Raw genomic sequence first — 55,783 nt, 5'->3', positions numbered from 1 at the left:
ACAAGACCATTATTTCAATATTTTAAGAGATTTAATGCCATTTAACTAAGCTATTTAGCTCAGGTCTAATGGGACTTATGGTCGGGATGAAATTGCCGGTGACTAGAGTGTGCTAGTGAAAGAGTTCTCTAGTTGATTCCCAAATCAAAAGTTTTAGACATTACTGCCATTTCTACACAGTTCGTATATGTGTAAATACATATTTCTGAGACATTATACGTGGACCTAACAAAAACAAACAAAAACTTAATATATTAAAACGAAACCTGAAAAACTGAAACTAAACATAAAACTAGCACACACACACACACTAACTTAAACTTAAACTAAAACAAAAACTAATTGAAAATTCAAAACTATCATAACTTTGGTATGAAGAAGTATAAAATGAAAATGACTTAGTACGAGACTAAATGTTATGGAGCTACTTTCCACTGCCGATATTGGAAGTGGTTTGAATATGAAAAAGCAGAAGACAGCTTGACTGCAGTACAATGCCTATTGAAGGCTTTGAAAACATTTCCTGCCTTTACGGCTTAGTATCTCAGATAACACACGTAAAAGCTCTTTATAGTACCAAAGGGCTAAAAGTGGTTATAAATTGCCACCTTGTGTATATTTCATCTGACAGCAATAATGTGAAGTTTCCTGGTTTGAAGGCAATAAAATAGTAAATAAGAAAAGGGTTATGGTTGCAGCACTATAAAATAGAAAACAGATAAAGAGCAATTCCTTTGTAACCAAGAGGTTTATTGGATTAAACAACAGAAGGTCAATACCCTCGTATATTTGGATTGTTGTCTTAATGCATGTCATGGCCCAGGTCACGGTCACCATGTTCCTGTTCTGCACTTCCAGTTTCTACAGAGTGTCCCCTGCCCAACAAAGCAGAAATGATACAGCTCCATCTTATAGATTAGAGTTTCTAGGTCAGTTAGTGCTCACTGTCATGTAACATCCTATCTGTGTCTCCAGAACGAGACAGGAGGAATCGTCATGGTGAACTTCTACAACGACTATGTGACCTGCGGCAAGACCGCCAACCTCTCACATGTTACCGGTAAACTGCTGTCATGACCATGTCAATCTCTGTAAACCTGGTTAAATGTCTTCGGTAGCAGTCCATGCATTTCGGCATCTTCTCAATGTTCATACATAGTTCCCATTCTCAAATAATAAAAAGATCCACAGGAGAGGTTTCAGCATCACTCAGATCTAGGGGTGTAAGGAAATAACGATACAGTATCGTATTATGTTTTGTGATACTCTATCCATTTTTTATTAATAGTTTACATACAAAGATTACCTCAATTACTAATACTTTATTTCATTGGCAAAGATATGTGCCCTCTCAAAGTAAAGCGATGAAGTTAGATGTCACAGGGTGTGTGATGAATGCAAATCCCTCCTTTCTGGTTGCATAAAAAAAGAAAACTACTCAGACTTTATGTATATAGCGGCATGTTCTATATCTGACATTTGTATATATATATATATATATATATATATATATATATATATATATTTTTTTTTTAAATCACATCATCTTGGATTTTCGCATTGGAACCCGTGTCATGATATGTATCGTATCTCCAGATTATTGCAATACACATATAATTAGGAACCATTTAGTCAAGAATGCAACCATTTTTTTTATTATAATCTCGCAGTTATTTTTTCCATGTAGAAAACTTCCTTAATTACCCCCTCCAGTGCGTTACCATGGGCTGGACTGGGCTCATCTTCTTAGCACTTAGAAGGACTCTAAGTAATAATGTCTGACTGTTGTTTTCTGGTAATATTTCTGATTTTAAAGTAAGATGTATTTCATCATAGATCACTTTGACCATATAAAGAAAGTGGCCGGAGCGGGCATCGTTGGTTTTGGTGGAGATTACGATGGGGTTAGTAGGTGAGTACAAAACATTCTAACGTTGAGCTCAACACTAGGAAGAGAAGTTTAAACAGTAAAAGACAACAAAAACTTCTCTGAAGTAAAATCGTATTTCCCTGCACGTCTCCCTCTCAGGCTACCAGAGGGTCTGGAGGACGTGTCAAAGATGCCCAAAGTTGTGGCTGAACTGCTGAGGAGAGGGTGGAGTGATGAGGAGGTCAAAGCTGCTCTGGGAAACAACCTGCTCCGAGTCCTAAGCAAGGCTGAGAAGGTAACAATGTCATCAGGGTTGTTTAGGATTTGGGCTTGGAGACTACAAAACAGGAAAGGTCAAATGTCAAGAAGAGATGGCTGCGTGAGGGTTCAAATTTGGGATCAACTGGTCTCGGGGATCAATTTTGAGAGGCTTTGAAGCAACACATGGTTTTCACGAAAACAAGAGTTTCCTTGGGCCCCAATTACAATTCTCCCATTTGTTAGCTCAAGTCTGTACTACGGGATACCTATAATGATAAAGGCTGAAACACCTTGTATCCATCTTTGTCTAGTCTGGCTTAGTACATTTACTTAAATACTGTACTTTCATTTTATGCTACTTTCTACTTCTACATATGATTTTATACAATATGAGGGACTGTTGTAGAATAACCTACCCATCAGTATATAAAGGTATACATAGCATGAATATAACAACCACGTAAACAATACATTATATTCCTCTCATACCTTCTGTACATAGTGGCCACAACAATAAAAACAATAAAGCTAAAAAACGACATGAAATTGAGAAGTCAAAAAAGCAGTAAAACAATATGTATACAAGAGGTGCATCCAAATGTTCAACTGAAAGGTTTAGATCTCTGTTATGCAGCTTAAATACTTTATTTTTTTTATCATGGAGGGCCTGGTGCTTTGGTAGCAGGTGGACCCTGTGAGTGAGCACACACACACCTGTCACAGTGCTTTTCTGTCTGCTGCCTGACAGTCTTATCTTTGTGTGTGTCAGGTGCGTGACGGTCTGAAAGGCAAGAGTCCAGATGATGTTCCCATTCCATATGACGAGGTGAAGAACTCGTGTAGGACAAGATACGGTTATCTGAACGCTGGAGCCGTCCACTCACTCAGCACACTGGCCCTTCTGCTCACACTGGCTCTCCAGGCTCTTATCACATTAACAGCTTTATAATCTGCTTTTCAATATAACTGATGGTATGTAGTCAAGAATATGTCCTTGTATACTAATAAAATCCATTTTTAAAAGGATGTCATATCATGATGCTGACAGAAACACCAGGATTACTCTACTTTGTCCCGAAGTTGTGTGTGTGTGCTGTCCTTTTACCCCTTGGGTGTTCAACGCTGAAACTTTATGAACTTAGGTTTAGCACCACAAACGAATACCTCTTAAAGTAGTACCTTTTCTCACACACTCTCTCTCTCACACACACACACACACACACACACACACACACACACACACACACACCAATTTAAATGTTGGAATTTTCATGTTCGTAATTGTAATGTACACATCAGGTAAGAAGGCACATTTGACTTGATTTTGTTCTGTGACTTGATGGCATGATGGTTAAAATAAAAACAAGGAGATATTTATTAGTTTCTAAGGTTTTCACTTTGCTAGGACATTGATAAAAAATAATAATAATCTAATCCAAGTTTCTCTGACCAACTTGGACCAACTGAAGAGCTTGAATCAATACAAACGGCATCTCCTGAAGTATTGTGCTTTTCTCCTATTACACACGGCAACCTTGAAGAGTTCAACATCCTTTCAGTAGAAGTGTTGAAAGAACTAGTTTCACTTTGCAAGACGTTATGACATTAACAGGCAGAATGTCCTCCCTGTTTAACATTACATATAGATGTTTTAAAAAATTAACTCAGGTCGCAGTTATTGTGAAAATATCATATGCCCTTGAGTTAAGGCCAACAACTATTTTCTCATTATTTATTTTACAAATATAACACAAAAGGACACAATTTATAGTCATAAGACAGAGAGCAGATCCACTTTGTGGCTGCCAACTACAGTGGTCAGTACATTTGCAGATTCATCATTCAGTGTTTAGCTTTAAATAACAATTTGAAACTAAAGTGGTTTATAGAGTACACACACTCGTCAGCCTAAAGACAGAACTCCCAATCATCTGGTGTGTATCTGGTGCTATTTTCCCCACACATCACCAACATTTCCCCATCAAGGAAGCAATAAAAATGCCAGAAGAATATCCTTCGACTGTCAACATATTCAATGATCAGTGCATCATTTAGCTCCCCCTTGTGTGCTTCACAAGTATAACAAGACTCCAAAAAAATAGTGTAAACTTGTCTTGTGGGCCCCTGGGAACCTCTCAGCGCTGACACACTGATGGTGAACCGGACTTAATGAAAAGAGCATGAGTTACTAATATATGGACATAGTACCGCTGCTCACATGATCGCCAGTAGCCACACGGTTGAGCGAGCTTCTCGGGTGAAAATTGTGACTGACAATTCGGTTTGAATGCGAGTGTGAGCGGTTTCAAGGGAATTTACAAAAACAAAACAAAAGGCAAAACATGCCATGTAACAGATCAAAGGGGGACTCTTTTCTAGCCCTCACAGAAGGTTTTGACGACCAAAAGCTTTAGCTAAAAGAAGCCCACTGTTTTTCAGTGCATTAACGGAATCTACGTGAGAAAATGCCACAGCACATTAACGGCTTTAAAAGGTCAAACATAACAAGAAGAGACTTGGCAGACTTGGAGCGATCGATCTAAAGTGCACTGCATCCAAGCCGAGGTCAGTTCTTCAGTTGAGTTATGACCAACTAGTGACTTAGACAATATTTAAATGAAGGACGATGACCGTCCGTAGAGGTATATCTAGAAGAAGGAGGAGGGATAATCCGAGTCTGTTCAAAGGAGGATGAGGAGTTAAGATATGACCGCTCCCAGTGTCTCATTCTCTTGTCCCTGCATTTCGCTGTCTGACAGCAGAGGGGGATGAGTTGGCACAGCGATCCTATAAGGCAAATTATCTTTAGTCAACATCCTCCTGGTGGCAGAGACCAAGCGGGAATAGTTATCTGGGTTGTACTCCGACAAAGGAGTGCACAGTAACGGCAGGTTGTCCCTGTCGGGCCGGGACAGGAAGAGAGGAGGCCGCCGCTGGCTCTCGCCCTCCTTCAGCGAGTCTGGGAGCGGCTTGCGTTTGCTTTCAGGCAGGAGCATTATGCAGAGAACAGAGAGGACGGCGAAGGAAGCGAAGATGACATGGTGGAGAAAGTAGCCACTGTTGTTCTGGAGCTCCATGAGGGAGGAGGCGGCCATGCCAACACACCCCGCTGCCAGCACCAGGCCGAGGCAACCACCTCTGAGAGAGAGACAGACAGACACAGAGACAGAGACAGAGAAGCAGGAAAAGGAGAACGCAAATCAACAGGGGGAGGCATCAAGGTGGAATGATCAGACAATACTTTATATCTTGTGTTGGCATTTCTGTTTATCTCTATACTTGCCAACTTTACTACCATGTTTGTAGCAATCAAACCCAAGACTATTGGCTCGTACAGAAGACGTTATGTAACACAAAAATGTTTAATGTTAAATCATTTTCTAAAACAACTGGGCACTGTGCTTTTGAGCAAACATTACTCAAACAGAAGTAAACTATGTATTTGTAGGGGACTATTGTTTAGCCGCTACTACTGCTAATTCAAAATAAGCTATTGTAATAGCAATTTAAATGTCTACTGTTTAAATAATGTTCTAATAATGTTACAAGTGATGATCTGCCTATTTCTCTTTCTTATGCATTTGCACAACTTTACAAATTCCCTTAGCAAGCCAGGGTCAACTGCCTTTTCTTGTCTTAATGGGGGAGGCATTGTAAGACAGGACACAGAGGGTCCTCTCTCGTTAGATTTACATACTGATTAACTCTCTGAGAAAGAATCTTGGGTGTGACATTTGTTTTAGTGTTTACATAACTGTTATCAAGGACACGGTCAGGATACTATGTTGCTCCAAGAAACAAATGTTCATGTTTATATACCCAAAGCTAAAAGGTTTGAGTTTCCCAGGACTGGGTTCATCAGATTGGAGGAGATGACCTTACAAACATCAAAAGGAACTCATCTAAAGGAGATCATCTTTGGTTTATTGCTTGTTTACAGTGAATAACAGATGTGCTGATCAATCACCTATTGACTGATGTTTTATTGTTCTATAGGTCATCCGAAGTTTGTCCCCTGTCCCCTGCTGTGTTTATGACTCGGTCACTAAAAAGTCAAGGAAACAAGTGTGTGTATAAATTGTCTATGTATCCTCATTCAAACTGTGCCCTCCTACAGACTATGTTGTATTCTGTAGAACTGGTGCCAATTTGAGATCTCAAATAAATGCAAAAAGACAACTCTGTCTCTATCACCATTTATTTGACTTTATATACATCTCTCCAGAGTAAAGCAGGAAAACTTCCACAACACTATACAGAACTTCTAAGTAGGATTAAATCATTGTTCGTTTTGGTCTTTTCATGGTATTTGTTGACAAGTAAAAGAAAATATCGTCAGACACTTACCGAATCACAGTCGGCATCACCTCACAGGCAAACAATACACTGAGCATGGCGAGAGCCTGAGAGAAGAGGAGACCCACGACAGAGAGCACCAACACCAGGCCTCCATGCAGATCTGACACAAAGGACAACAGACCAACTCAATTAATGTGCAAACATTATAACTGCAGCACCATTAACAGCAGAAATAATAAACATTTTCTGGCCTGGGAGCCAAAACTGGCATGATCCCTACACCTATATACTTATCATGTGAATATCGGTATGCTCATTCTATTGTCAAGGTTCCCGACAGGATGCGAACATGATCAACAGTGTTTCCTTCATCACTAAGCTTGCAAAGGTGATCAGTCCCATTTTATGATTTTACATTTAACACACGTTTTAAAAACCAAACCTCTGAGTTCATGAACAGTCAGCAATCTACTTTGTTACGTAGTCTTCAGAGTATGAATTAAAAAAATCTGAAACTGGTTCCACCTCAAGGAACAGGATAATGTCAGTGTTCCCAGTGATGCCTCAATAACCTTAAAGAAATCAGCTGTCTATCATGAAACATTAATTAGTTACGTTAAATCTAATTATTTATCAATAGCAGACTGATTCTTTTACTGTAAAAATGTTGGACAATGGAAAAAAGTCAAAAATAAATCTCAGTCTTCATTATATTTCAGATTAAGATTATTCAACACAATTATTGCTTGGCATTCTGAGCCCATAAATTGCAATTATCTCATCATCGCCACAACAAAACAACGGTTGGACGTAGGATTCATTTTGAGGCACAAATGTTATTTAAAGTAAAAACAAATATCGTTGGAAAGAAAAGATGTGGATGTGACATACACTGAGTGAGGGCCAGCAGCAGCAGCGATGACAGTCCAGTAATGATAGCGGAGAGCAGAAGCATACCACGCCGACCAAAGTGATTGACAGACAAGCAGATGAAGATGCAGGCCAGAGCTCCGGTTACCACTCGGAAGAAGTAGCTGAAGTAGAAGTTGGAGGAATAACTGTGCAGGTTTCTGGTGAAACAGTACTGGATGCCTGTACCAATGAACCTGAAGGAGAGACGATAGAGTTAGAACGTACACATTTCTGAAACCCAACACGCATCTCGCTTTTATCAGGAAATGGAAGGCTTGTCTATTTCATGGACAAGTCAGGTGAACTCACAGCGTGAAGCTGAGGATGAGGCAGTTCTTCCAGATTACACGAGTCCGACGCAGCTCCAGAACTGAGAAGTACCTTGGTCGACAGTCTTCTCCGTATACTGAATCTATCTCTATAAACACAAAAAGAGGATGAAAAAATACCTGGAAAGAATTAAAGCTATCCCCAAAAGAGCCAAAGGTGTTCTGGCTAGGAGAAGTTCAGCATGCCTGCCATAAGGCATATTACAATTGCAATGAGTTAATCAAAATATGGATTCAAAAAGGCTGGGAAGTCAATGAGAGTTTTCAAATAACATGTGCACGATATATAGAGTTATCCTCCACTCTCTTAATGGGTAACGTAAGAACATGGTCATACATGTGGCGAGTTCATTTTTCAGCTCGCTGCAGTGAGGTGTACTGCAGGACCCTGTGACATCACTGTTGGGTGTGGTCGCAGGTGCAACAGAGCAGAGCTTCTGACAGGATTCAAACTTTCAAGTAGAGAAGGCAGAAAAACACTGCCTTCCATCCGGGTCTTAAGTTACTCACAGGGTTACACCACAGTGTATACCGAGATGTACTAAGGCTGAGCCCGGGGTCCGATTCTGAGCCGCGGCCCTTTGCTGCATGTATGGATTTGATAAATTACCAAACATGACATGTGGTAAATCATGATATCAGTCAGGTTAAGAGGTTATTTAAGAGGTTAGTTCAGGTACAACCTCCGGGCAGTAAGGCCAAAACATGTCTAGCAAACTTAAAGGTGAATGTTTTAGATCAGATCTGAAACTAATTAAATGATAGATTATGTACTTTGTGTCTAAAACAGTTTGGGAAAGAATGACCATTTTTCCTGAGCAGTAACTCATTAAAAACGTGAATGAAACGAGACCTCATGTTAGGTAATGTTATATCAAGATAATGCTTGTTTTGTTGCCTGTTTTCCCAACAATTGTAATGGTTTATTTCATTCATTGTTATAAACTTTTTTCAAGAAAGAAAAACTTGGAGAACAGTGTGCGTCTGTCTGTGTGCGTGTGCGTGTGTGTATACCTGACAGCAGGGTTTCACCAGGGTAGATTTCATCTCTCAGACAAACACCGTTCCTTGTAGAGAATTCCTGAAGACTTCTCTTAACCTGGGGGATCTGAGCTGTGGCCAGCAGCCAGCGAGGAGACTCAGGAAACACTGACGCACAGCTGAGGAAAACAACTCTGTTATCATATCATATATGCATCAGAGAGATACAGAGCTCAAACATTCTCTGTTACATACACAGGGGGTTGAAAGATAAACACATGCGCAAATTGTGTTTTTTTTTCCCCTGGTACAATTTGTTGTCAAGAACAAAGAAAAAGTTGTCTTTGCAACATTATGTGACATCATTGATATGTAGAAGGCATCATCATACCTGTGGTTGTATTCATAAAGCCTTGCTATCTAAATTGTTCTGATATTTAACATCCTTAGTGAGTTCAGACACCAGAGCACAGGATGTGTTCGCTTTATAAGCTCCTCACACAAACTCAAAACTGAGAGCAAAGCTTACTACTGTAATAAACTTCAAAACAAACTGAAGTTAGAGACACTACCTTAAAAGCTCTTCTTGCTGATGTATAATACTTGTGAATGTTGTTTGAGTGTGTTGTTTTACATCAACGTGAGACTGGTACACTGAGCACCACTAAAGAATAATAAACTGCCCTTAAAGCTTAATCAAATACACACATGGGGAGTCCACGTCTGCAGATCAAATATTGCCACCTGACTCACCACCAATAGGAAAGCAGCAGGAGCTGAGGCAAAGTGGCCACAGCCTGGAGTACTGGCCAATCGCGGCACAAAACAGCGATGCCCGGCAACAGCAGCTCTGCGATCACTGCAAAGAAGCCACTGATCATGGCAACGATGAGACGATGGGGAGGGTCACACAGCTCCAACCCTGAGAGAGTGATGGGAACAGACGGATGATATCAAAACACAGATGAAGCAAAACTAATACATCTGTCCAAAACCAATTCATTTAAAGTCCGGACACGAAACTTTCACACATAAAACTACTGTTTGAAGTATGTTGTACTTGTGTTTTTATTTGGATTAGTTTATTGCTCTCATGCAGAACTAGTTCAACACAGAACAGTAAATTATAGTGGCCATGGAATTTCTTTCCAGCATTTTTGACCACGGAAAGAATTAAAAATTAATTTTTCACTCAAGAAATGGAGTAGCCAAACATTGTTTTTCTTGTTCTCCTAAAGATGTGATATTGATGTATAGAGCAATCTAACTGTATGTATTTGTATTTAGAGGAGGTGTGAGCTATCTGTATGAGACTAGCCAAAGCAAAAGGAAATAATCTGTGTCCCATCTGAAAGAAGATGAATCTAGAACAACAAGCTAGATAAAGGTGCTAGGAGATAAGGTACTCTTAACATCATGTGCTCATGTGTAAACATGTTTGGAAGTGTGTCAAGCTGTGCAAGTTTCTGCTGAACTTTGACCAACTTCCCCCCAGAGCTCTGATTCTCTTTCCACTTCCTCCCTGTGGAGGGGACAGAGAAGGAAAATGTGATGTTTACTTCCTGCTCACTTCCTGGCCTTCAGTTCTGTCCTGCTATTGTTTTCTCCTCTGTGTGGAGGAGCAGCACTGGCAGGACATCACTGAGAAACATTTCTCTCAGGCCCTCATCCCACCAGCCCAACACAGGCCTAACCTATAAAAACAAAATCTGGACTCAATCTAGTGCTGACCTTGCAGGAACGTGGGAGTATGTGCACATGTCAAATACATGTGTGTGTGTGTGTGTGTGTGTGTGTGTGTGTGTGTGTGTGTGTGTGTGTGTGTGTGTGTGTGTATTTCAGATGAGACCATCACCACCACCCACTCAGGAATGTGCAGTTCCTACAAGCGCTAACGGAGTTATAGTCCTATGCGGCGTCCCTCTGGTTTTAGAGGCAATTCAAAGTGCTTTACAAAAACATTAAAAGCATTAAGACTAAGTGCAAAATAAGCACATTAAATATCTAAGAGAATAGAAATAAAAACAAGCTCAAATAGAGTAAGACAGGTAATAAAACACAAGAATAAAAGTTATGAATAATTATATGATTTAGTAGAAGGCAGCAGGAGCAGATGGGAAGTGATTACAGATAATCTCCTGAACATTATAAGCTTATGTTTTTCCACAGCCCCTCCTTACATAATATACTGTTTAACTAATATTGATAACTAATGTGCCCAATAACTTGATTTTTACACAAGGAGAGGTTACAGGGGATCAAGATCTTTTTTATAGACACACCTACTGTATTTACTCTTTGAAGCCACAATTAAAGATCACGTTTGGTTTTGCCACTGATGCTAAGGCTACCGACCTTTAGGGTATTACATCAAAGGTCATTTAGCAGACGCTCTTACCCAGAGCGACTTACAGTGAACTAACTACAGGGACAGTCTCCCTGGAGCAACTTGGGTTGAGTACCTTGCTCAGGGGCACAATGGTGGTATTGAACTCACAACCTTCTGGTGTTCTGTTTGGACCACTAGGCCATCACCACCCGTATATGGTCAAATATTTGTTCCATAATTTCAGCTTGGACAGACAAACAAGAAGCATTAGAAAGGTAAGAGGTAAATACCTATCCCACAATCTGAATGTTTTTCTGTTTATAAAATAACTCTTTAATATTGACAACATGTGACAACATGTGAGGTTGAGGGACTTTCCCCCTAATGACACTTAAACATAATAAACAGCAGCATGTCTTGAACCGTGAACATCTGGAACCTCTTATTTAAATCACTGGCTTTTCTAATTTAACTTAATTCTTTACACTTTTGTTTCTGTTTTGCTACTTTATGTCAATATTTGTTATGTATATTAAAATCCCAGTAATAAATGAAACGGAAAAATGCTATTTGACACAAACATGACCTTTGGATAACACCGTGCCTGCGAAGGACTGCGAGGAGTGAAGTCAAAGAATCCAAATGTGCTCTCTAAAATAAACAAAGAAGTGAGCGGCTGTCTCTGAGGAAGCCAAGTTATTTTCTTTTCATTCCCCTGGAGAGGTCCATTACTGAATAAGGCTGCAAGAAGCTCAACTGCAAAATATTGTGGAGTTGAATGTGTGTGCAAGATACTCACTGGCAATGTACGAGGATATGAACACCCCAGCGAGCATGACACCCTGAGACAGACGCAGCAGCAGAAACACCTCCGCGCTGTTGGACAAACACACGGCCACCCCTAACAGACTGGACAGACTGATGGAGAGGAGGAAACATCGCCGACGACCCAACCTAAAAACACACACAGTCACATTATTATCAGATCACATCCCCAATTATGGTGCCCCAAATGATTTTTTGTTTGTTTTTATTTTTAACTGAATAAATAAGCAATTATAAAATCAAATTCATATGAATAAATTGTGTAAAATAGATGAATGAAACAATCATTTATGAAATCATTTAAGCAATTATTAAAACATTAAACTCGATGCATTGTTATATAACTACTTTTTCAAAAGTCTGCATTTTCCCAATGACACTTTAATTTTATCCCACTTTTTATTTAGTTAATATTAGTTCATTATAATATTAGCTATTCTGTTGATTATAGTTGCTGCTGTAAATAAACACGAAACACAAAAACCAACATCTTTTATTTATTAAGCTGCACACGGGTGCACATGATACCTAGCTGGCTAACTAACTATGTAAAGTTGTGTGTTTAGGTTATTACTCAACATCAAAGTGAAGAGACTGGTTAATTCAGAGTTACTTTTGTCAGTGTTATGATTTTATTTTAATTCATTTTTTTATGTTTCTCAAAAAAAAGACACGCAACTCTTTGAAGATCAGAAAGAGAGACAGTGCTTTCCAATACCTATACTGCACATAATACTACATCGTATGCCAGTGAGTCTTTCTCTGTGGTCGCTCCAACAGGAGCTAGCTAACACGGCTAACATTGCCTCTGATTTTTTAAATATAAATGTCTATAATGAAATACAAATGATATCCAATAAAACACTCTTTATAATAATGAGTTGACATTTTATAATTTCTTCAATTATTTCACAAACTGTTGGTTCATTTATCTGTTTTACAATATATTCACATGTTTATTTATGTCATAATGCATTGCACTTTGGGGTTCCATATCTAATATAATTATTACTTACCAGTCGCACAATGTACCAAGGAGGACGTATCCCAGAATCCATCCTGACATGAAGCAGATATGCTGCAAAGGGATTTTCCAGTAGTCACTGCAGACCAGGTTCCACTGCAAAGAAAGACAAAGAAGTACATTGACACATTCTCAGACCAAAATAAAACCCATTATTAACTTGGACAAAAAAGACAATAGAAAGCACTGACATTCGATTAGGTTAAACATTTGTAGTACAACATTTCATAAGCTTTAATTAAAACTGTTACACATGGTTCGCGGGCATCCCCAATTTGGCATATTGTACCAAAAGAAGTTTTAAATCTTATATTATTATTAAAATAGGCTTAGTTATTGCCTTAAATGGCTGGGCACTTTATCAAACGTTACTCAAACAGAAGTAAATAGTGTTTTCTTGGGACTATTTTCAGCTGTGGATTAATACACAGCTCTGTAGTAAGTCTTTACAGCAGCATCATGACATATGAGATCTAAAAATAAACTACAATGCCCACGTTCATTGCAATGAAGGAATGTGTCACTCATGTATGCGTTAATAATAGTTTTTGAAGAACTATGGAGGTCTGTTACATAAAGGAATAACCTACAGGCAATGCAAACATTCTTAGTAGAATAAAATAATTGTTGTTTTTTGTGGGATTTGTTGACAGTAAGAAAAAAAATGGAATATTAACATTTATTACACACTTCACAATAAAATCATATTAAGCATACAGTAACATTTTAGACTTAAACCAGTGCCTGCCTGGAATGATGGGACTCGATGGCATGCTTCAGAAAATGGGGTACTTCATGTGATTGGCAGTATGTATAAAGCACTCCCCAAATAACCTTTGAGTGAAGTGTATAAATCATAAATATGTGGTTAACTCAATTTATTTCTAAAATAGGATTCGTATATTCAAAGACCTTAAAAAGGTACATGAACAAATTGTTGCCATCGTGCTGCCTTCATCATAACTTGACACCAACACAGGGATTTGTGTGACGAAGCAGGAATGTAGATCATGTTGTCCCTAATTGAGTTAAGATGTCTGCTGACAGTGTTATTACATTAGAAAAGAGTAGTGCTCAAAGTAGAGCGTGCCAGCAGTTGGTTAGTACCAGTCTCCGCCTGGAAGAATTATTCTCCACTCCCGTCTCTATTTGCCCTGTCTCCTCTACGATGTACTCTGTGTGCAGTGAGGTATTTCATGACAGTGAGCATTACTATGGAAAGTCTGAAAACACTTGTCGTTTAAAGAACATCTTTATTGTTAGATCGATGCCATAAGACCTTTTTGACACACATGACAACATATGGCAGATTGGCCACAAGCAGATCAACATCGACACCATAAACAATGGCCTCAGAGATCCGGCTAGTAAACACTTCTTTCTCACAAAAACCAACAACACACATTTTGAGCTTTTATCAGCTGGTCGTGCAGGACTATTGTACTCTAAGGTGATATTTTGTCCAACCGCTGTTTTTGAAGGTGATGAGCCCTATTGTACTGTATTTAATTTTTCCATTAATAAAGTTTTCCTCTGTCGTCATGGGCAGAGGAAGCTGTTGTTGGGGAAGTGATCAGGGTCTCAGGAAGGAACATGGAGTCCTCAGACTTCCCAGCGCCACAGTTTGTCATATGGGAAAAATAAGGAAATGTCTCCTCACTACCATGATCTATTTCCTTGAGGCTATGTAACACAGACTATACTCTAAGGAGTAGCTGTGGGGGAATTATCCATAATGACCTTATCCTGCTTGTCAGCCCCCGATCTAACTTCCCAGGTTTAGAGACTACAGTAAATACTCTGATGTTGTTTGAAAATGTGTTACAAAATACTGCACGGACACAGATGTGAGGTGTTTGCACAGGGTCGAATGGAGTATGAATATTATATGAAGTATTGAATCTATTTGTTAGAACTTGTTATCAATATGTGCAGACTGGGATGGATCCTTGAATAGCTGAAGTCCAAGAAAACAGATGGCCGATAAGATAAACCCATTCCTGGTGCTTATTTACACAAGTAGTTACACAACAAAACACAAATCACATTGAAACCCATTGTCTGTGTTCAGACACTGGTTATATCAAGTATGTAAGAGACAATCAAAGAGGATGCTTATTCAGTTTCTCAAACAAAAAATGGATCTTAAAAGTAAACCTCACTACCCTTTTTTATGCACTCTTCCTCAGAGTCAATACTTCAGTTTATAATCCTAATGTATACATTAATATATCGTATTTATATGGTCAAGGAAGCAGTCATTTCCCACTGCCTGATTATCAGTGACCCTGGGAAACAGAGTGCCAGACAGCAGATACATTAGTGAAAAACTCTGGGCATCAACAAAGTTTTAACTGTTGAGCAAATATTGTCTGAATGCCACACAAACACAGCCGTCTTCATAACCACATATACGTCCAGAAGAGATAAACTGATTTTACTGGAACAAATCCAGTTCAGCAGGGCCAAACAAAAACATCAATTAGTTGTAAAAGTTACACAACCAAAGGTAATTGTTTCTCCATATAAATAGTGACAGATGGTAGTACCGACACGTGTGATGGGGTAAATAAACGTGGATAAAACATATGGATAAATCAACTGACCTGCAGTGGAATTGGATCCAGAAAAGTTGTTTATTATTGCAATGACGTAGCTACTGAGCCTCATTTCAGCCAAAACAAAATGTGGCTAAATGAGTTTGTCCTCTACTTTACTTTACTAAACTTAAAGCCAAACACAAATACAGACCTGAAATACTACATTGAATTTAATTAATCTGACGTGTCGGTTCAAAGTGACTTACAACCACGAGGATACAAACTCAGAACAGCAAGACGCAAGATGCCCTGCAGGATGACTAGTTTCTTACCTCAGTGACAAAGTTGCTCTGGAGCCCCGATACATGGGCGTACTCCCACCCTACGGTGCAGGACACCCTCTCCCTGGGCACCTTTTCGGAGAAGTCCGAGGAATTTGATGGATACTTGAACAATTCACAGTGGCTGAGACCGCTGCCGTTCACCCAGGGGATGGTGAGGCTGAGGTATACCTGTCTGGAGAAGTTGCTGGGGAGGAAAGTGGATGGCAAAAGCTGCGGGTCGGGTTTGCAGTGATACGAGTCTGGGATTTGAGTGTAAAACACGTCGCTAAATAGATTCAACATGACCGCGAAGTTGGGGAACCAGCTGAATAAGACCACGAGGCGGTTGTAGCGTCCATAACCACCGGTGTGAGGGAATATTTTCGCCTCATAATCCATTTGAAGACGAGTGTTGCGCAGTGAGTGCGCACGCTCAACAGCCTCGCGATGCAGCCCAGCAGCGGGTAAAGTGCTCGTGGGAGAAAGAGGGCGGAGGCAAGTGGGGATCGACCTATGAGACCCCTGCTGCTTCAGTGACTAACAGCCGGTTGGCTCCTCAGTCACACAAAACAACAGTCAGCACACAACTGAAGTTACCAGACATCTGTTGCTATTACTGATCATCGTATTAGGTTTTTTGGACTAAGCGTCCATGTGACTCAGTAGATGATTTACTAGATTGAGTTAATATTGTGACAGCTTGTTGGTAGATGATAACATATCAAATCAAATAATTTATAATTCACTTTTCATTGCTAAAAATATGAACTTTTGACATCAGACTTCAGTCTAAAATCCCAGTTGTGGTCAAAATATTTAGTATTGCACTTCCATACATTTGGGGGACTTGAGACAGACAGAATAAAATAAAACAATGGTTAAAATAAAATCAGCTATCCTGACATTAGTCCCTGGTATGGGACACAACAGCTGTGTCTCAATTCATGGGCTGCAGCCTGCGCAGGACGTAGAACATGAATTGAGACACAGCCTTCATGTCCACTTTTAAAATGCAGACTTTCTGTTTACAATTTATTTAATGACATACTATACAGTTACTTTTTTTGACATACTTTTATGACTTATTATAACATACAATACTATACGTTTTTAATAACATTTAATGGAATACTATACTATCATTTTTTATGATATACTATACTATGACTTTTTTTTATGGCATACCATACTTTGACCATTTTATGACATACTATACTATACTATTTTTAATGACATTTCACAGCACAGCAAAACAATATATTGTGTAGGTTGCGCAATAGATATGGACATATTTGTGAGTTGAAGAGCTAAATTAAAGAATCTCAATTTCTATTCTTGCACAAAATATATAAATTCAAGCACTTTAAATGACCCATGTGTATTTAAAAAAACTTTCAAGGCCTTAATTTCAATGACATGTGGGAACCATAACATGCCAACTTTGATTGATTATTTTATTATACACAGTTTGACACCCTCAGTGATGTCCAGATTATAGAGGTTTATTCAGCCTGGAATTAAATTAGGAATTAGTCAGGGAATAGTGTTAAGAGTTACTTGACACTGTCCGTGGTGGGATCAGTTAGGATTGGCAGCCTCAGGATCTGGGAATGCTTTGCACTAATGTGTGTGAACTTGGTTGTTGTGTCTGGTCTAGACAGGAAACAATTAAACTCATATTTAATTTCACTTAGTCAATTCAAGTCTAGTTGTTTTTGATGACTCCGAACACAAACAGGTTTTTTCTGCCTTGTGGCATTGCAGTGGATGCCAAAAAAGATCTCTTCTGTTAGGTGACAGGACTTCAATGGCAAAGATAAAAGGAAACAAATTGAGATGTTAAAATTGAATAAAGTGAGGCGATTATCATATGAACAGAAATCTGATTTTGGACTTTTAGGTTAAACTACCACTGGCTTTAAGATTTACATACAAGTAGGAGCAGTACACCAATCTGACAGCCATTTCAGAGAAGGCATTTCAAACAGATTGTGAAACTTGTCTCGTGGACCACCATACTAATCTGGTTTATGTTGCATTAAATGTTATTCGTTAAATGTATATTAATTATCTAAAAAAGTATATTTTTAAATGTAGCCTATTTTTTTTCTTGAGTAGATATATTTTGGGTCCATCAGAAAAAAAACTTTATGATGTACATACATACAATGCAGCTTTTACATCATGACACACACAATGCCAACACAAAATCAAGAATCAAGACGGCCAGTAATATTTCAAAATTTTATTAACGAACATAATCTCTGAGGAACAACAGCAGTTCTCGCGCTCTCTGTACATGCAACTGTAGAAAATAACAATTTAGAATTTTTACTTTTCAGCTTTAGTCTTTTTTTTCCCATCCATCCACATTTTCAGTTTCTCATGTTTTTATTTTTTTATGTCTTTTTTTGTCTTTATTTTTTTTGCAGGAAATCAACAACAGCTAGAGGTGAAAGTACTGGATTTCTGTTACAGCACTGACAATAGCATCAACAACCCCCCTCCCCCCTCTTAGCTGCTCCAACAATATGTACACAAATAAACTACATTGTACAAATAAAAAAATGTTACATTGTTACATCATAATCACCTGCAGCAAGCGCACGCAGCTCGTTGCTGTTAGAACCCCACATTCTACGCAATTTTTCAGACTAGTACAAAGAGGAGGGTGCAAAACGTCCTGGGAGGTTTTATTTACAGAGCTATGTACAGTATGTCTCTTTCACGCATTACAAGGAGGAAAATTTACACAGCGGAGACCAACTTCAACTCAAAACATACCACAGGTGTCAGAAAAAAACAAAAAAGATAATAAATAGGTTATTTCTCACCATTTAAAGAGTAGTTCTCCATGCTTTTTATTTATCATTTTCCACTCTAAAAAAAGGAACAAAGAAATAGCTACAGTCTGGGTTTTAATAAAAAAATTAACAAACTAAAACTAGAAAAAAAGGCTTGAAATCGTGATTCTGTATAATGACAAACTAGCAAGTATGTATATTTATGTCCAGTAAGAAACCAAAAAACTAATCTAAAATAGACATTATGAGTGAATTTGAGGAGAGTAGAGGTAATGTGTTGCTGACTGAGGTGGAGTCAGGCTAGCATCTGTATCACCACGGCCAAGTGCTCTACTGTGCATCCGAGAATTGATGCGTGTGTCTGTATTCAATTTATCCGGAAATCACTGTTTTAGTTAGTTGAATGTTCACATTGGAGAATCAACGCGGGTCGATGTGTTTAGTCTATTGCTCTGTGCAGTGGTGTACCGCAGGCTGGGGGAGAAATCGCCTGTCGGTTGTGTCAACCATCACCATTTCAAGTCTTTGTGGTTCAAATAAATGACTGATTACGGAAATAAAAACAAAGGCTTAAACCGTTAAAAAAAGGTGACACATGAAACGGAAAACACACTTGATGTCTTGTAAACAATAGTGAGAGGGTGTGGTCGGTCAGGGCATAGTAACGGTATACATTCTGCTCGATAAGCAATGTGATTGACATGCCACTGGTGTTTATGCTTTATACAGGAACAAAAACCCCTAAGATAAACACAACAACATTCAAAACTACATACACTGAGCTAAATAAAACACACAAGGATTCTGTGAACAAACGACACTCTTAAACCTCTTCCGCCAAAACTGTGAAAGAAACCAACGACAAATTAAAAACAGAAACATGACAAACAGGGGTTTAAAAACCAAATTTCTGGCTATTTGTATCCAAATATGTATTTCTATCTATACCAAACCGGGATGTGTGTATCTCTCAAAAATATCCAGTACTATACATCTAGCCACCTTGTCTGCACAGTGTAATAGCAACAACCATTGCACTTGACTAGACATACCATACACAGCTATACTGACTGACAGTGTGTAAATAACTTAAAACGTTTCAGATAATATTGCCATCAGGATACACAAGCAGCTCTCGCACAGACAGGAAGCCTGTGTGGTAGGTCGGGAAAGCTTTTCAAAAACCAAAATCCACTAAAAAAATAGAGAATCAATACAAGTCATCACAAATCAACATTTCAAATGGGATTTTTAATTGAGGACAAAACAATCTGATCTATTCAGCATTAAGCTATTTCTCTCCCCTCCACTGTTTGTGTTGATGTCTGTTCACTTTTTGGTTCCTTCTGAGAAGATTTAAGTCAAGTAACTGTCTGCTTGGGCCTGACACAAGAACGTGCTTATGGCAAATACCACCACACAACAGAGTAATATGAGTAAGTAACCTAACATTTTAAAATCCCTGACGACACTAGCCAAACCCCTTGTGGATTAAAGGTAAACATCGATACAAAATTAGGAGGCCAATGGGTCTGGAGGTGAATGCTTAAGCCTAGTATATTTTAATTGGTGTTGCATTATATTACTATAATGGAAATGATCTCCTTATAGGCTGTGATAAAAATGCAATATATTTAACAACACCAATTCAAGTGAAAGACCTAAGCTTTAATGCAAAGCCAATTAAGTGTTCTTATTGTTGTAGTCAGACACACTGGCGCCATCCAGTGAGTAAAGTTGGAACAGCACCTAAAGAAATAAGTTGCTGACTGACAAACCAATGTTAAAAGTCAGTATGGAATAAAAACCTTTCGATGGCTGTTACAGTTCTTCAGTCTATTTAAGTCTATTCAACGTGAAAAGCAGACAAGCTGGGAGAACAGAACACGTGATGAAATGCTGAAAGACCCACGTCCAGTTGGTTTTAGAGACAATGGTGTTTTGTGATGCTTAGAAATGATTTATGTCCAATTCTTTGTAAATTAAAAAACACGGAAAATTAAATTTTAAACCATTCTACATTAACATGAGGGGTTTTGTTCGTGAATGACATCTCTCTCACTTTCATCCCACCCATATATATCTATGTGATTTTGCCCAACAATGAGTACATTTTGTTTCACTGAAAAAGGCATTTTCTTGGTTCGAATTCTTTCAGATATAATTGTGTAGTAAAGCAATGAATAATAATCCTCTGTCTATTCTTTAAATAAATCCTCAACAACTATTCTGCTACATCTGAGGGACTATATGGTGGTTGGCCTGTAGGAGGCCGGTTTAATCCAGAAGGGTTCTCTGTCAGCTATTTGTGAGTTGTGGTGATCCACGTTCAGGTGAGTTGCCTTACTGAAGCCTGGACTGAATCTAGAGATGGGATCATACAACTGTGCACTGGAGTCTTTCAAATACTGACAGAATCGTGTACACATTTTGGCCCATGGATATGAGGGGGGGGGGGGAAAGTGCTGCCCAAAAGTGAACTGTACATAAAAAGATAATTTTTATTTCTTTTATGTTTTTTCTTTACACTTAACTGAGTGATATTACAGTACATAGGTTATTTACAACTGTGCAGTAATGTGTGGCAAAATAAATTATCTAGAAGGCAGCAAGAATACATTGGTTAACGAATATAAAAACTGTACATAATTTACGGAATACAACTTTTTTTCATTTTTCATTTTTTCCATTAAACTAATATTGGCTCTGTAGTGTTTCAAGTCACTTCCTCAGAAACAATGAAATGCCCAAGTAAAGAAATAGACAAAAACAATATTTTTCTCCTCCTGCCAAAGCGCAATTTCTCAAAAGTCTCTTTGAATCTCAACATTCGTTATGTTTGTTCTTCTGGTTGTCCTGTGGTGTTTTTGCAGTCCATGGTCAATCTAATTGGTTTGTGTTGGAACAAGCAGGGTGGCTGAGGAACACTCCGGTCTGTCCTCAGAGAGCCATGCCTGTCCTCTTCTGTTTAGCCAGGCTGAGAGGCTGCAGGGTCAGTCTCTTCCTCTCAGACACTGGGCCCTGATGTGCACACACATCGCTAGCCCTCTGCTGTATTCCAACCTGCTGCAGGCTCTGTTACACTGCTGTTTAGCTAGGTCTGGTGCAGTGTGAAGAGGGTGCCCCCTGGGTAATACGGTGTTATAGGCCCAAAACCATCAGCGGCTGGTTCTAGCTTCCTGGTTTGTCCACCCGAGCGCTCTTACATTGAGGATCCACATGATGCACCATGGCTCCGTTGACTTCCTCCAGGTCAGCGCTGGACTCGGGTCTAGTTCTCTAGGCCCACCAGGAGCCCTGGGTCAACAGGGGAGGCTTCTCCTCGGTCCTCCCACAGGACAGGCACCACATTGTTGGGAGAGCTCTTCTCTGATATCTCCTCCCAGTGGTGGGTCTATTGAAGCAGGGACCAAAAACTAATGCAGAAAATATATCTCTGTCCCCTGTCTCACCAAAACTGAGCACTGAGGAGTTGTGTCCCGATGTCAGAGCCTCAAAGCAAAAACAGTTTCTGCTTCTCACACTCTGATCAAACAAAAGCGTAAAAACTTTGAGGATGAAAGTGCAAGTTGTGTGTTTTTTTTCCCCCAGTAAAAACATGTTTCCTTCTTCACGGAAGGGAATCTAGAGCAAGTTTTTCATCTTTACTCTTTTTCTATAGAATATAATTTTTTCCTGTCTAAAGTCCTCTTTTAAACTTGCTAGCCCTTTCCATTCGTTCTTTTCAACGAAGTCTCTTTGAGAGGAGTTATTCAGACAAAGTTTGCTCTTAATCTGTGAGCACAGGTGTGTCATGCAGGCAGCAGGACAAAGTCATCGTTGACATCGACCATTGGCACGTAGAAGGACGGCACTTCATTGACACAGAGGGACTTGTGCCCTGCTGGGTCCAGCTCCTGGACCTTCAACTGCCACTCCATTCTTTGCACTGCGTTGAGGGCTGCTGCCTCGTGCTGTTGCCGCATCAACAAACATGTCTGGGGGAGGAGACACAAAGCATAAATGCGATTGGTACATACAATATTATGGTATCAATGCCTTTAACTGAAGACGTGTTAAATCACTGCAGAATGCCCATATTTACCTTCATACGGTCATATTTATCATCCACATCCTGGATCCAGGAAATGAACTGACGAGCGTTGAAGCGATCTCTCACAGATTTGTTCTCATCACCCTGAGAACATACACCAAGTTACAATGTAGATTAAGTAATGAATTCTGTAATAATTGGCTGTCTCTAATACAATTGGTTAAAATAGACTTGACACTTAAGTTTCCTATTTAAATATTTCCTACCTGGCTCTCTGATGGCATATTGTACACTTCAGAGTCCAACAGCATGGTGCAGGCGCTGAATGGCACAACCTGATTAGCTATTGTCCTGGCTGCTCGGCAGTGGACCCTTAAAACCTCCTGCTCACATGAAACAATCAGCTTCTCCTGTGAACAGTAAGAAAAAGAGAGAAATAATACGAATAGTTGATTTAAAGTTGGACATCAGGCTAACCAATGGGCTGGTTGGTGAGGTAAATGGATCTTGATCAACAAAACTGCTAAGTATGTTTCACAGAAATTGCTGTCACATAATCAGTAAGAAAGTAAATAGATTTGTGTTTGTGAGTCACTCTGGCTCAACCTATCAGTAGGGAGTATGCCGATTTCAATTGCATTTCAATTATAAATAGGCGTTGATCTTTCTTCAAAGATGTGCTCATAGTGTTCAGTGCACAGGTGTGTTGCTGCATGTATAACCGTGTAACGGTGTAAGCAATATGTAAATTAAGGATGGAGGATGTAGAAAATGTATTCCTTACCCGCTCTATGCTATGCTGCAACCTGAGTTTCCCTCTCACTGCCTCCTGCTCTCTGAAAAGCTCCTTCAGAGGTTCTGACAGCGATGGTGGTGAGGCAATCTGATGAGCAAACACAAGTATTATACATAGTATTCAAACAGTATAAAAACAAGCTTTGTAAACATTTCATTTTGCCATGTATGTCTTTTGAATTGCGTTACTGTTGTCAACGTTTAGAAATGTTACCAGAATAAGACTAAACTGTTTTAAACCTACTGACTGATTTGGCTATAACACAAAGGAAAAGGGTAAAGATGCCATAACTTACCACAGGGATGTGAAGTTTGCTGAGGGGCTTGCCATCCAGTAGGTAGGAGCCAGTGTAGGTCACATATTCAGCGTAACACTGTGGGGCCTGTGGGGTGATGTAGCACAGAATCTTTCTCTTTTCCTCAATCTTCTTCCTGATCTGCAGGTACTCAAAGTAAGGGTTGGAGCGGTCACTGTGGTAGGGCTCAATATCGTCAAGCTTTATGGCATTGACTACAACAGCCAATGTCTGTTGAATCATTTCCCTGGTCTGCTGCATGGTTGTGTTTACCAGCTGGACCTGGACCTGTTGCCCAGCAGAACGTGGAAATTTCCTCTTCCGTGGGTGCTGGGTCTGAGATTCCTCTTCATCCACGGGGAGAGTACGGACTTTTGCCGTCTTACTGATAACCACTGACGTAGAAGTTGTCACAGAAGTAGGTACAGACACTGTTGAGGTTGTATTCAATGCAGTAGAGGAGACAGTAAGCACAGATTCTTTGTCTTTCTTCAGAGCTGGGAAAGAAGAGACTGAGGTGGGTGTCGGCGTTCTAGTAGGCATCAGGTTAATGGTCACTGTTGGACTGGTCACAGGGGTGGCAGTGGCAGTGGCAGATGAGGTTATTATGCTGGAGGTAGGAGGGACAACAGCAGCAGCAGAGGGATTGTTCTTGGCGCGATTGCGGGTCATTCTTTGAGGGATTTCATCCACCTTCTTGGGGATATCTACAGTGGTGGACACAGTGGTGAGGGTTAACGGCGTTAGCTTGGATGTGGTCTCTTGAATGTCTGGTAGTTCCACTGTGCTGGAGAGGGTGACTGCCACTGGGAGCTGAGGAAGAGGACTGCACGACACAGACTCTGCTACGGGCTCAGACATCTCCTCCTGTCTAACTTCTGACTTGATAGCAGACACTGAATCCATGGGTAACTGCAACGCCTCAGTGAGAGAGTGGATCTCAATGTGATGTTGCTGACTGGCATCTGATTTCACAGAGGAATACAACATACTGGGATCTGACTCATCAGGTGCTGCATAAGGACCTTTTCTTTCTAACAAGCTACCCTGTGGTTGTGTTAGAGACAGAGAGCTGTTGACTGGCAGACTCTGGGGCTCAGGGTCCAACTCCTGCTGGAAGTTTGTATGTGGTGACAGGTCAACCAAGTCTTGTCCGCTAGGTTCTACTAACTCTAGGTCTTCAGCAGGGCATGAAGTCTTAGTCAGGCTTGGTAAGTCCACCACCATTATGTCTGGGTCATCTCTTTCTGTCATGGTATGTCTAATGTGGGCCGTCACAATCTTGTTGTGGTCAGCTAGTTCTGGGTCACGAGACTCTGCTTCTTCCGACTTGTCTGGTAGAGGTAAATCAGGCAAGGAGAACGGTCCGAGGTCATCCAGTTCATCTGCATCTGCATCAACAGAGAAAGGGTCTGCCCAGGGCTCAACAGGCTCAACAGGCTCAGGGCCCACAGCTGGAGCCATGATGCTTTCAGTGGTTGCACTGAAGCTGTGCATGGTCTGTCTGCCGTCTTGTTCTTCACATGTTGACTCAGGGTCCATCTGGTGACTTTCCTCTATGCTAGGCTTGTTACAGTCCTGGAAAAAAGACTCCAGCCTATTGGAGGATGATGAGGTGTTTAAAAAGTTGGGTTCCTCATCAATAGCTGCATCAAGCCTCTCTGGAGAGGGGATGTCAGCCACAGCCTCTTTCTGTTCATCAAAGTCTTCTGGGTCCTCTTTGTGCCACCTATTCCAGGTAGCATAAGGGGGAGTGACAGAGGGGTGTCCAGACATCTCACTGTCTGAATGGTATGGACTGGTTATTTTGGAGACGGCAGCCTCTATCTCCCCATACGTCCTGTGGGGAGATTTGAGGTCCATATCAGGGTTCCAACCCATGCTGTGTTCATAGCAGTTCTCTCCATGGTTGGGTGCAGAGTGTGTGGGGGAGAGCTCTTGGACCTCTGGTTCCTGCCGGTCTGGAGACTCTGCAGGCCAGCTCTTCCTAAGAGGGTCCTCAACTGGAGGGGAGAAGGGACATGGCTCCCTTGTTTGCTCCGGCTCCTCCACTGCACAGTGGTCTCCATCAGGTCTCTCATCCATATCACCTTCATCCTCAAAGTCCTCCTCTTCTTCATCTTCCTCCTCCTCTTCCTCCTCTTCCTCCTCCTCCTCTTCCTCCTCTTCTTCATGCTCCTGTTCGTCAGTGACAGGGGGAAGATCTGACAGGACCAGGTTAGGTTCACTGTGGTGAGGCTCAGAGATGTCATCGATGTCCAGGGGTGGCAAAGCAGCAGGAGCAGGGGTTGGAGGTGCAGCAATGTCAAAGCAGGGCTCCTGGGGGTCTGGTCTGTGAACTGGTGTAGAGGGTTTGGGCAAGAAGCTGTTGTATACACTGTCAGGAAAGTGTTCATTGCCCTCGCTGCCAGCAAGAGTTGGTGCTGCCACATCTAACGTCGGAAGGGCTGGCTCCTGCTGAGGGGACAACATTCGAATTGGGGAGAAATAAGGAGATGGCAAGCACTCCAGTCTATCCACAGTTGCTGATTTGTCCTCTAGAGTTTGGGAGGAAGATGACGGATCAAATTCAGTTGCTGGATCACTCTGTTGTCGAAGGAACTTGTCAGCTTCAGCCTTGAACTCATCCTCCAGAGGCCTGCGGACCTCAGAGGATGCAGAGCGGCTGACAAGTGGCAGCTGGAGATTCTTCGCAGGGGTAGGACATGTGCCCTCCTGGAAACTCTGTGAGTTAGAGTACCTGCTGGGTGGACAAAAGAAAGACAAGACATTAGAATATATGTCACATTCAACAGAGTGCAAAAAGTTAAAAAGATCAAAACAGTAACTCTGCTGGAAGTTTTGCATGTTTAAATACCTTTCAAAGAAGGATGGAGAGCAGGCATTCATTGACATAGTCATAGCTGATGAGTGCTGGCAGTCCAGTGGATCCAACATAATGTCAGGGTAATCCTCTGCACTACAAGATGGGGTTCGTGGAGTCTGCATTACTTCCTCAAAGCTGGGGCAGGAGATGACAGATGTTGGTGTGGGCACACCAGTTGGCCTGTTTTGATCTGGCCTGGGAGAAGCGGGAAGGTTCTCCTTCATTTGGGGTCCAGCCAGCCAGTCCTTTGAGTTTTGACACTCAGTAGGCTGGAACTTACTGCTTGGGGACATCATTTGGGCCGGTAGACCCACATCCTTCAACTTCTTCTCTTTAAGTCCAGATTCCAGACTGTTGGATTTCTTTGATGATAGCTCACTGCGGTTTTTCCGTACTTCCTCTGTGGACTTGGTCTTTTCTTTAATTTTAGGGTCCCCTGACTTGGGTCTGAGCTTTTCCATCTGCTTCATCCTTTCTTTATGTCTCTTGTGGCGCTCTTCAATTTCCTGGTCTTTTAGACTCAACATCTGACCAAAACTTGTCATTTGATAATCACCATCCACCAACAGTTTTTCACGCGGACGATTATCTTTCCTCACTGTGTCTTTGGACTGAGTGAGCTTTTCATTTTCATCCTTAGCCTTAGATTTATTGTGGTCCATTCTGTTGTCTTTGTCCAATGTATCCCGACTTCTGTCTTTTTTCATATCAAATTTTGGACTTTCTTCTTTTGACCTGTCTTTCAGAACGGTGACCTGTGGGTTATCTTTCAACCCTGACTTCATATCCTCTTTGGAGTGTTTTAATGAGCCAGAGCCATCCATGTACTTATTCTTCTCCTCCTTTATTTTTTCCTTATGTTTCTCCTTTTTCTTTTTGTCCTTCGTCCTGTCACTGATGACACCAGTTGTTTTGTCTTTGTCCTTTTTGGACATCTCTTTTTCAAATTCCAACGTTTTATCAAATTCGTCTTCGCAGTCTCCCTTACTTCCATATGGGAGTGTATAAGGGTCTGCCTCTAGTGGCATGGGTTCTTTCTCAAAAGGTAGGCTCTCTCTGCGGCTGTAGGACTCTCTGATCTCCTCAGTCTTGTCGCGTTTGTCTCCTTTGTCCTTCTTGACCTTTTCTTTCTCCTTGTCGTGGCTTTTCTTGGACGAAGATGAAGAGGAATGTCGATGCCTCTCTTTCTCTCTGAACTTGTCCTGGGGCGTAGATATAGATAGGGAGTCTCTCCTGTCCTCAGACACATCAGTCAGGCTGATGGAATCATAGTAAGTTGTGAGGACTGGCTCATGACCTCTGTCAGTAAAACTATCTGAAGAGATTTCACTGTTCTTGTCATTGGAGTCATCCTTGTAGTCATTCATGGCTTCCTCCTCCAATTTTTCCAAGAGGGACTTTTCATTCTCACCACTGCTTTTTGAGGGTTTCCTTTCCTTAGAATGGTCCGGCTTGTCTTTATATTTGCTCTTTGTCTTTTCCTCACTTGTGTCCCTTTTGTCCAACAGCTTCTGCTTATTTTTCTTCTCTTGGTTTGAGTCTACTGATATTCTGTCTTTTCTTTCCTTATGTTTCGCATCTACAGAATCTTTCTTGTCTTTGTTGTGTTTCTCTAGGGAGCCTTTCCTTTCTTTACCTGTGTCAAATGTGGCCTTTTTCTTTCTTCTTTTCTTTGTGTTCTTTGTCTTTTGCCTTCTCTGTGTTATGTTTAGTTTCTGCAGAAGTTTTTCGTATTTTTTCTGAAGGGAATTGATCCGGCTCATCCTGATCAGGTGTTGAGTCTTTTCTGATGGAGTCAGACACAAGTGCCACACCACCATTGTAGCTGTCCTCGTCATCATCATCACTTTCATCAGTGAAGATGTCAGCTATCTTGTACCAAGTTTTCTCCCGGATTTTCTCAGGTTTTCTTTCCTCTTTCTTCACCTCCAATAAATCTTTCTCCCTATCAGCATGTTTGTCTTGAGAGGCCTTCTCTTTCTTGTCCTTAGTCTGTTCTGAAGACATCTTTCGATCTTTGTCTTTGCCATGAGACTCTTTGTGTTTCTCTTTGACTCCCTCCTTCTTGTCTTTGGTGCCCCGGTCTCCGTCCTTTTCCTTGACAGTTTTTTCAGCAGAGCTTTTCTCACTCTTATCCTTCTCCTGATCAGCTCCTCTGTCTTTTGTTTTCTCTTTGTGCTTGTCAGCTTTTGTCTTTTCTCGCTTTTCCATTCCCTCGCCCTTCTTTTCTTTCTCCTTTCCAGAGTGGTTTCTTTCTCTGACATCACATGATTTACCGACAGCATCAATGTCTTTGAAGAAGGTATCATTGCCATATTCATCTCTTATAGTTTCCTGCTTGATTTTTACGTCCTTTCTTTCCTTCATGAAGTCATATGAGTCTTTACGGTCTCGACTGTTCTCTACAGAGTCCTTGTCCTTTTTGTCTTTGACTGCGTCTGTGGACTCCTTCCGCTTTTTTTCTTTTTCAACAGAGTGACTTGAATTTAACTTTTGTTTTTCTGACCAGTCTTTTTTCTTTTCATTTGTCTTTTCTGAGGAGTCTTTCTCTTTCTTCTTAGAAGTGGTTTCTTTCTCTGACCTTTTCTCATTGTGATCTGATTTCTTGTCCTTGACTTTGTTTTCTTTCCTCCTTGTCTCTTCCTTAACGGTCTCAACAATTAGTTTAACAGCGTTGTTGGCTTTGTATTCCTTGTACTCTTTGACCGGAGCGTCCCAGCTGTCATCTCCATACAGGGAGGAGTCAGAGGACATCTCGGAGCCCCATCTGTCATGATGGTCATCTGAGGGACTGAGCTTCGTGTCCTCTAAGTTGAGGAAACGGTTGTTAACATCATAGCCTTCATACTCAGACTCTTCCTTCGGTGCTTTGTCTTTTTTACATTTCTCTTTCTCCTCCTTACCGTTTTTCTCCTTGTCCACCTTTAGATGTTTTTCCTCTTTCGGCTCACTTTTTCTGTCTGCCTTAGAGGAGGACTTTTCCTTGGACTTTTTCTTTTTCTCCTCTTTGTGAGCCTTTTGTTTATCCTCCTTGGGTTTCTCCTTGTCCTTGACATTTCTATCCTTGTCAGATTTTACAGGCTTCTCCCTCTCCTCCTTATTTGTCTTGTCCTTGGTGGAGTCCTTTGTTTTCTTATTTTTCTCCTCTTTTACTGTTCTGTGCAGATCTTTTCCAGATGACCAATCCTTATCCTCAGACTTGCTTTTCGAAAGCCTATCTTCCTTTTTTGAATGGTCTTTTTCATGTTTGGATAACTTGACCTTGCTCTCAGCTGGTGATTCTGACTCAACAATTAGGGACTTCTGCCTTGAATCATCAAAATCAAAAGAATAGCTCTTGACAAATTTCTCATTCATGTCTTGATTGAGCACTAGACTAGGGGCTTTGTCCTTTTCCTTATTTTTGTGCTTGTGCTTTACTTTATGCTTTTTCAGCACTTTGCCATCTACATCGGTTTTAGAGGCCGCACTGTCTGCATTGGAATTTTTGTAGAGCTCAGAATTTTTCTTGTCTACTGTGCTACTGTGCACGTTGTTATTTTTCTTTTTGTTCTCTTGTGCTTTCCTTTTAACTTGTTTTATTGACTCTACACTGGAATCAGCAGAGGAGTAGTCAGACTCACTGGACAGTCTTGTTCTGACTGAATCTGAGAGAGAACTGACGTCTGACCATGTAGGAGATGACACAGTCTTCCAGCCATCTGTCCTCCACTGCTTTGGATGCTGTTCTGCTAATGATGGTACTTGTTTCTGAGAGTTCAAGTTTCCATGGGAAGAGGAGGAGGATGCATTAAAGCCAGGGGAATCTTTCAGGCTCGTTGATGAAGAGTCCTTTATACTGTTTGAACCCTTATCATCCTCACTCTCCATATCTCCACAATCAGAGTCCGATGTACAGAATTTGTCATTGACCTTACCAAACCTGACTTCTTTACTGACATTATTTTTACTCTCCTTCTTCCGTTTCTTTTTGACCTTATTCTTGTCTTTTTGTTGTTTAGAGCTCATGCTGCCAGAGTCTCTAGTCTTGGTATTTGTTTGCTGGACTTGTTGCCGCGGCGTAGGTGCTGGCGTGAAACACGTCCTATCATCCTCGTCTGAACTGTTACTGTCAGAGATGATCCGCCTGACAGTTTTCTTTGGTGTGAGCGAGTTGCTTTTGGAATAGGTTTTGACATCCGTTTTGGGTACGGTAATTAAGCTGTTGGCCTTGGTGACCATTTCCTTACGAAAGTCTTTTTTCAAGAGGTGTTTATCGTCCACAGGAGGAACACGTTCCTCCTCATCATCCTCATCAAATTCGTATTCATCTTTGACGGGTGTGACAGCAGATTTAGGAGGGTCTACGTTTTTTCCTTTCAACTTCAACTTCTCAAACTCTGAGTCTGTGTTATTGCCATCGACAGAGCTGGACGGGGCAAATGAGGGGGCATCTTCCTCTTCCGAAGATTCTGTGGAAAGTAGAAAGAGGCACTATCAATACACAATTTGAATGTACTCAGACACATCTACACTAATAACTTCCATAATTGAACAGTCAATTAGTTGACTCAAATATTCAATACTACATACCTGATGAACTTTCTTCACTTGAGGTGTAAGTGCCTTTCCCCAGCAACAGATTCAGCATAGTGGGAGAGTTGGCAACCTTCAATGCCGTTTCACCTCTCCTGTTGCTTTGACGTGGGTCCCCTCCATACCGTAAAAGTAGCTTAACCACCTGAAACAAATCAGATAAAACATTTAAATAATATAAATTGCAATTAAAGATGTGATATTACCATGTTCTCTTGTAGATCAGAGTTTAGAGGATACAAAATGAATGTCAGGGTAATGATCTCAAGACAAAGACTAGAAACTGACTCTCTACCAGCATTAGAATTTTCAGTCTTATGATCACTGGAGCTATTGTTTTGAATACTGAATTTAGAAAATGTATTTTGTTCTTTAACATTTTGATAATAATGTTGAGTGCATTCTGACATGAGCTGCTTTTATTGCCTATTTATTTATTTTTACCTTGAAATGTCCATTGTTGGACGCATCGTGTAGAGGGGTGTCATCATCCAGACCCTTGGTGTTGACCTCGGCTCCGGCTGCCAGCAGCTGCTTGGCCACGTCATAATACCCCCTGTTGCACGCTTCATGCAATGCAGTCCAGCCTAAACACAAGAATAATTACTGTGTGAGAGGTGTATGTAACATAAGAGTGCATATATATAGCTACGTGCATACAGTAAAGGACAGTCAATACAAAGCGCCTCTCACCTGCAAAGTCTTTTACATTCACATCAGCTCCTTCGCTGATGAGCTCCTTTATGCGGCGTACCTCTCCACGGATTGCTGCTCTGTGCAGCCGAGTCTCTCCTCTCTCATTCCTTTTATTCACTTTGTCTTTGGTTTTAGATGCAGAGTTTGGCGTTCCCTTCTGACCGAGACTGGACTGTGACTGGTGCTTTGGTGTTGTGTCTGTAGGTAGGAGATGGACACACATTTCAACACTTGAACGGTGTGTTGTGGCACACTTAAGAACTTCCTATTATTGTTGTTTCTATTTTGACTACTATTACTACAACTACAACTACAACAACTACAACTACTACAAATAACAGTTTGTTTTAGCTGCGAATAACAGTTTGTTTTATCTTAGCTGCTTACAACCAGAAGGGGGCAATCTTGACCTAGCAATGAGCAGTAGAGTTCTTGGTCCTACTTAACTTGAGCTCATTTCATCACATTTACTAAATTATACCCAAGCCCTTAATGACTTTTACATTATTGAATTTACACAGCTATTGTCCCAAATTATATTTGAAACACACTCTTCATCTATGACCATGACTTCAGGCAAGCAACAAAGGAATTAGTAAACAAATAAAAGTAGCTATGCATTGGTCCTCACCAACCTAATGTTATCTTAAATGTCAACCATAAGAGAAATGTGATGAGATGTGTGCTGTGATTTGGCTCAGATGCTGAGATTGCAACATTTGTTCCAGATTAACAGAATACCAACAGGACAGTTTAATTTCCTTGATGGCCCCCATCCTGTATCAAAGAACAATAACTCCACTACTGTAGATGAACAAATCTGTTACGGCTGCTAAAACAAAAACAACCACTTTCTGACAGACATCATAGTTGTGATGAGAATTAATGTGGATTAGTTTGTATGACTAACTTCAAATTAAGCACCCAGTCCTTTCCAGAGTATGGCAGAAAAAAACAACCAGCAGGCAACGTGCTCAACCTCCAAAAAATAAACAACAATCAACCCCATGCCTGACCCCCCCCCCCTCCCCCCAAGCCTCTCTCTCTCATCGCTCACACGCAGTCTAAAAAGCTCCCATCCCGCTTTTCTTGTCTGCCACTTGTCCAGAGTACGTGGCCTTCATAATAAGCACGCACCTGGACTGTTGACGGACTCCTCAGCTGTCATTTGCATGAGCAAGGCCACCTGCTGCCGCTCAGAAAGGGGGTACCCGGCCCGGATCCCTGGCATCCCCATTCCAAACGGCAAGCCCGCCTTCCGGGTGTTGGTGGGCTCCTTTTTAATGCGCTTCCGCTCTGGACCTGGTTTCTCTGTAACGACAGTGAGAGGAGAGAAGCAGAGTTGATTTTATGGGTCGCATAGACACATATGTATGCATGCACGTAACACATTTTTTCACGCACACATAAACAGATTTAATTTACTGAACCTTGTGAGGGGTGAGTAATATGTGTGTTATTGCAATAAAAACAATTCTATATTTTTGTGAACATTTTTATAGGGTAAATATATTATTATTAAATGAGTAATTATATATTTTTTTACCATATCATTAAAGATTGTTTCCATAAAAACAAAACAAAGTTGTTTATTTCTTAAACTTGTCTAAACGAAGACAGTCGCCTATATTTCCTATATCTAACAACATTTCACCATTATGACAATTTCTAAAGTACATACAATAAGTAAATACATCATAAAACTAGGGCTTATTTTAAATATTGATAAAAAAAAAATATATATATTCTAGTCAATAAATTATCATCAATCATAACAAAAGCACATTACAAGTGTCATGGTGTCCTTACTGGTACCTTTTGTCAGACCAAAAGACAATAGAGCAAAAGGTTTTCAATCTACAGTGATTTGATAAATACTGTGTTCATAATAATACACATTGCCCCCGCAGAAAAGCAGCTAGTTTCCATGCCTATCGTCCTCTGTAAAAAAAACTAAACTTAAACATATTTGCTGACATACTACATGCATATGTAGCCCAGTATGTGAGAGGTTTGGTGGTAGCAAGGGTTGACTTTTGTGTTATTACCCAGCTGCCCCTGAGAAAGGGAGGGGCCAACAATCAGTGTGTTTATGTGTGTCTGTCTGTCTCAAAGCCAAGCAGTCTGAATGGGGAAGAGGGTGTGACTTGGCAGACCCATGGTTATTACGAAATAGTTGGTTTACATTTCAATTCAACATGGCCTTGCCAAGGTCACCACATGCCTGCCTGCGTGCCTGCCAGCCTTACTGGAGACACGGTGCTACTGGACAAAAGCAGCTGCTCCACAAAGACACACCCAGCAATTATTTTCAGTGGCAACATACCATCTGATGACCCTTACGAAGGGTAAAGCTACACATGACTGTAATACTTCATCACTGAGGGGGAACAAACCCCACAGCAAGAAAACACGAGCAACAATACAGACTCCTACCACAAAAAGAGAAATTTTAAATCTGAATGTATAGAGACACCCGTAGATGCATGGTTGTGTCTAAGCCTGATTTCTTTGGGACTTTTTTCCTTCCCAGACTGGCTGCATTGCTCAAGGCCACAAACATGCAAGTAAACAAGGCAAGAAGGAAGCATGGCGACTCCGGCTTCTGGTGGCTTAAGGCTTTCCAGGAAAATATTTTTCCAGTCACAAGTACAGAGCTGATGAACTTTCACTAACATCTGTGAACACTTACAGCTAATGTGCCCCCACCCCTCTTTGATACACTCTCACGTTCTCAAAGCATTTGCCATTTAGACACATTCCTTCAGCTAGGACTTTTAACAGCAGGAACCACAGACGAAGTTAAAACATGTTTTTTTTTAAACAGCAGAACAGAGAAGTGCTACGCTAGCTTTTCCATGCTATGTTTACAAGATTGGGAACCAGGAAGGCAGTTATAACCCTGATGCACCCAAGTAAAGGACTGCTACCAAACAAGGTCAAAGTCTCTAATACAAGATTCATCATCAGTGGCACCAAATGACCTGCTCATGGCTGACATGGGGCACTTGGAGCAAATATAATCAAGGCTTCAAATTCACAACTTTTAAACTATACTAGGTATAAAATGACACATTCTCAATCCAACAACTGGCTTCTGCCTGTAGAAATGTGTGTGATTTTAATTTGACAGGATGTTGTGTAAAATGGGACACAGCTACATAGGAAGGGATATGATACGGCTTTAAATCAAGTTTGTGTTTGGTTATTCACCGAGAGAATTTCAGTAAAGATACAGAGCAAAATAGTAAAGATTGATTAAACATAACGATGTCCAATGTGTGCCCACTATCGTTCATAATCATCATGGATTATTGAATTGCATAAATGAACGAACAATTACACAACATACTGTGCCTGCTACCATAGTGTGTATTTCTGTCTATTTAGGGAACGCTGCTAGGTCTCAGTAAGATGATATTACTCAGTTTACAGACAGGGTTGAAACACTACACTCCTTACTGCTTGAAACTTGACTAACAAGAGAAGAGAAAATGAGAATAAAAAAAGGAAAGCAAGCTAGTCAGGGATAGTCATGAATAGACTGCCTACCTGAGCTAGGGGAGGAGACCACATCAAACATAAATGCCTGGTAACAATAGAAGTAGATTTTGATATGGCAGGCAGACAATACTACCATGTTAGCTAATGCCAAACAAAGACTGTCTGGTTCAGTTGTTCAACACAAATCCACAACAAGAAGAACCACTCCAACTAGTCTGACCAGGTATGTTTGACCGTAGCACAAAACAATGTTCTGTTCGGGGACTGTTAAAAACTGCATAAACAGGAAGTTATGGGAGAAGAGGCAGGAAGTGGCCAACAGGATGTTTTGTCAATGCTTTGTATTGAGGAAGAGAGACTCATAAAAAGTATGAACATATCTATGATTGTCAAATATTGCTTGAATCAGTTAAGCAGTGTAGGCTTATGTCTATCTATAGGTTTTTTTCAGAGCCTGTGTGAGTCTGGGAGACAGTAAGACAAATCTCGGTGTGTTATAACCTGCCAGGGGGGGAAACATGTGTGGGCTGATGATCTGTGCAAACTACCATCTCCTTTTGCAACACACTCTACATGGCTCAGCTCGCGCCTTCCTTCGAAAGGTTCACAAACCTGACCATCATTACTGTGCTGCGCAACTGACCCCGTGGCAAAGGCAATGCTGCAATTACAATTATTATCCTAGAAGGCTGCAAAAAACAAGGATAAAGTGACTCAGTTGGACGACATTACGGTAAGCTGCGAGTCCAAAGACCCAGAAAGAGCAACTGACTTATACCATGGTAACAGCAAGCCGGCTAAATTTGTTTGGACAGCATGTTTTGGCCTTCTATACATTTTAAATGGACAATTTCTCACCCAAAACTGATTCAATCAAAACCAATTTACAGATATGCTTTTCAGAATGGTAAATATGACGTAGGCATGCTCAGACATGATAAAGTGATATGGGGCAGTAATGTTGAGACAACAGCTTTCGATCACCTTTAATGTGACTGCTCATTTTAAATGCCAGTATAGGTAACACACAGACTACTGTTGTTGTTGTTGTTGTTGTCATGTAACAGTTGTATGTCAGACAATGTTGCATGTATAAAATAATTAATTAATTCACCCTCTCAAGGCAGAAATGCGGGAATTACTTTTCACCTTGGTTAACAGGTAAAACATATTAACCACAATTAAATCACTGTCCAATACTGACACTTGAAAATACTAATGCTTTAACCAATTATTTTTATTATTGATTAATGGATTAGTAGTTTAATTCCAAAACAACTTAATCAAATTGCTTGTCCATCGAAAAGTCCAAAACACAAACAAATACACATTGTTATCATCTAAACCTGCAGCATTTGGATTGGTTCCCCCTAAACCTCACTTTTACTATTCAATTCTGTCTGCCAATAGATTGGCCAACAGATTAATTAACTCCATTCAGCACGATACAATTTGTCAACAACAACAAAATTGTTTGTTAAACACAGTTCAAGTGTTCATCGACAGCATGAAGTAACCGGGCTGTGTTTGTCTCACTCCTCATAAGATGATGACTGTATTTCACAATTTTGTTGTTTGCCAACTAAAAGGAGCAGGAACAAAAGATTTATGTTTTTTCCTCTTGTTTTGGTACTTCAGTGAGGGTGGGCCTCTTCATAAAAGCAACCTAAAATCTCAAATTTTTCAGAAATAATTATCCTTAGTGTGGATGCAGTCCTTATCTGACAAGACTGTTCTGAACTCTGTGGATAGTGGTGGAGAGGAGGAAGAGGGAAGGATGATGACCTCAGGAAGGAGGAATGCTGCTGTCTAGTGCTCTTCAGGAGGAGGTCAAGGGAGGCTTGGCCATTCTGCTATGGGAGGGATGAGCACTGAAGGTTTGGGAGCTTTGATTAACTTCAATTTGAATTATCTGCAGTGTGCTGTGCAGAGGTGCACAGTGAGATATATTCCTGTCCCTCCTCTAGCTCACTTAAGCTGCTTTTACACGATCTTTGGTGAAACAGCTCAGCGTTGACTGTGCCGTTGTTTACCAATGGAGAGAGCGGTACCGCCCGACTAGGCGGAAGTGCAACCCTTGGTGTGGCGCACCGCTTGGAGTTAAAATTATTTCAACTTTGACCTCGATTGTCGCTGACCTTTCAAAGCGCAATCAAGGAGACGGCGGCTGTGTGAAGTGGCACAGGCAAGCAGGGGAGGTAACCATAGAAACAAAGCTATCTTGCTGCCTTCACTGCAAGACTCTGCGCCCTACCTCACTCATTTCCTATCAAGTGAAGGCAGCTTTATAAGCTCTTGTAATGTTTGTAAACACTAAGCAGGCAACTTGTATGTGCATGATAATTAGAGGCCGAGTTGATTGCAATTTATACAAACAACTGCAATGGCTTCGCCCACCGTTATAGAAATGGGCAATGCAGTGAAAAACATTTAAAAACAGCACAAGCTCAGGCAAGAGATGATCTTTCTGATTTATAGACACACCTCCAAATAACGAAGCTGAGAAATGTTATAAAGGGAACCAAAGAAAGCCTATGTGATGGAAACTGATGGGTTGGATTTAGGAGCTGCACGTTAGACAATCTGTCTGTGCAGTCTTCAAATAATGCATGGCAGCTCTTAAACCAAGACAATCATTTGAGACAATATCTGTTCCCCTTTTTTCTGTTATTGTGAAGCATTTTGCAAACAAAAATATTACCAATCAATTTCATACAACACTCAAGCATTCTTAAGTCTAAATTGACACAAACTTTTCAGCAGACTTAAGCATTTGAAATTATTTTCCCAGTATGTTAACTTTCAATTATCCTGATGAGTTGAGTTTTACTTAGTTGGAGTCAAGGACAAGGCTGCAGAATATTTTTGCTATTGATCGTGTGCATGTGACGTCACGCTTATTTCCCAACCCGGAAGTCAACCATGTTGGATGGTATATACAACCAAGACGGCGGCCGTTCACGTGTGAGTTGCTGCAACGCTTCGTAATTTTCTTTGTATTTAAACGTCTAAGATTGAAAGAAAATGCCAATCGTGTGCGCAGTGTATAATTGTGGTAATAACGCTACTCGTGACCCAGAGAAACGGTTCTTTAGATTTCCTACAATCATCAAAAACAACGATCCACAAAAGAGGGATGAATTGCTGTCTACCGAACGCCGTAAACTGTGGTTTAGCAACATAACTCGTGAGGATTTAACAGAAGAAAAAGCACAATTCACCCGTGTGTGTGGCGTCCACTTTATCTCTGGTAGGAGCTCATGCTAAAGCTATGTTTTCAATGTTTACGTTAGCGAGGATAACATCGCCGCTCTTCTCACTCACAAACCACGGTTTGAGCGGTGTATCTAGAGATCTTTGAGAGTGATTTACACGGGCATAGATGAGCACCGTTATCTTTCACTGGTTTGGTAAGAAGACTACCAACCCAGCCAGAAACAAAAGCCAGAAACAGAAACCTTCATTTGTGCGTTGGTTGCCCACGACGTTTGTAGCACAAGGTAGTTCACAATATCCGGATATTCAATCGGCGGTAATGAATCTAAATCCTCAATATAATCCGACGGCTTTAGCGTGTACGGGTCAAGGCCGCAAATTTGGACTTTTTCTCTGAATCTTGCCTTTGCAGAGGACTCCAGAGAGCCACAATACTTTGAAGAAGTCGGAGTTGTATTGTTGTTGTTGTTCGCTTTAGACAACATTTTTGATTGGTTTCCCAACCAACATGGTGTCGCACGCATACGTCACACAGTTTTGTCACGTGTTTGCACATGAAGAATAAAAGACCATACCCCTCTTTCATCTCCATGAGCTCAAGCCACAGAGGAACGGAGAGTTGGTAGCGTGGTACGGTTAAATGGGGGGTGGGGGGTGTGAAGTGTCAGAGGTGTAAAATGTTGCAACAGGACTAGACACTGACCCAGTCGGGTCAGAACTTGAAAGGCCAAGCCACAACGTCAGACTATAAAACGTGGACACGCATTTAACAACTCGATATACAATAGAAAAGGGTATGCAGACAAAAAGGTCCTGCATAATAACACACTTCTCAAACACACTTCTCAAACTCTGCACTACTAGGCTAGCCATCGCTAAGATAAAACAACTTTGCCGATGTGATGCAATACATCCTCAAAGTACTGAGATGACAGACCGATGCTATGCTAGCACCTTGATTGTGTAATGACATGACCACTGGGAACTTCCAGGCTTATAGAGTTGATAAACATAGAATAATTGTTATGTTGGAGAGAGGTAGAGTTGAGAGTCAAGGGCTGAAAAACCATGTAGCCCAACCCAATAAAAGTTCAAGCTCTTAGCATGTGAATAGACTATTGTTCCTCAGGTGAGAGTTCACACCTCCCCTTACGAAGGGGGGTTGGGGTAGACCTGTTTCTAGGAGAAGCTACAAGAAACAGCAGGTAAATAATATGAAAGCCGCTAATGAGATTGAAAAAAATATATATACAACAAGCGTATATTATTCTTCAAGAAACAGTATACTAAATAGTCTTGCAACATAAATGCAATCATGAAAAATGCAAAGACACACAAGCATGATAGGAACTTAAGAGTGCCAATCAAAGCAGCAGTGAGGAACAGTTACAGCTTCTCAAAAAAAAACATTATTTGTGTATCTAGAAAAGTGCTATATAAATAAAATGTATTATTATTATTCTACTTATTCATAATTTCCTCAAGCTACACAGTAATTACACAAAACCCTGCGTGTCTATGAAATATATGTACAATCTTACTCTTTGTCATCTGTTGCAACATGCACACTTGTAGCTCTCCACTGCTTTTTCAAGTGTAATCACAGAACATAAACCAATTTAGCGACTCAGCCAGCGCTGATGATGAAGGCTGTTACCAAAGCCTCTGAGTTGGACCATTATCAACAAACTAAATCCTGAACCCTTAAAGCCCAAAGTCAAACAAGCATGAGCAGTAGTCCTTCTCTCCCTAATTAAAGAAAATACAAAGCCGGAGCCTTACCAAAAGCCAGTCCTGGTCAGGCCTGTACAATATACAAATTCCCTCTTAATTGGATCATGATTTTGTGTGGTCTTCCTCTCCTTTGAGACTGTGAATGTAGGAACAATTTCCTCGGTTCTGCCACAAACACAGCCGACTTGAAGCTCGAGCTGGGAGCCCATTCACTTCATAAAGCCCAACCCCCTGTTTACAGAGCCCGCCCAACTATTTCCTGCAAGCTTGAGAAGCTGTGATGTAATAACTCCCATTCCCTTTTGATTACCACTTCAAAGTCACATGGGGCGGAAGCAAACATAAGTAAATGCATCCGATACGCCCTTACCTGAGTCAGAATCTTTATGGTCTCCATTAGCTCCAGCAGTGAAAGGCAGCTTCCTTTTAGGGGCTTTTTCTTTCATCTCTTTGACCCCATCACTTCGATCCAATTTGGGTGTCTTGTTAGACAACACTTTATCCTGTGAAAGAGACACATCAGAACATGAAGAACCCTTTAAGTGACATGGTTTAGAGGTAAGGCTTAGTCAGAATAAATACATAGCACTGTTATTTAAACATCTACTTTTTTATGAACAGAACAATGGATAAGTTAAAAAGAGACACAGGCCAATACAGTCAGTCAAGTATGAGCTAGCTGTAGATCCTGCAGCCTCCTGCTGTAGTTGGTATCGTCCTCTGCCCTGACTTTTAGTTATTATGGGCTTTGTAAAGCAAAACACTTTTCCATCGAGGTTCCTCCTAGATTCCAGCACTAAGAGCCAGGCACAGGGAGAGGAGGCTAAGCTGACGCCGACTCGGCTCTGTTGTCTACAGCTGCTGGAAACAATCACAAGCCCAAGTGTATCTGCTATCAACAGATGTACATACTTGTTTCTTTGTTGGATTGAGATCTGATAGTGATAGTTACTTGCTTTACAATAGTTAGAGCTGAAAAGATGCAGCAAAAGTCTAGAGGTGTTTATAATGAATTATTTTAGGGTAACAATTAAATATTTGATTAGAAATATTATTCAAATGGCTTATTTTGTCTAGACAACAATGCAAAAAATTCAAAGCATCCAATTTATAATTGTATTGAAAAGAGAAAAACGACAAATACTCACTAAGAAGCTTTCTGTTAATTATTTTTACTAAATAAATGTGTGGTTGAGTAAGGCAAAGCAAAATAAAAATACAGCCAGTGAATGATAGAACGGAGTATTACAGCATAATAAGCCACAGAGTAAAGAAAAAACTCCCCAAATACACATATTGTTTTACAAAACACTGTAGGATACTACACAACATTAGGGGAAACGGTCAAAGCAAAGCTGTATTACAGGCCATATTTTGTGAATGTAAAGCTGATACATCAATATAATTCAAATGCTTTACTAATTGCAATGTAAATCTTTGTCCTACTAGAAAATAGCAGAGCAGACTGTCTTGGCAGGTACTCCAAGAAAGGACTAGGACTGTATCTCCAGCTATAAATTAAATATAGGCCTAGGCTAATAAGATTATAAATAAATAAAATTCCATGCTTGGTATATATTATGGCTGCATTAAAACACCTGGAAGTAGGACGTTAGGAACAACTGAATTTCTAATACAAATGGGCAAGCATGTATGGTACACATGGAGTCCAATCACCTTACAACAGGTGTACATTTAAAGGTTCTTCAGCACAAAAACAGACAATTGCTTTGTATTTTCTTCCCTCCACCTCAGGAATTAGACATATTTGATGCACTCTTTTTGAAATGCAAATTAAGTTTGACCAAAGAACTGCTGTAAACCTTTAATCTACTACAATTAGAAAGCTATAGTTGTGTAAAAAATATTGTTGTGCCCTTTATTACTACAATATTTGTTATATGCAGTTCTGGTCTGTATCAGACTGCAGACTAAATGCATCCCCCGTATATTATGTCGATCGTGGAATATTTCAGGTAATGACTGCTTGTAAAATACAGTTAAAACAATCTGTAGTAAATTGCACAGGAAATAAACATTACAGGATTAAGCACTCAGTTTTTTTTTATCAGTATGCTTCATCTTCAAGGGTTTCGGGTCTCATAATGTAGATGCAGGAGCATGTCAGATGTAATATACATTTAATTTCTCTGTCCTACATTCTGTCCCCTACTCATCTCTCTCTATTTTCAGGGCAGGTTTTCCATTATGTGTAGACTCTTTGAACTCCTCCCCCTGCCCTGCCCCAGTCATAAGACTATGATGTCATGGTACAGTAGAAACAAACAGTGTCAGCTACAGTTAGCTGATCTCGCTCTCTCGCTCTCTCTCTTCCTCTCGCTGTCTCTCGCCTCAGCGACACAAAGGCTTTTAACAAGAGAACACACAATTCACGCAGAAGCAGGATGCTCACATCTGGGCATGTGCAAAAGCTACAGTGAATATTAGTGGGAAGACCAAGATGCAAGGAAGTGATTGCTTTAAGAGAAGAACAAAACATGCATTAAATGCAGAGATGAATATTGTTGGTTGTAAATGGTCAAATGCCCTAAGCTTATCTCCAGGAGTTCAGACCAGGTTGTTTTTTGCTGTATTAAATTGAAAGAAAGCCTCGACAACTCTTGACTTTCCTAAGATCTGTCTTCATAAGACACCCTGTTTGATGGTCTCCTAGCAATGCCTGCTCTTTTCGTCTCACTCCGTTTTCCACCACCCACCCCTGTGTGCTTCATCCCTCCTTCCCCTCCTCCATGCCAGAGTCTGATGCAATCCTTTGCAGAGGGCTGTAAATCCATGCCTGCATAAACTGTACCTCTCCTCTCTCCGCCTCTCGGTGCTGCTCCTGTTAGCTGAACAGTTGGCACACACCATGACATCATCAAGCTGCGCCCAACACTTTATTCCACAGCAAACAACATGACTATACCTGTGTCAAACTCAGGGGGACGCAACCTTCAAAGCCTGCATTTCAAGACTGCATACGTCTCAACAGGCCAACAAGGCTGTCCAATTCCAAAGGTGCCTCTAAATCTGGCTGAGAAATTTAGCCTGGTTTTGCCTGAATCTCAAGGACACAAACACTGCATTCTTTGTGGCCATCAGTTTCCAAGAATCTATTATGCAAGAGTCCATTATGTAATTGTGCATTAAGGTGTTCCTGGTAAAGTTGGGAAATAGTAACGGCAGTAACCACACAGACTTTGGCAAATATAGATCAAAAGGAGTGTGAAATATATGTCAGGTCTCACACAGATTTAAGTTAGAATTTTGGTTACATTTTAAAATAGAGGCAAGTTTACTCAACTGGTAGGCTTCTCTGATTTTCCACCTTGTTACTAATAGCTGGACAACAGAAACATATTGCACCAAGAGGCGGATCCAAGCCTAAGTACAAAACTTCATATCATTTACATAGACGACATCACAGACACTGGGAAACTTTCATAATGCACCGAAAGGTCAGAGAGCTGAATTAACCAGAGAGCAATGTCACTGAAACTGGTATACATTCAGAACAGATACTTTCTGTGGTAAGGTATGTTCCCAGGCCTTCTGGTTGAAAAGCAATTTTCTTATTTATGTTAGCCAACATTCCCTTGGTGTCTGTGAGGCCTTCCAAGCTCTAATTGTTGATCAGATGTGGCGGTTTAGGGTCACGTTTCAAAGACAAACAACAGTTAAGACTGGGATTACATGCTGTACACAAACATTTGGTTTGTTGGGCACAGTGTGTGTTTGTAGGTTTTCCAGTCTTACCTTCTTCCCACCCTGCTTTTCCACCATGTCGGTGTTGAGTGGGAAGTGGTCCAGCTGGGGGGTTTTAGAACCCCCACCTTTGGGCATCGTTCAGCTCTCCCCACGCCAAGCTTCATTCACGCTGCCATTGCATCGTCATCAACCGTCTGGAACAAAGAGAAAGAAAAATGGTGGGGGGGGTTAGCAACTGGCCACTACGTTTCTTTGAAAACACATTTACACACTGCCAGACGATGCAGCCATTAGCGGCACATCAAGCACTCTATTTTCAACCATTACACCCCTGATCTGGAGGAAGAGCAGTTGAGGGGGAGGAAAGCAGGCTGTAATTTCCAGGCTGAACCCAAAGAGCATAAGGTCTGCCCAAATACCTTTAAACATGTTAATACCAGCTAATTTTAAAGCTAGATAAACTACAATCTTTCAAAAACAACAGAGGCACACAATTTATATGAAACATACTATAACTAAAGCTGCCGGATACTAGAATTTAGGAATGACAAAAGGACAGAACATGCAAGATATTGCATAACCCCAATGTTGTGAGAATACTGACAGCTAGGAACAGCTGAGGAATGTATTCAGGAACATGACTGGCACGTCTCAACAAAAACCCAAACAGCTACTTACCGACATAGCTAGCCACCCCTTGTAATTGTGGGCTCTACCCTGTCCTGATTCATGGCATCCCTACTATAGTGAGTTAATAAGATAATCATAGCCTAGTCACAACAACAACTAGAAATCTACCTGTAATGAATGATTGGTTTTAATTATGAATTTACCGAACTGAGATCTGTACAGTTTAATGTGTGCTACTGTGTAAACTTTGTCCTTTATGCAAGTATACAACAATCCAGTGCCTTCTTTTATAAAGAGAGGCCGTTCTGCTCCACAGGGCCATGGATTAATCATACATTCCATCCCTCAATTCTCTCCTCCATAATGCACTTTTTCTTCCAAGTGCGTCCAAGTATGATCATCCTTGTGACTGACTGACTGAGTGAACAGATGAGACCATGGCTGCATCATTTTTTCTCTACTTTGAGACATTGGCACTCCTATCTTCCCTGGCGCCACTTCCATCTCCCCTCCCCCCATCCTCATTCCCTTCCCTCTGCAGTTATCCTATTCAAAGACTGCTATTTATATCCCTCTAGTCAAGTCAGTCAAGTCAAGACAGCCAGCCAGCCAGCCAACCAGCGAGGCACAGGGCTACAGAGGATGTACTGCTCTCTCTTTAACGGGTGTATGGAAAGAGAGACATGAGCAAACACAGCAAACTACAGCCCCTTCCTCTCTCCCCTGGCTCATTGTTACTCCCTCCTTGCTACTGCTCCAACCTCCCCTACCTCTGACCTCTCACCACACCAAACAAAGTGACAGGAAGGTTGACTACTCTCAGAAATAAACAAACCTTGCAGCAACACATACGCACATACACAAACACACACTGGGTCAGCTGGGCTTCTAGCAAAATAATCTCTGCACTATTTTGGGACTACTATGATGGGCAGTTATAGCTACAGAGCATTTTGCTGACATGCGGAATACAGGAAAATTATGTTTGCAAGCTAGCAGTCGCATAAAAAGGCACACACAAGAAGAGGAAACCCTGATCAAAACCACGTATGTCGTTTCCTTTGTATTTCTATCCCAATCAAAAGATGCATAACATCTGCTAACCGTGCAAGTGTGTTTCACTCAATGAAGTGTTGTTGTCTATAAACAGTTGATTCTTATATATGTGTATTTGTGTGTGCATGACTATGTACAACAATTACAACCAGTATATGAAAACAAAGTTTCTCTATATCAGAAGAATATCATATATTGTCTGGGATGAAGCCAAGCAGCACTGCATCGATCATAAGTTCTTAGAGGGGGCTTGACTGTAAACCAGCTTGTGCAGTGTAGTTAGAATAAAACAGCAGTGGTGACCAAAGACAATCTTGGGCTGAAAGCCGCAGGAGCAGAGTGCACACTATGAAAAATATCAAGAATGTTTAGCATTTCTTACATTCAGGTACACTCTTTTTACCAAGCTGTACTAATAATACAAAATAAAATTCATAAAGTTTGATTAACATTAGTCTACTGATTTTACTTTGTGCCTTTACAAGATACTGTGCAATGAAACATTGCTAACTTGACAACCACTATACAAGCTATTGCCAGACATACATTTATACATACATATTCAGTAATCTATGTAATAGATTAAGAGGTTAGACATAGTGGTGGTGAGTACAAGTGGGGGCTGATCATTATAGGCCAGCATCCTGTTTCTTAACAGCCATCATATAAAAAAACCCAAAAGACCTTAGACTCTATTTTGAGGTTTTAGTGAGGACATTTTTAACAAATACAAAATTACAGTAATATTAACTACAAGATATGATGTGTAGATATAAAATATCAATACAACATATTAAATCAGAGAACTTAAATCAACTTTAGTCCCATATTCAAACAGGGTAGTTTAGTTTAAGCTATGAGCAACGTATTGACTATTGTCTGCTGACCATTGCATCTCCTTACAACACTCATGCCCCGACAACAGAAGAAAAACAGAGGGGCAGCACTGTTGAGTTTTAATATTTTATACATGACGTCAGCCAAGTCAGACTTGGCCATGGAGGTGATGACTGCAGAAAGAAGGGGTGAGCGGTGAGCCAGAGAAGCAATCTCTTCCAAATGAAGGACAGGACCTGACACTACTACTATCCATCCCTTTCCTCTCGCTTGTATAAACACACACACACACACACACACACACACACACACACACACACACACACACACACACACACACACACACACACACACACACACACACACACACACACACACACACACACACACACACACACACACACACACACACACACACACACACACACACCTTTCTTTTTATGTCCCCCGTTCATTTCTCTCCCTATCCTCCTGTAGCATCCTCTCTATCCTCTGAGCCACTCCCTCTGCGGTCAGATAGAGGCCAACACTTCAGCTCTTTGCTGCATACAGTGTGCAAACTCACAGATGCACGGACACACACCACAAGCACACTTACATCGGGATGTTGTAGTACCAGCTTACATGATTTAGAAAGCTTAACATTAAGGCCCGACTTCAAGACGTAAATTAAAAACCAGTATGGTAAAATCTAAATCTCCCCATGGCTATGTCTAACAATTTCAGAACTGGTGAATATGTCACATGTTCACCCATTTCTGCAGCTAGTTGCTAAGATAACTAACGGTAGCCTCCAGAGTGCTTCAATGATACCATTTAAGTCCTTATAAAACTCTATTAATAGGTGTAAATGCATGCCATATTGCAATATGTGCATGCCGCTGTGGATTTATTATTTTTAAAGCATGGGAAGCTATATTTTTGTACACTGTACACATAGTTAAACATCAATATTATATTCAAAAATATTGTTATACATTATACCAAAGGAAGTCTTCTTCAAATCTTTAAAAACTGCATTAAAAACGATGTCCTCACAGCTGGAGGGCTCATGGACAAATTTCTACCATTCAGATCTTTGGCATTGCAAGAAATTCTGCTATAACATGCAGTCTGGATTATACACTGGGAAACAAAATTCAGCAATGGGAAGACACAAAGATACACACACACACACACACAGCTTTGAAAGAGGTGACGGTGCACATGTAGAGATAACACGTAGTTGTTTGCTCCAACTTCATGGCACTCCTAACTCTCATTGTACACACAGAAGCACACCTCAAATGTTCCACACTGAACAACACAGCAGCTGCATACAGGGATGGGCATGTCTGTGCTGGTGTATGTGTGTGGTGTGTGCACAAATCCCATTGACTATTGCATCAGATACAAATCAGCAGCACCCTGCTTGGCAGTCAGTCAACGGATCTCTGTGTTGGTTAACAGATAAGGCCCAGTAACATGAATGGTGAAGCAAATGTTAAAAGGGGTCAAAGTGTCCTAACCCAGAGATGTTTATGAGGCACAAAATGCAAGTTAAGTTTATACTTTAATCACCTGTCCTGCAACACAGTCAAAACAAATAAGGAGCCTGCAACTGATCTGAGATATCATAGACCACCACTTTCATTTTTATTTTTTATGTGTGATCTTAAAATATATTTTCTAAAAAGCTTTACAATGACTGCGATTGTTTTTTGACAAATAATGCAAGCGCACCTGTCTCTCTATTAAGCAACTATGTGACTGTCAGAGGAAAAACAATTAACAGTTATCAGTGTTACTACAAAGAGACTTGGAATAGAAAAATCAAAACTGGCACTGAAACGCAGCTTGAACTGAGTTAATGAGCATCCAACACGTCTGAGGTTGCAGCAAGATTTTCAGTGGCACTAGTTTATAGCTTATGCTTACAGCTAAAAACACACACTTGGCTAAATGCGTTTTCAGGGGCTTTAAAAAGCAAATGTTGTTGAGAGTCCTTTTTCCACATTCTGCACACAATAACATTCTGTTTAGACTAAGGTCTTGCATGTCTCTTAAAGCAAAGGCTACAAACATATAGTACTAATTATGTGGAAGCCACAGATACTGACACAGCTTGTTGTTGTTTTGTTAATTCAGCATCACTCACAGTTGCATGATATTATAGGTTTTAGGGAAGCTAGTAAACATATTGTTTAGCTGCCATTATTTACAAATCCGGGTCATGTCTGAAGTTAAGTAAGGCCCTGTTCAAACCTGCCATTAACGTGCCTCTTTTGTGATCCGATCACAAGTGGACAGTGTACGTCAGTTTACACTAGTCATGTGCCTCCACATAAGTCTCGAGTCCGAATGGGGTCTGCGCTATAGGATCTCAATGTGTCCTCAATATGTATTGCGTCTTGGGTGTACCAAGACTGAACAGGGCCTTTTCATGAGCTGCAAGTAAAGTCTGAAAATTGTTTAAATTATTGTAGGTGCATCAAATGTAGGGGTGCAAAATGACTAAAGCCCAACCTCTCTCACTCCAAACAGATTTCTCACCATCACGCAAATCCACATCCATATCCACACCTTCCTAACAGGCTTACAGGTTTGTAATAAGGCTGGACAAAATATATATGAAATTCATATGGCATTTATCATTCATGATCAATTATTTTGAAACCGTATGGAAGGACTTATTTTTTTTTATCGATCATGATTGTGATGCAGTATTTTCTATTATTAAATACCAGAGAATGCATGCTGCAAATGTCCCATTTGTCCCCATATGACTATGCAGTGTCTTATGTAATTTTATATATATATATATATATATATATATATATATATATATATATATATATATATATATATATATATATATATATATATTTAATATCAGGATATTAATTAGTATCATATAATCCAGCTCTAGCTTGCGCATGTGTGTACCCTACAGCGCCTGTGGCAGTCTGTTGACATGCCATGCAGGAAAATGGTCTATAGAAGGACAGCAGCAGCAGCTAGCCTGTTTGGTGTGCAAATAAAGCCAACCGGGCTCGACTGCTGTATCCTGGCAACCAGAGCCCAGCTTGGCTGCTCAGTCCCTGACCTGGGCCCATTCACTTCATTATAAACCTGTGTAGAGAAAGAAGAGACCGACACATGAACGCACACGCACACACACACACACACACACAAACAAACATGTGCTAACGCATACACAAGTGGTGAGAGGAAAGATGCATTATGCTGGAACAGAACTGTGTGCTTAAAAAAGGAGCTGAGAAAGGAGCAGAATTACTGTGTGAAGAGCGTTTTATCAAAGAACAGTGATTATCTGTACTTCTTGAGGGTGGATATCACACTTCTTGATTAGCTTTTCAAGTTTGTTTTTGGAAAATATATGGGTTAAGTTTGTATGTCTACATACTCATGTTCCTAGAACCAGTTTTGTATTTTCAGGTAACACGTTTTTTGGGTTAAATAAAACTGTGTTAGATCTCAATCTGCCATTTATTTTCCTACTTAATAATTAACATAACAAATATGATGTGATATGAACAGCAGGTTATACACAAGGGCATCTGGAAATTACAGAATACATTTGAAATGTGACTCAGTGGGAGTGGTCCTATTATCCACAAGGCTCTAGGAGCAGAGAGAGCCAGCATGCAAGAGAGGAGTGAGATGTGGGGAGGAATCCAATCACTTGGTCTGATTTTCTATTCTGAGCACGTTCACTCTCCCTTACACCTCTCTGTTCCATCCAATAACAGCTCAGTGCTTGCTGCCTGCCTGCCTGCCTGCCAGTCTGGTAAATCATGCTGTCTTTGCCAGTGACCTCGCTAAGATAGTGGCAGGCTTGTATATGTATGCAGCTAGGCTGCAGGAAGGGCCAGAGACAATCTCGTGCTTTTTGGTTCTCTCCTCTCAATCCCTCAGCTCCATCAGCGCTCTGACTCATTCTCATTTCTTCCCCCTCTTCTCTCCGAGTACTTCTCTCTCATCTGCCTTTCTCTCTATTCTCAACATCTTTCTCCTCTCTCATAGGCCTGACATTGCCACAGCAACGTGCAAGTGCATGCACACGCACACACATTGAAAGCCTGTTGCCTAGCAACGCAGGGATGAGACAGATGCAGGCCTATCAGAGAAGCTAGTAAAAGAGCTGTGAACGGAGAGAGGGAACCTATTGATAGAAGAGTGCTTCTGCATATCAACCCCCAGCAAAGAGTATTCAATCACTTTCTGACCTTTGGATCATTTTCTGACCAAACGGAGCTGTTTTACACATTCACAGAGTCCATTGTGCTGACAGACGCCAACACAGCTACCACATAGGGGCACAGAGTTATTTGTCTAGTCACTTTGCATGAATGTTTGTACACTGCAAAAATACTCCGGACAATGACAGGAGACGTTTGCAGTAAAACTGTACTATTCCTGAAAACATTAAACCGGTCTGTAGCGATCACAATATAATAATAATAACAACAACAACATCAACAACCACACCAGCACTTCAAACATCAGCTGAAGCCACATTATCTGCTCCAGTTCTCCGGATAGCTTGGCCTTATTTTCACATGCCCAACCCCCCTGACAGAATGGTTGTTAAGCAGGGCTGATGGAAACAACAACAGTGTTATGTAGACCCATCTTCCCATGCAGGGAATGTACCAAGGCTGATTAGGGCCACAATCACACAGAACCGAGCACAAAATGCAACAAATAACAAGAATTTGTCTTGAAAGTGTCCTACTAACCAGACTATATTCTTAAATGGGATGATTTGAAGGGATGTTTTGTTATTTTCAATTCAAAACCAATGTTTCCAGTTAGAAATTGTTTGGCACAGGCTATGAAACAGCTAGCTGGCTAGTCATTTTCAGCCTTGCCCTTAAGCTACACCCACACTGAGCAGCACACTGAATTTAGATCTCAAGACAGAAACCAGCTCTGAACAGATACAAACTTTTAAAAAGAAAGCATGAGTACTAAATATTGTCCGATCTCTTAGGAAGTGTTTCTAAACTGGCAGGCTTGCAGAGCATTGGACTCCAGGCTTACAGTTCTAAACAGCTCTTAACAGTGGTAACACATCTACCCCACTGAGATGCAAACCTCCCACTGGCTCAGTGTGAAGACAAAGTACACATCTTTCAAAATAGAATTATCATTATCTCAAACGATTTAAAGGAAATACATTACTGACAAATATGATTTTTTAAATTTAGCCATAAATGTTAAATTATATTGTAAGCTGAGAGGCAAGAGCCAGTTTACACAGGAACCACAACTTCATTGTAGCCCTATGTGCTGGCACAGTAGTACAGTACTGTATGTGCTTACTGGCATTGCTTGCACAGAAACCATTAGGCTAAATGTTTCAAACAGTTCAGTGTGACGTTTGGGGCCGAATTAGTCAAACGCAACACTAGAAGTAAAAAGTAACTAAACATTTTTGTTCTAACAAGGCCTGGAATGTAAAACAATAAAGCATTTATTGCGTTGCCGTCATCTGGAGGTACATAAGAAAGTGGTAGTGGTCGCACTTCAAATGTACTTGCAACATACAGAAAGAGACAACCTTTGCATTCTCGGTTATTTAAATACATTATAATGATACAATCCAGAGGCACCAGCAGGTGATTTGTGACAGGTTCATTTCATTGTTAGCGCATCAAATATAAATGTGGCAATTACAGAATCCCACATTAAACAACTAAACTGTTTTGGCATGTCTAACGATACATAAAACACACTCAGTTAATGGTGAGAAAACAAGGATCTAAATGCCTGAATAAAGAATACATCTATGGCAAAGAGTAAGTCTTGACCCTTCCTACATCAAAATAATTGAACTAACTGGTGAATAAATCCCATTCCAAGAGAGGAAAACTATTTTCCAATAAAGAATGTTGGAAACGTTTCTCAGATTTCCACAGTAAGATTTCAGAAATAGATAGTTATTATGGAACATGAAACAGTGTGTAGATACTACTTATGCCTAGAATAAAGATCAAATCAGCCTCTAGTCCTGAACATGAATAGTCAGATAAGGCTTCAGTTAAAAACAACGGAAGACAACGTAAGGGCGAAGATCAAAGTAGAATTGAAAAGTTATTAATAAACGTATGTGGCATTGGAGTAAGTGTGCATGCGTTACCATTTACACTATTTCACGCGGTTTTCTGATTGCGTCAAGTGAGGCGCGTATAATTACTCTCCTTTAGTTACACAATACACACACCAATAACAACCCCATAAGCATTGTATGCATTAACCTGATACGCAGAATCTGAAAAGCAGATTTGAGTCACCTGGAGGTGAGTGTTCAGGACAGATCAAACTGCTGTGTAACATACTCCAAACACATAGAAACACAATGTGCTTCACAGAGCTAAAACAACATGGATATACACTGAGAGAGACAACATAAGATACACAGATTCAAATTAAAACCGGAAGGAGAAGACGAACATGCGACTCCCAATATTCATATAGAGATAACCAACATGAGTTTACCAGTTATTCCTAAAAGTATCAAGAGCCAGCAGCAGGGGTTAACTCCACAGCCGTGAACTGCAGACCCATTTCTCACACACAGCATTTGCAGCTTCTTGCATTCCGGCTCTTAACAGTCTTTAATTGACGTCAACATGATCAGTTTAAGTGTTTAGTACTTATGGCGGATATGCAGAGAAGCTCAGTTTGAAAACATCCAGATGCCTCATGTTGGGGGATGCTTTGGCTTGTGCATGCTTTTGTGACGTGCAGAGGTTGGCCTATACAGTAGCATTTGACGCAGGCCAACAAAACGCTACGGTGTGGGCCAACCACTGAAGTGCAAACGTGTCAGCACTGTTTTCATGACTCTACTGACAGCTACCACAACCTTTCCAAAACTCACTTGATATAGCTGATCTAATCTGTGATCAATGCAGAGTAAAGGTTCATTAATCCCTGTGACTCAAGGTTGGTGTATTACTGAATGACAGAGGTTAGGAAATCATACAATCTGAACTGTGAGGAACAAACTGCATCGAATGAAGCCTTAATAAAAAATAAATAAAAAACAACAACGGTGCAGTTAACATATCGGGGCAAAAACATTTAACCTACCAGAATCTAATCTTTAATGAGACAGTCTTAGTAAATATGACACCTATCTAGTACTTCCACACATTCTGAAATGTAGAAGACTTTTTCTAAATCAGTATGAATACCTTAAAAAGGCATATTTATTCAGCTTTCCTTTCAAAGTCTTTAAAATAAAAAAAAGGTCACAACCAAACAAATAGAAAAGTCTGTTTATTTATTATGGACCATTGTAACGGCTGGGAAATGAGAGATAGGACATGCGTCAGGGATCTCAGTCCAGATTTGAAGCCAGGACATGATGGTTATGTGGTATGTGCTTTAGCTCACTGAGCAACGAGGCCGCCCCATCTGCCTATTATTGTAAAGTGTGCAACGCGTTAGGATGCGTGTGTGATCTACATCATTATGCTCCTGCAAGGGACTGACAGAAGAAGATAAATGATTGAATGTGTGTGTGTGCTGTGTGCCTGCTTGAGAGAACATGAATGAGTGAGTGTGTATGTGTACAAGTAAGTGTGTATGGTAGTAGAATGTGAGGCACGGTGACTGGATCTGCATTAATTAAGGATTACGTGAGGTGGTAAAAATAAATGCAGAGCAGAGGGAGAAAGCCTGGATGGATAATGAACAGAGCGAGAGCAATGCATGGGAGGAGAGGCAGAGGGTGGATATGACCTTTCCACAGATAAGCATCATAATGTCTCACAAACACACACCAATCTAAAAACTGACATCATCTAATAAGCGTCCCATGTTTGAAGCTGTGTGCCGTGATACAATTCTGATAAAAGTTTGGGTTAAAAACCGCACCAGTTTACTACAAAGGGCCAGATATTTGGATATGTCAGTTATTTGATCTCATTACTCATTCTCTATCTCTTGCACCACGCATTGTTTGTTCTTGTACATTACGGTTAAAGAAGATCTGTTTAACGGATAGTTATATTAGGCTCTCAGCAGGTGACAGCCATTCTGTTTTGCAAGAGGACTTTTATGTTTGTTTTTTGGTCTAATAAGGACATATTCACCAAGCCTCTGCCTCTCTTGGACACATTCCTACCCAAGCCTGCTTCACTACAACCCGTGTTATTCCACTTTGTTGCGCTACTTGGTTTACTTTGGTGTCTTCTGCTTTCTAGTAATTTCAGCATTTGGCTCATTTTCTTGACACAAAGTATGGGTAAATAATCACTATATAACCATCGTATTACAGTACATTAATTTGGCAGATGTATTTGTCCAAAGTGATTTACGAACACATCTAACCTCCAAAAAGGAACCAGAGCTAGATAACAAGAGAGACAACCTAACAGTTTCAAGATTAACCACAATAAAAGTCACATGGGAAGGTGCCTTTGCTCTTTAATTTCCTCAGCTAACAGTATTACACAAAAACCCTGCAGTGTCTATGAAATATATGTACATCTTATCTTTGTCATCTGTTGCAACATGCACACTTGTAGCTCTCCACTGCTTTTCAAGTTTAATCACAGAACATAAAACAAAAAAAAAAACCACCCCCAAACAATTTCTTTAGCGACTCAGCAGCGATGAATGTATGAAGGCTGTACCAAAGCCTCTGAGTGACAATGATCAACAAATAAATCATGAACCTTAAAGCCCAAAGTCAAACAAGCATGAGCAGTAGTCCTTCTCTCCTATTAAGAAAAATACAAAGCCGGAGCCTTACCAAAAGCCCGTCATGGTCAGGCCTGTTACAATATATCAAATTTCCCTCTTAATTGGATCATGATTTGTGTGGTCTCCTCTCCTTTGAGGACTGTGAATGTAGGAACAATTTCCTCGGTTCTGCCACAAACACAGCCGACTGAGTCGAGCTGGGCCCATTCACTTCATAAAGCCCACCCCTGTTTACAAGAGCCCGCAACATTTCCTGCAGCTGAGAAGCTGTGATGTAATAACTCCCATTCCACTTTTGATTACCACTTCAAATCAAATGGGCGGAAGCAAACCATAGTAAAATGCATCCGATACGCCCTTACCTGAGTCCAGAATCTTTATGGTCTCCATTAGCCTCAGCAGTTTGAAAGGCCAGCTTCCCTTTTAGGGGCTTTCTTTAATCTCTTTGACCCCATCACTTCGATCCATTTGGGTGTCTTGGTTAGACAACACTTGATCCTGTGAAAGAGACACATCAGACATTGAAGAACCTTAAGTGAAATGGTTTAGAGGTAAGGCTTAGTCAGAATAAATACATAGCAATGTTATTTAAACATCTACTTTTTTATGAACAGAACAT

General features: G+C 40.6%; 3 protein-coding genes across 3 annotated transcripts in view; 1 reads left to right on the top strand and 2 right to left on the bottom strand.

Annotated features, from left to right (window-relative positions):
* The window catches only part of dpep1 (dipeptidase 1), a 7,210-nt gene extending 3,878 nt beyond the window's left edge, over positions 1 to 3,332 (top strand). Inside the window, exons 7-10 of the mRNA XM_029462789.1 lie at positions 976 to 1,060; positions 1,837 to 1,912; positions 2,030 to 2,165; positions 2,901 to 3,332. Coding sequence (XP_029318649.1) covers positions 976 to 1,060; positions 1,837 to 1,912; positions 2,030 to 2,165; positions 2,901 to 3,080 — 477 coding nt within the window. The 3' untranslated portion in view covers positions 3,081 to 3,332. The remainder of the gene's footprint in view (positions 1 to 975; positions 1,061 to 1,836; positions 1,913 to 2,029; positions 2,166 to 2,900) is intronic.
* Positions 3,333 to 3,800: 468 nt separating this feature from the next.
* slc22a31 (solute carrier family 22 member 31) lies at positions 3,801 to 16,182 on the bottom strand. Its single transcript, XM_029462775.1, has 9 exons — positions 15,703 to 16,182; positions 12,823 to 12,926; positions 11,781 to 11,935; positions 9,406 to 9,574; positions 8,686 to 8,831; positions 7,652 to 7,760; positions 7,322 to 7,536; positions 6,479 to 6,590; positions 3,801 to 5,269 (listed from the first exon to the last, which is right to left on the bottom strand). Exons 1-9 carry the CDS (start codon positions 16,090 to 16,092, stop codon positions 4,831 to 4,833), a joined length of 1,839 nt encoding a protein of 612 aa, XP_029318635.1. The 5' UTR covers positions 16,093 to 16,182; the 3' UTR covers positions 3,801 to 4,830.
* Positions 16,183 to 17,923: 1,741 nt separating this feature from the next.
* Positions 17,924 to 44,109, bottom strand: ankrd11 (ankyrin repeat domain 11). The gene is given in 13 exon segments (XM_029428070.1): positions 17,924 to 22,474; positions 22,582 to 22,674; positions 22,797 to 22,940; positions 23,315 to 23,413; positions 23,622 to 26,364; positions 26,479 to 28,142; positions 28,144 to 30,938; positions 31,060 to 31,207; positions 31,507 to 31,649; positions 31,756 to 31,956; positions 32,896 to 33,069; positions 40,583 to 40,715; positions 43,969 to 44,109. Coding segments are annotated over 13 exon segments (8,610 nt in total). The 5' UTR covers positions 44,056 to 44,109; the 3' UTR covers positions 17,924 to 22,288.
* Between the last annotated feature and the right edge of the window lie 11,674 nt (positions 44,110 to 55,783).

The sequence above is a fragment of the Cottoperca gobio genome, chromosome 3 (assembly GCF_900634415.1).
Source record: "Cottoperca gobio chromosome 3, fCotGob3.1, whole genome shotgun sequence".
Taxonomy (NCBI): Eukaryota; Metazoa; Chordata; class Actinopteri; order Perciformes; family Bovichtidae; genus Cottoperca; species Cottoperca gobio.
This window is presented reverse-complemented; position numbering and strand designations above follow the sequence as displayed.

Bases quoted from the DNA above. Each gene is read 5' to 3' on its own strand.
- slc22a31 (XM_029462775.1), bottom strand. From the start codon at position 16,092: ATGGATTATGAGGCGAAAATATTCCCTCACACCGGTGGTTATGGACGC. The intron at 9,575-11,780 runs GTGAGTATCTTG...TCACTCTCTCAG, and splicing joins CATATCCTCGTACATTGCCA to GGTTGGAGCTGTGTGACCCT. The intron at 6,591-7,321 runs GTATGTCACATC...CCTTTGTGTCAG, and splicing joins GCTGCTGGCCCTCACTCAGT to ATCTGCATGGAGGCCTGGTG.